General features: G+C 34.6%; 1 protein-coding gene across 2 annotated transcripts; it reads left to right on the forward strand.

Annotated features, from left to right (window-relative positions):
• Positions 1-1389: 1389 nt before the first annotated feature.
• LOC116177290 lies at positions 1390-55851 on the forward strand. 2 transcript variants are annotated; one of them, XR_004146643.1, is made up of 2 exons: positions 1390-1490; positions 55476-55851. XR_004146643.1 is itself a non-coding variant. In XM_031496225.1 (2 exons), exons 1-2 carry the CDS (start codon positions 42001-42003, stop codon positions 55808-55810), a joined length of 732 nt encoding a protein of 243 aa, XP_031352085.1. In that variant the 5' UTR covers positions 41938-42000; the 3' UTR covers positions 55811-55851. The 2 variants fall into 2 exon arrangements, 1 of the variants encoding a protein (XP_031352085.1); XM_031496225.1 differs by lacking the exon at positions 1390-1490 and adding an exon at positions 41938-42397.
• Positions 55852-72089: the final 16238 nt, after the last annotated feature.

The following is a 72089-nucleotide window of genomic DNA, read 5'->3' on the forward strand; positions in this document are numbered from 1 at the left end:
CCCAAAATGTGTTATAAAGGAGTGCAACTTATCTACTGGCTGCGCTGTAACACCCTTTTGTAGGAATGGCAACCTTGATCCCACGCTGACTGCTGATAGGATTGAATTGACCGTCGATGGAATGTCCCCTTTGACCTCACCTTGAAGATAGCGCCAAGACCAATGGAACTCAGGTGTGTAATCGTCACGAACTTAATTGGTTTGATTAGCCCCGTACTAAAACTAAATGGGCACCAAAAGTGCCTTACCACTGAAGATATATATAAAAAGAACACAGAACTTACCCCTAACAGAATTAGGGCTGACGTAGATATCTTCTTAAAAATTGATTGCTCTTTAGAGCCGGAAATCCGTAAGATGAGGAACGATAGGAAGAATCCAATTAAAATGCTCCTCAATCCAAAAATAATAGCAATTACCCAATCCAGAAAAACTGCTGCAGACCCTCTACTCCAAAAATCCGAGTCTTGAGGAATGTACAATTTTCGGTAAAAGCTACCCACAATCAAAATCTAAAGATCGTCGTCTTAGTGCTTGTAATTACGAAGCAATGTCGAATGTAAAAGTGAAATTGTTCCCATAATCTACCTATACGAAAATGAAGATAACCTATGAGGGTCATTGTCAGAATCATTCAAAGAAATGCCTACAATAAGGATGAAACTTGCCCATAAAAATTAATAAATTAAAATTAAGAAAAATAAATGTCACAGGAGGTTGCTCATCCGGAAGCAATATCAACTTTAAATCCGTGTTTCTGCGGTTCTTGATTATCTTCGGACAGTATACTATTAATATATACTTTGATTAGGGAGTAAAGTGGACAATACACAATATTATATCGACATAATTATCGAGTTTCTTCCAATTAAATCCCACAATGAGCAATTTTGATCCTTCCAGTGTTTCTGTAATCAATACCTCGGACATAAAATTGCATATTAAGAGCACTCGAGGCTTCAATATATCATATCGCGCCTTAATTGGCATTCTCTTAAACGCATTCTACCAACATCGGGGATTTAAAAGAGCGCTTGTGCCATAAATAACATTTTTAAACCTAGATCACCATGAACGGAAGTTTCATTCGAACTTATAATTTCGTTTTATTTTAATTAGAAAATAACTTGATTTGCAAGAGAAATATGTTAGTGTGTATGTGCTCGATTAATAAATGTGTGTTAACGCAAAGAACAAAAATTATAGAAACTAGGGTGAAATTATGCAGTAATGATACGTGTAAGAACCGGTGATTAAATCCGTAGTCTTTCTTGCACTTACAATACCGAGTAACCTGTAAGGAGCGGGTAATTTGGACGTTGCGATCAAGAAGCTGTTCCTCATTTGCATATTCACGTCAAATTAGTAGGCAGGCGGAAGTCGTGAGAATCAGTTTTAATTGATCATCAATACTTTTATTAGGTCTTTAATTTCAGTAAGCGGAATTGCGTGAGAAAAATGTCGGTCGTTTATTCATAGTGCGTATGTAGGTAAGTACATATTATTACCCGAGAACCTACACAATGCCGCAAACTTTACTCCCCTTCTAGGCTCGTATTCATTACGGTAATTACTAATAAGCACCCTTTCCGTAGTTATGGTAATCATAATTAATTTCCTATAATAGAAAATTGCGAGCTTTGAATATGACTTTGAAAAGTAATGTTTTTTTAGCGCGACCCCTTCTGGAGTAGGGAGCGCTTATGTCCTCGATTTTTAAACATCAATTATCAAAATATCCAATGGAACCGCTATTACCTAACTTAGAAATAAGAAATTTGCTACTTTATGCGAAGGGCTCTCTAAATCTTAATCCATAGCTCCACTATTTATTATTAATCATAGCTTACGGCAAATGTTAGCACGTGCTTCTACCATATTGGTGGATATTACTAAATAAATTTGTCTCTATTAAATAAACCCTCCTAAAAGGTACATAAATAACATGCATATTTAAACCATATGAAGTAGAGTAGAAGGAAGATATATGTACCTACAGAACGGATAAAGTAGAAGACAAACTATTTATACTATGGTATTCGTCACAAAGCTACCGTATCGATATCATTGATGTTTATAGTTTTTAACTCAATATTACTTCCACTATCCACTGGAAATGGAGGGGTTCGTCCATATCAGCCGTCCTAATTTTGACGTAAAGTTGACGTTAGTTAAGTGAGACTTTTGCGTGATTATGAAAGTGGCCCTAAACATATTTACAAGAATGGTGAATGAAAATGGGCAAACCGAAAATGATGGCGCGCTTAAATTGAACAAAATTGAAATTTTATAAGGGTTAGATTTGCTTTTTGCGCAAATAAAGCCTGCTTGGATTGTTAACATAATATGTGGAGAGCGAGAGAGAAACAAAAGTTTTGTTCCATGTGAAAGAGAAGAGCACCAGCTCGTGGTGTAAGCATCGAATGTAAGAAGGTGCGCATGCGCTCTTTCCATATGATAGAAGCAGACACAAATATTAATTACATTAATATTTTAGTTAAGTGTAGTGTTGACTTAATTTTTTTAGCAACCCATTTGCAATGTGTTTGTTTACATATTAAGAGGTCATTACCTATACGAATTTATTTAGTTCTCTCTCTTAACCCTTATCGATAGTATAATATGACTTAAAACATTCGTTATTAGTAACATACAAGACGTTGTTTTTTGTTTCTCCTAGATTGACTTTGCGAAGAATTGTACGAAACTTGTACAAACTGACAAGAATGGTTTCTTTGCCCGTGTTCGGATAAGTGTCATTGTGCTGTACAATACCTCTATGCTTGTTTAGGGTACCAATTTGGTACAAATATTCCAAAAATGTTGCTTCCATACGTTATCTATGGCACTTTACAGCCTGTAAATAAAAGGTAGCCCCACAAGACGAGCAGACGTAGCCTGGAGAGTCGCACTAGCATTTACGAAAATAAGAAAAGAAGAAGCTAGAACATAGCACATTGAAAGAGCCTGTTGAAATTACATTTGCATTATCGTTTTGCTGCTCAACATATCGTGACGGTTTTTGGAATTGTTAATTCGTATTTATGGAAGAAAACTAGTTAGAAGTAGTTTTATGTCCAGGCATGGGGGAAACAATTTTGCAGAGAGTTTGGCAGAATCGCACTATTTGTTAGTGCATTTTCCAATACCTTGTGCAGAGGATCTAACGGTAGAATTTTGTGGTGTCGTTTCTCTAGATTGAAATAATGCCGAAGATGAAGAATTTAAGTGTTGTCAACGTATGTAGCTTCCGGTTTACGCATTAGAAATATCAGTCGGGAATCGAGACAACCTGTATGTAAAATGACTCAATGTATTTGATAGGACCTGGGAGGAATTTTATTCAAAAAGACACTGGATTAGAACATTTGTTAAATTGTTACTTTAATGTTAGCTTCTTTAATTGCAAATTTAGAAATTGTTTAAGCCAGTTAATTGTATTTGTTGTATTTAGTGAGTGTCATAAATCTTAAAACGCATAAATAGGGGAATATTTAATCGTAATTGCGATGTAATAAAGTTTTATCTGCCAGATGTTTTGTAAAAGCGTTATTGTATAAATTAAATGGCTTTATTTTACTAACAACGCCATGTGCGAGATAACGAAGGCAGGTGTTTATCAATACGGGGGACAATCCGTGTTTCTAGAATCGCCGGGGAACAACTGTAACGGATGAGTGGAGGCGGCTTGACCTTTCAGTACGGCATTATAGCTCAGTGGTATAGAGCGTTGGGGTATAAATCCCGAGGTCGGGTGTTCGAACCTGGTTTGAGGTGAATTTTTCATCTGTGGCAGAGATGGGAATTTCCTTAGATCAGTTTCGAGCATTCTGCCGGCTACTCCGAATTAGGTTTTCCTGCAGTTTTCCTAATTCTTAAGGTAAATACCGGAGTAGAATAGAACAACTTAAGACCTTCTGCAGGGGCACCTCTAAAAAGCATTATGCGGGTCACTCTGTAATTGGGCGTAAGCCTGTTGAGGGCCTAGAACAAGAGGGACAATAAATAAATAAATAAATAAATAAATAAATAATAATTGGTTAATCCCATCCAACAAGTTATTGGATTACTCAAGTTATGTCATAAACAAAATTGGCAGCTCTGTAAGGTGTTTGTTTTGCCGTTTACCGTATTCCCATTGTCCGGACCAGATAATATGAATATTAATTTGACTAATCTATGAATACATAATTATTTTTTCTTGACGTCTCTTAAATTGTTATTTTTTTATTTGTTCGTTTTGTAAACTGATTGTGTGTATTAGAAACGCCTTAGCCTTAGCTTTTTCTTACAGGTTTTTGTATGTGATTTTTTTATTGTCTTAGAATAAATTCTGGTAATTTACTGTTATTAATCAATTGTGTGTCAATTTCAACCCCTATTTGAGGTCCAGGTAAAGTTTAATTTCTCTGTTTGATTTTATAAATTTCTCTTAAGCTGACTGTTAATTTCAATTCAAATTTTGAGTAGTGATTTCATGGGAATTTACGGCTTTTGATTAAGGTCAATGTTTAGATTATTGTTTGTATCAGAACCCAGTGATACCCTGAGAGGAATTTTAAAAAGAGAGAAAAAATTTGAGCGAGCTAGGTATGCGTCTCTTGGGTTATATTTTGACCGCGTACCATTACAGATTACACACAGCAATGGAGATAGGTAAAGTTGTGATTTTTGGTATTTTGTCAAAGATTTGAACACTTTAGGCATTACATTATTAAAAATCTACAGGGTGTCCAAATTAGAGGGGTATATTTTCCGATAAATTCTATAGCTGGGAGAATTATAAAAATCCGTAACTAATTGGTGGAATTAATGAACGTCTTTTCTGCGTCACTTGATTTCTATAGCGTGTTGTCCTCTTAATAGATATAGGAAATTTTCGGCTCTAGAAAGTCGCAGATAGTTAAACGCGAGTTTCGTTCGTTCACAGTTTTCAATCTATGTTAAAGAAAAAATTTGTTGTATAAAGAAGAGACGATAAAATACTTGAGAAGTTGTTGAATTACTGTAACAGTTCATGGAAGATGGGGAGCAAAGTAGGTGATCAAACAGTCTAACAAAGTTAACCAAAAATTTGCATTTGCGGAATATTAATAAAGGAAGCAAAAGTGAAAATAAAAGTATCTCCAAATTAGCTTTACTAAATCTTCCATACGTAACGTAACAAATAGATACCACATGACGAATTACCCTATTATGCTTTTATAATAATGGCGAACATTTAAATTTATTACTACCAAAGAGCCACTTTTGCGTTTTTCAACCACTTTAATTTATGGGTTATATTAAATCACATCCTCTTCGTTATTAACACAGTTTAAAACTAATTAACCTGCACTTCGTCTGGCTAAACTGTACTTTACTTGCATATATGCTATAATTTGATGAATTTTTCCCATGTACCTACCTATGATGATGACTTTACTTCCAAATTATGAGAGCGAGCTGCGTTTCTATTCCAATGAGGGATGAGCGGGTCGGATAAATTAGATGCTTCTTTAAGCGTAAAACTCAAAATTAGGTCTATATAAAATTGAACACGAATAATTTTACCGGTTAAGTTTAAATAGAAGGCAATTATTATACAGTTATTTCGTGAAAGTGCGTTATGGTTTTCATTTTCGCAGGTGGAAAGGATTCGGCCTTTTCCGTTCATTTATTCCTTTTAGGAAAACTTTGTAAAATATTTTCTTAGTTACGTGCTTCAGAATATTCAGAAGGATCACAATTTTTATTTGAATCAGGTGCTTATAATTTGCATTCGAGCATTCCAATTTATAAATTCCAAATTCATAAGTTGTTGGATCTACTTTAGGAATTCGAAATTGAAACATGATATTACAGAAGAATCAACAACCGCCCGACCGACCAATCATTTTAAAGTTTGAATACTCTTTTGAAGTTTTACGGGTTTGATTTATTGTGACAGTTTGCTAAGTTTGAACAAAAACTATTCGCAATATAAGCAATCGCTAGGGACATCCCCATTTATTTCTTTTAGGACCGATCTTTCATGTTTCGGTCAAACTGCTCCGATCTAAGCTTGTATGTGGATAGATAGAAGCTGGCCTCGCATGTTTATTTCCAACAATTGCTTGTATTTCAACTAAAGGTGACATTCAAGGTAGATATGTTTTTGAACTGTATCAAGGTTGCAATTCTTTGGCGGAATGCTACACAAAGGGCGAGAACAATCGAAAATTATGTTTTTACAGTTTACATAATTATCTATTGTAACGTAAATGTTTACTTATATTTAATTACGTGAGTTATTTATTTACACAAGAAATTAAAGATAACAGTGAAAATATTATTTATCACACACGTACAATTTATAACAGCGCGAACTATTTATTACTTCGTCGTTGAAATTGGAACTGACTCGAAACACGATTTGCTTATATAGAAAGATCGCCTCTCTCTCGAAAGTTTTCGAACGCTTCCGACCGTTCCCGAGAATTGTAGAATGTTCTGGAACAAACAGGTCATATTTACCAGAATACGTCACATCCGCTCTTGTTTTTTATCTCTGAACAAATACGTCGCAGCCAAAAAATTGTCTGTTAGTGAACGCACTAGTAGGTAGGTAATTATAATTGTATAATAACTGCTCAGTACCTTAAGTTATTCGATGCATATTCGGTCTACGTACATTTAACCTATTACTTAAAATACGGATGGCTAGTGAGTAGGTAATAATCAAATTGACTACATAGTCATACATGAATATTCTAAAACAATACAAATACAAAATACGGTACACGTTACAAAATATCTAATTACTAGCAATACCAGACCCTACGGGCCTGTGTGACGTCCTATATTAACGATCAGCATTGGCCTGGCAAAATGTAAACGTTGACGCCAAGAAGTGAGCTCAGTTCAAACCTGATGAAAACAACCAAATAGAAAAACCTCCCAAGCCGCAGGGCTAGGTATACATAATAACGCCTGAAGGGACTCGCTCTACTCGTAATCTGCTTCTATACCAGGTACGCTACTTAAATGGTTAACCTGTTCTGAAAGAAGTGATGGTCTCCAACAACATTCGCGTTTCAATTTCGATCATATCACCGTAGCATATTCAAATGATGCCGCCAGGGTTGAGGGTGCAGGCCTTCGAGAACAACTCGACGCTAACCAAGATGGGCGGCATCCCTTAAACCTAATGTCTACTTCCGTTCCGAAGATGTCTGCAATAAAAAAGGTCTGTAATGAGACATGTCAACCTCCAAGTTTTTTTTAGTGGCATACCCCTGGTTTATGTTTTGTAACGACCGAATGACTATTAGACCTGTGAAAACAGGAAGTAAAGACCGTAATGTTGCAAAATGTGTTATTTATTATTAGTACCTACTAATTTGATGTCAGTTTAAAATATTCAAGGATAAAACAGAAATATTTTACTTCAGGACGTCGTTTTGAGTTAATTAGGTATCTATTTTCTTGTTGCATGTTAAAATCCTTTACGTTGGCCTTGAAAAATTAAAACCATCGAGGAATGCAGATTTTATTACTCAATCATATTGAGTAAAAAATAACAGTTTTTTCCTTAAAATCGGAACTTCATCCCTGAGTTACGTACAACGCATGCTAAGTCTACCCTTTCGTAGATTCACCCAGACTAACATCTTACGTGGGTATAGCAAAGTATTACGAATAAAATTTGATCGTTTCAGAATTGGTGCCATTCATAATTACGATATTTACGAACAGAAAATTAGCATACTAATGAGTCTATTAACGTAGTATTCGTTCCTCATAACTAGACATTTAATATACGTCACCTTTCAATTACAATTTAATATGTTCCATAAAGCGAAAAAGCAAAATTTCTATTAGGAAGATTAAATATGGCATTAAACCATTTGATCAAGCAGTGTGATTGATCGCCCTAATGTCAGAAATTACGCGGCGTTCCGATTCGTCGATCACATAACATTGCAAAGACTTTGATCGGTCTTTGATATATGAACAGGTGTTTAAAAGAATTAAGATAAACGACACCCATATCTACATATAAATCGATCCCGCATTTAAACGATGTGGGTTCATCCACTATTTTAAGTCTTATTTTTACTTTTAAATCTTTGAATATGTTTATACACTTCAAACATTTAAAGGATAGTGCTGCCCTAGGGATTGAAAAAATAATACTCCTGGGAATTTTAGGTGGTAAGCTACTCGTAATTTAAACACATTCATTTTCACTAGATTCCGTGTTACAATGTAAGTACCAATTTGATTCTTTCTTATTCATTTGTTTTCCAATTAATTAAAATGGCTGCAATTCTAATTAACCTATAAATAAAAGCGTGCAATTGGTTTGGATGTTTTTAAGGATGATCTCGAACCATGTGTCAAAATGGAAAACCACAGTACAGTACGCTGTACGAGGATTATATTTTTTCACCAGGACCTTTAATGAATTTATCGATTTATGGATAAACTAGAAACGTTGACATTGACAATGTAAGCGTTGAAGAGGAAGCTGATTCATTGGAAGAAAAATACGACGTTCCCTTCGATATAGGTTACAAACTTTGCAAATTTTAGAAACAAAGTTATACACAGTCTTGATCAACGCAGCCAAAAATATGTAAATTATAATGGTTCTCGCTCTAAATAATGACGATTTAATTTTAGGTGAGTTTTGTTTGCAAATTTGATTTAATTAATGAAATCCGGGGTTATGTGGAATTTCACCACAGATATTTATGAAAATAAATGATTAGTAAATGTGAAGAAATAACTTGATTGTGGTTGTTGTTTTGTATCGTAAGTTTGAGAACTTGCAAAAAAGTTTTCGAGTTTAACTTTGTAGCTCTATAAAACAGATTCATTAAAATCTTTGTTTCTTAAATACATTTTTAGGTTTTAAGTTTAGGAAGATGTTTGAAGAATACGTTTCAGTTTACTAAACTCAAAAACCATTCCAAATTTTGAAACGTATTAGCTCGGGGCTATATTCCAAAAATCGTGATATAACTAACTTGCATATATGTTTGTTGCGTCCCCAAAGTAGAATAAATTGTCCTTTGTATTTCCTTTTAATAAAATGTCCTAGCACACCCTGTACATAGCAATTTTGCCCGTCTCTGTAGGTATATACTAGCCTACTAAAGAAGAACCCCCGTTATCTCCAAAAATTTTTGAAAACTTGAGATACTTGCACCAATCGAATAAAACGATGATTTATGCAACATGTTTTACACAGAGAAACCCCGCATTTTAGATTTTTAAACATTTTGTGATTGAATTAATAGGTTTCCCCGTAAACGCCAAAAATAGCCTTGTATACTAGCAAAACCGGGTATCTTACAATATTTAGCAATAACCTGATATGTTGTAAGTAGATGCGGCTTTTTAACATAGGAAACTGAACATACTAGGTTTTTTTCTAAGAATACGATAAGACCGCGTTATTTAACACTGCCAGGTGTCATTGTTTTCACTTATAGTAATTTGCCGCGCAAAACAATCATTTTAATCGCTTGTTCGACCTGTCGGCATTAGTTAATTTGATCCTCAATTTTCATTGTTATTTATTTAAAAAATTGTGCTGTTATAAAATTTAGTTGACAAGTTTGGTGGCAGAAATTTTGCTTTTGTAAGTTTTATATTTTTATAATACCTACATTTTAAGTTTGCTAATTTTTAATTGTTTGTAATTCATTGGCATTGTCTTGAGGTAATTCACAGAAAGTTTTTGTCTTGTACCTAGGTTATTTTATTATATGTATAATATATATATTTTTGCAGACATTACACCTACTCCGACGGAGCAATTAAAAACAGTGTTATTTCCTGTCAAATGTACCCTCAGTAGAAGACCGGCACTCCCCCCCACCACTTTTCTGTGACCACCACTTTCTGTGACGTCACGGAGACCTTGGGTTTTTCCCAAGGTCGTGGCCTTGGGTTTTTCCCTGACCTTGGGTTTTTCCCAAGGTCGTGGCTTTGGGTTTTTCCCAAGGTCGTGGCTTTGGGTTTTCCCAAGGTCGTGACCTTGGGTTTTCCCCAAGGTCGTGGCCTTGGGTTTTCCCCAAGGTCGTGGCTTTGGGTTTTCCCAAGGTCGTGGTTTTGGGTTTTTCCCAAGATCGGTGACTTTGGTACAGGATCATGGTCTTGGATCCTGGGGCAGGGTTGTGATTATGGATTCTGGATCAAGGTCGTGGTCTTGGATGCTGAGTTGAGATTGTGTGATTTGGATTCTGGGATTTGAGTTGGACTAAAATTGTGCTCTGGGATTTTCCTAGCGAATTTAAAAGAGAGAGGTGTAGAGAAAAATAAGAGATGTTGTATTACAAACCTAATCTAAGTACATACTCTTAGAAAATGGTAATCCATACATTTCAAATTTTACAAAGAAGAAGAAGAGGAAAAAGCAAAGCGAGAAGCAAGCAAAACAAGAAAATATTTGTGTACTTACTTTTTCTTAGTTTTTGTTTGAAAATCCTTGTTTTTTCCAAGTTTATCCACACACACACACACACACACACACCCTAACACATAAGAAAGAGAGAGATGCATAGATTAGCACTGTATAATTACGTAAACTGCAGTAGATTATGCGAGGCTAATACAACTTGTAACAATACGTTAGGTGATGTTAATGAGTCGGTAGTCAAATACTAACTGAAATTAGAGCGTACATTTCTTATTTGGGTATTTCCCGAGGCCATTGCAATGGGTTTCCTCAAGTCATGGCCTTGGACTATGAACTTGTCGTAGCATTGGGTTTTTCCCAAGGTCATGGTCTTGGACTTTGACCTCCCCAAGGTCATGGTCTTGGACTTTGACCTCGAGTACTGTTATTTAATTTGTAGGTAGTAGGGTAGTGTCAATATAAAGAAAAGAGCATACTTGTCTGTTTATGTAATTTGGTTTTTATCATTATATACGGTTATAATGGAAGACCTAGTACGCCTATTGAATTTATCTGTAAGTGTAAAAAATTTGGAAAAATTAAACGAAAAATACAATTTAAATATTGAAGAGTTGTCAATGTGTTATAGTGCCATAAATCAATTGAGTGCGTCCTTTTTTGAAAACTTTGTCTTCAAATGTCAATCTTTTTGGTGTAGCATAGATACAATGCTAGAACGTGCCGTCGTTCCCGTACCAAATGACACGTTGTACAATTTGTGTGCTAAAAAAATGCTGCGGAGACCTTCTGAATGGATTAATTTACCAATCGATATCCAAACGGAATTGTCGTGGAAAAAGAAGAAGCTAGATGATCTCGGTAGAGACCTACTACATCTTGAAAAAGAAACGGACGCAGAGTTAGTTAAACGAGTGAGAGACATAAATAGTTATTTAATTTCCAGTCAAGAACTTGTAGGTACTCTAATAGGTAGTTTAAATAAAATTAAGGATGATATAGATATTGAGTTGTTTAATAATAGTTATTTTGTAGATGTTAGTTTTAATTACTTAAACTTATACGAAAGGATTTGTATAAATATTGTTAGTATGTCTGATTGTTATAGACAGTATTATGGTAGATATAGGGACTTAATTTACAATTGGTCATGTATATATAATAAACAGATTTAACGAGGGGTATAAACAATCTTTTATTGTTCAAGTTTAATTTTATGTCGATAAAAAAAGGTTAATTAAAATCTCTGTCTTTACTTTGAATTTTCTGATTGTCTCGATTTACAAAACATCCAAAAACTCGTAACAAAAATTTGCAAGTTCTGAGGAAATGGTACAGGATCATTACCCACTACTTGGCTATAAGAAAAAACTAAGAAAATTGAACAAGTTAATTAAATAAAATTAAATTCGATTTTTTTTTTACAATCTCTATCTTGAAACATATACCACACACGTGCTATCTTCCATATATACATATAAAAGTTCAATATCAGAAAACAGCAATCGCTTTTAAAATTGAATAATAATTTGAACTTAGCGAAAATTAACATTTTGTACCTCATCTCCTCATTTTTTTATATAATTCAAACTACTCTACTTTTCTGAAAAAAGACCATCACATAACTTCAAATCAAAACTTTTGTGTTTTAATTTTATTTCATCAACAATTTTGAATATTCGAAAAAGTTGAAAAAAATTACAACTACACAACGATTTTCGCGCGTATCGTACAAAACTTTGGTAAGTAGATAAACTTGATACCCAGTTTTTCACAAACATTCAAGACTACTACGTTTCGGTTTACAATCAGAATATCGCTCCGGGCATATAGCCCCGAGCAAAATATCCGATTAATATGCTTGTAGGACGTGGCTGAAGTGCATCTTGAAGAGAAGCCTATTACGTACTCGTTTTATTACAATACTCGTTCGCAATACCGTGAATTTTTGTGATTGTCTCGATTTACAAAACTCGTAACAAAAATTTGCAAGTTCTGCGGAAATGGTAAATATTTTTGCACGTTCACTATTGAAACTAGGAAAATTACTAGATTTTAGTTAACAGGCCGAAATTCGTTTTATTTTTTCACGTAAATAGTCTATTGAGTTACAGAACTTTTAACGAAAAACTACACTTTTGTACTCGGACTCTTATTAACCGTACCTACTGGTTGCCTTTAAATACATAAACAATGATTTTTTACGAATAGAAATAAAAGTCAAAATTGCTCATAACCGAAAACTCTTGCTAACGGACTTCAACTAAATTACACATACAAAATTTAAAAGCTTTCAAGCTCAAAGGAAATTTAGTTTTTAAAACGTGTACCTACTGTCTTTATTGTGCATTTATATGTTTTCAGTTCATTTGATAGCATATACAATCACAAACATTTTAAAGACAAAATACGAAAGCAAAACAAAATGATTCAGGGTTTGCTCTGCCTTTAATAAAAATCTTCGAGTTTAATTTTATAGATTCATAAAAAAAGATTAGGAAGATATTCGAAATAATACGTTTCAGAACTTGTAACGTATAAGTGCCATCGAAATCATTGCGTATGTTGAGAGTTTATTAACTCATAAAGATCATCATCATCATGTAAGTGATGTCCAAGCTCATATAGATTCCAATTAAAAAAATTACATTATCAACAATTTTATTTAGAGGAAATAACATTAAGATAATACATATACCTCTTTTTTGCGATATTGTACTTTCAATAACATAATTAATAAAAAACAATTACAAAGGAATAGTCAATATTTAACATTCTGCTTACAAGTTGAAAGTAAAAAAAAGTGATTGTTGTGATTCAAGTTTGTTACGGTAATTATACACCTAATTGCTTACTGTTATTTAATTTGTAGGTAGTAGGGTAGTGTCAATATAAAGAAAAGAGCATACTTGTCTGTTTATGTAATTTGGTTTTTATCATTATATACGGTTATAATGGAAGACCTAGTACGCCTATTGAATTTATCTGTAAGTGTAAAAAATTTGGAAAAATTAAACGAAAAATACAATTTAAATATTGAAGAGTTGTCAATCTGTTATAGTGCCATAAATCAATTGAGTGCGTCCTTTTTTGACCGAAATTCGTTTTGTAGTTGAAATTTTTTCAACTTTTTCGAATATTCAAAGAAATTGTTGATGGAATAAAATTAAAACACAAAAATTTTGATTAGAAGTTATGTGATGGTCTGTTTTCATAAAAGTCAAGTAGTTTGAATTATATAAAAATGAGGAGATGAGGAACAAAATGTTAATTTTCGCTAAGTTCAAATTTTTATTAAATTTTAAAAGCGATTGCTGTTTTCTGATATGAAACTTTTATATGTATTTATGGAAGATAGCACGTGCGTGGTATATGTTTCAAGATAGAACTTGCAAAAAAAAATCCAGTTTAATTTTATTTAATTAATTTGTTCAATCGTCTTAGTTTTTTCTTGTAGCCAAGTAGTGGGTAATGATCCTGTACCATTTCCACAGAACTTGCAAATTTTTGTTACGAGTTTTGTAAATCGAGACAATCACAAAAATTCACGGTATTGCGAACGAGTATTGTAATAAAACGAGTACGTAATAGGCTTCTCTTCAAGATACACTTCAGCCACGTCCTACAAGCATATTAATCGGATATTTTGCTCGGGGCTATATGCCCGGAGCGATATTCTGATTGTAAACCGAAACGTAGTAGTCTTGAATGTTTGTGAAAAACTGGGTATCAAGTTTATCTACTTACCAAAGTTTTGTACGATACGCGCGAAAATCGTTGTGTAGTTGTAATTTTTTTCAACTTTTTCGAATATTCAAAATTGTTGATGAAATAAAATTAAAACACAAAAGTTTTGATTTGAAGTTATGTGATGGTCTTTTTTCAGAAAAGTAGAGTAGTTTGAATTATATAAAAAAATGAGGAGATGAGGTACAAAATGTTAATTTTCGCTAAGTTCAAATTATTATTCAATTTTAAAAGCGATTGCTGTTTTCTGATATTGAACTTTTATATGTATTTATGGAAGATAGCACGTGTGTGGTATATGTTTCAAGATAGAGATTGTAAAAAAAAAATCGAATTTAATTTTATTTAATTAACTTGTTCAATTTTCTTAGTTTTTTCTTATAGCCAAGTAGTGGGTAATGATCCTGTACCATTTCCTCAGAACTTGCAAATTTTTGTTACGAGTTTTTGGATGTTTTGTAAATCGAGACAATCAGAAAATTCAAAGTAAAGACAGAGATTTTAATTAACCTTTTTTTATCGACATAAAATTAAACTTGAACAATAAAAGATTGTTTATACCCCTCGTTAAATCTGTTTATTATATATACATGACCAATTGTAAATTAAGTCCCTATATCTACCATAATACTGTCTATAACAATCAGACATACTAACAATATTTATACAAATCCTTTCGTATAAGTTTAAGTAATTAAAACTAACATCTACAAAATAACTATTATTAAACAACTCAATATCTATATCATCCTTAATTTTATTTAATTAACTTGTTCAATTTTCTTAGTTTTTTCTTATAGCCAAGTAGTGGGTAATGATCCTGTACCATTTCCTCAGAACTTGCAAATTTTTGTTACGAGTTTTTGGATGTTTTGTAAATCGAGACAATCAGAAAATTCAAAGTAAAGACAGAGATTTTAATTAACCTTTTTTTATCGACATAAAATTAAACTTGAACAATAAAAGATTGTTTATACCCCTCGTTAAATCTGTTTATTATATATACATGACCAATTGTAAATTAAGTCCCTATATCTACCATAATACTGTCTATAACAATCAGACATACTAACAATATTTATACAAATCCTTTCGTATAAGTTTAAGTAATTAAAACTAACATCTACAAAATAACTATTATTAAACAACTCAATATCTATATCATCCTTAATTTTATTTAAACTACCTATTAGAGTACCTACAAGTTCTTGACTGGAAATTAAATAACTATTTATGTCTCTCACTCGTTTAACTAACTCTGCGTCCGTTTCTTTTTCAAGATGTAGTAGGTCTCTACCGAGATCATCTAGCTTCTTCTTTTTCCACGACAATTCCGTTTGGATATCGATTGGTAAATTAATCCATTCAGAAGGTCTCCGCAGCATTTTTTTAGCACACAAATTGTACAACGTGTCATTTGGTACGGGAACGACGGCACGTTCTAGCATTGTATCTATGCTACACCAAAAAGATTGACATTTGAAGACAAAGTTTTCAAAAAAGGACGCACTCAATTGATTTATGGCACTATAACACATTGACAACTCTTCAATATTTAAATTGTATTTTTCGTTTAATTTTTCCAAATTTTTTACACTTACAGATAAATTCAATAGGCGTACTAGGTCTTCCATTATAACCGTATATAATGATAAAAACCAAATTACATAAACAGACAAGTATGCTCTTTTCTTTATATTGACACTACCCTACTACCTACAAATTAAATAACAGTACTCGAGGTCAAAGTCCAAGACCATGACCTTGGGGAGGTCAAAGTCCAAGACCATGACCTTGGGAAAAACCCAATGCTACGACAAGTTCATAGTCCAAGGCCATGACTTGAGGAAACCCATTGCAATGGCCTCGGGAAATACCCAAATAAGAAATGTACGCTCTAATTTCAGTTAGTATTTGACTACCGACTCATTAACATCACCTAACGTATTGTTACAAGTTTTATTAGCCTCGCATAATCTACTGCAGTTTACGTAATTATACAGTGCTAATCTGTGCATCTCTCTCTTTCTTATGTGTTAGGGTGTGTGTGTGTGTGTGTGATAAACTTGGAAAAAACAAGGATTTTCAAACAAAAACTAAGAAAAAGTAAGTACACAAATATTTTCTTGTTTTGCTTGCTTCTCGCTTTGCTTTTTCCTCTTCTTCTTCTTTGTAAAATTTGAAATGTATGGATTACCATTTTCTAAGAGTATGTACTTAGATTAGGTTTGTAATACAGCATCTCTTATTTTTCTCTACACCTCTCTCTTTTAAATTCGCTAGGAAAATCCCAGAGCACAATTTTAGTCCAAACTCAAATCCCAGAATCCAAATCACACAATCTCAACTCAGCATCCAAGACCACGACCTTGATCCAGAATCCATAATCACAACCCTGCCCCAGGATCCAAGACCATGATCCTGTACCAAAGTCACGATCTTGGAAAAACCTCAAAAACCATGATCTTGAGGAAAACCCAAGGCCACGACCTTGGGAAAACCCAAAGCCACGACCTTGGGGAAAACCCAAAGCCACGACCTTGGGAAAAACCCAAAGCCACGACCTTGGGAAAAACCCAAAGCCACGACCTTGGGAAAAACCCAAGGTCAGGGAAAAACCCAAGGCCACGACCTTGGGAAAAACCCAAGGTCTCCGTGACGTCACAGAAAGTGGTGGGGGAAGTGCCGGGTCTTCTACTACCCTCTAATGTTTTTTTTCATATTTCATCTATTTCAAATAAAGTTTTTTGTATATATATTTAAATTATGTTTTCATAGGTGTTGTGCTCAAAAACGACACTACTAAAAAATTAATAATTCGCCGCAAGCTATAAATTTTACAATAATTACGTAGTCAAAACCAAGTTTAAACCAAATTTGTGTTATACGTGGTTTTAGCTAAGTAATTGTAGTGTAATTCATTGCTTTCTCAGCCCGTATGTCGCATAACTAGTCGCCATTACCTACTTTTGCATTTTCTTTTCCCAAAAAAGTTTGTTGTAACATTACAAATAATATCATGAAGCATCTTATAATGTAAGTCAAGCAGAAGCCCAACGAAACACGCAAAAACCTTTGAACGCGGTTTTCTCAAAAGTTGCTTTAATGGAGATGCGGGGGTCTTTCTTAACAGGGCAGTATACTCCCACTTCTTGTGAGGCGCAGAAGCGAGAATTTGCACCGGATTGCGCAGAAGTCATCGATTAGCATTCATCAAGTCGCCAATAAACAATTCACCATTAAGAATTCATGGCCTTCGTTGTTCACAATCGATGTCGATTGAGTTTAACCTTATATGCTGCTAAAAAAAGATGAATTTCTCTGATCACGTCACAAGGTCATTACCTTGGGATTTCCCAAGGTCGCATGGTCTTGGAAATGTATAATGGACTTGTGAATCGAGAAAACACCAACATAATGACCTTGCGACATAATCGGAGTAATCCCAAGGTCATGACCTTGTGGCGTTTCAAAAGTGGTGGGATATAGTGTCCCTGTTCCACTATGGTTTGAACACGGCTTAACACTCATAACGGACACAACACTTCGTACTTAATTTTGACCGATAATTTATATTTCATGCTCGATTTTTTGTTATCAGACGCAAATTTGTCTATTAAACACGTCTCGAATGAACAACCAAGAGACGTGTCTGTCGGTTTCCAAAGCAGTGAATGCAGATTAAATTTCTTTTAATATTTCTTATTTCTTCCTAATAAATTTACAACAATTGGTTTTTGATAATAATACAGAAATAATACAGAAATTTGAATGAAATTACAATGATGCTTTTTATTTTACACCGGAAAAAATGTTTCTAAGGAAAACTAAAACACTATTAAAAACAATCTACAACTATAACTTAAAATTACTTAGTATGGAATTCTATGGTATCGCTAAGACAGTAAATTAATCAACTTTAACTTATACCACGGCATAAAACGTTGCAAACGGCAAACTTGGGCTCCAAAACTTTAATACGATGAAGATGTTTCCAAACGACGGACAGTGGCTGTTCTTTTCTTGACACCACTCGTATCCCACTTAATTCTCAAAAACTTGCACGTCCAAACAAACCGTATATCAACAAATTTTGCCCAATAAACGGACCTTAGTTACCTCAAGTTAGTAGTAGTAATAAAAATACAATTTTTCCCAATGATTAAATTCAACTCGTTTTCTCCGAAACACTTGTCTTATCTCACACACATAAAAAGAAAAACCAGGGGAAAAACAAATAAATTAACTCAACTGTCAATTATCGCTAACAAGGACACTTGATTAGAAATAAGAATTGTATAATGTAAATAGACTCCACGACATTAAACACAAAAAACCAAATTAATTAATTAATTAATTAATATTTTATCCGTAATCGGAATGATGAATATATTAATTTCGTGACCTAATACCTTCTGGTACCAAATTGACACTTCTTTAAATTGAGTTTAATATTATACAGAGGGATTAAAAAATTCAGCGTCAGTTGGTGGTGATAGGGTGTTTATCGTCAACGAACCTCAATACACTTGTTAAGACTGACCTGTCATATAATTTCGAGTTGTGAATTCTAACTTACCTACTACTTTATTCAATGAAATGGTTTTGTCAGTTACATGGTATGTTAAAAATTAAACGCTGAATTTTTTTAATCGCTCGTTACTTCTTAGTTAATTCTAATGAAGTCGATTGCCTTGCTTTGATATTCGAAAAGATCGTCAATGTATGTCTGTACGGCAAACAATTTATTTATACCATAAGTGTTGATTGCGGTTAGATTACCTACTACCTTTCCCATCTAATTTAATGCTCCAAAAACATTTACATGCATCCAATTTACTAAAAAATTTACTTCCTGTTAAATTTTTCGCAATCTGATCTAATGAGTGTAATTGAAAATGTTTACGTTTAATTGGTTTTTTTTAAATACCTAGGACCTAAACAAATTTGATGACTAGACCTTTTTTTATTATAACTATGCATGCCGACCTTCTCGATTATCTGATACTTCCAAATTTCGTGTAATTCAGCTCAAGTGCTTATAGAATTTGCCACGCGACGATTATCTATTTATATCCACTAGTATTGTGTTGTGACCAGTGGGGAGCGAACTTTGTAATTTAACTTAGGGGTTGTATGTAAATTATTGTTACGTTAACAAAATTTATAATGAGATCCTCAATTACCCTTGTCGCGTTTACAAAAATAATATAATTGCTCAACGGCCATTTTGTACTTTTGTACTTAGTATGAAACCTTTTTTGTTAAATGGCTGCCGCATTGAACCTTATTTACATCACAAATGGCAGTTTTGTTCAGTTGCCCAGAAACTGCATTTAATAATAGTAAATTTTTCTCAGTTGTCCGCAATAGTAATTACTGCAGAAGTAGTCACAGAATTAGTGTAATTTATGATTACCAATGTCCTGTACTCGGGAAATTAAGATACTACTTACCTCCTTAATATTGATTTGTACAATTAAATGCCTTCCTTCATTAGTGCTAGTGTAAAATTTTCTATCCAAAGTACAAAAACTTTTTTGCTCTGATTGTGGCAAAGATGTAAATGACACCGATGCATTAGTCAGTACGATGCGGCCAACCTACATTTTATACTAATAGTTCACTTTAATTTTATATAGAAAGTAAACGCAAGCAATTAATTTTTTGGAACAGAGACCATAAATTTACTAACCGGATTTGTATAATTTTTTGTAGTTTTTGAAATAAAACACTTTTTCATTCATTTTAGATGAGATGGAACACAATAAAGCGGAACTTTCCTTATATGCATCAAAAGGTAAATAAGATGCATTGAAACGGAAACAGTAGCTATGTTATTTTAAAACAGGATACACGTGTTTTTAATTGATGGGCTATTAATTCAGTACAAATCTTGTTATGGTGCTGTTGCAGGTGGGAGTAACACTTTTTAGCATGTTGGAGCTTCTGAAATAGGTATAGAAAAGTTAATATAATTGAATATTATTTATGGTTGTTTGTACATGAAACTGAAGGAATGTTTTAGGCTACAAAGTGGTTGAAATGGTCTTAGGCGTACTTCCATTTCTTTCCTAGGTGCGTGTAGTTGTTGAAGTTCGTTTGTCCAATTGTAATTACTCTAAAATTGTGCTATTTTCTATATTCCCTATTTTTATTCATTCCCAATGAATCTTTCAGATTACAAAATGCTTATCTATTGTCTCATACCTACACGACAAACGCCCTTTTTTGAGAGGCAAATTAACCACTGGCGCTTTTTTCGTCGTTTCGTATATGTACGTTGGCGAAGTCATGTTTGTAAGTGATCTGAAGTCCAGGTAACAGTACGCAAATTTGATAAGAAAAATATTTCGGAAGCAGTTCTAGTACAACAGTATCCTAAAGTGTTGAATATTTTACCTGCTTCCATAATCTATGCTTCCTGATTGCAATACAATTTCAAATGAAATATAAGAATAACCTGAAGCATTTTATAGGAAGTTGAATTGAGATAAAAGGTTTAGGAAGAGGTGTTCCAAAAATCGTGCGAGAGCCTTAGATGAACTTGGTTTAAAGAAAAATTGAAAGAGAATGAAAAATTACACGTTAAAATGATTTGAGGAGAACAAGAGGAGAATTCGGTGGTGAAGCATGCAATCCCAAGTCCTTCTCAAGTTCTCATTAGGTTTTCCCAAAGTTTTTAACAAGTTCGTCTCTGTTTTTTGGCAGATTCTCCTTAAATTATGTTCACGTTTCAATTAAGCTTCTCTCAACTCCTTTTTAACTGCTTCTTAATCTTCTCTTAAGCTTATTTAAAGGCTGCATCAAATCAAATTATTCTTCCTATGTTCATTGTTTGTCCATCTGAAGTTCTTTCTGGATTATTAAAAAAAAACTGTAACTAATTTTATGATTTCTGACTTTATTTGTCGCCGCCTGCGTACGGGGTAATATGTCCACACAAGCTTTTTAAACACGTCTTTCCTGCAGGGATTTTGTTTAAAATTCTGTTTCATTGTGTTTTGAAATAAACTTTTGTAATTTAAAATCAGTTATTAATATATGTTTATTCGAATCCAAAGTGCGACCTAGATAGACTTTTCATGTCCTATTTTCTCTATTCGTGCCAAGATTGATTTCAGGTGTTAATAGAAACATAATGACGTTAATAACTATTTCAATACACGCTGCTTGGTCACTAGTAATAACTATTTTGTTATTTTGGTTTGTAATTCTTGTACTTGACTAAATTTCTTTTTCGGGTTTCCAAACGTAGCGACATAAAAAATGCAAAATACAACAAGTTTAAATTTAGCCCCAAACACTATTGACACTGACTGTACTTTTAAAATACGAGTACAGCGACACAAACCATCGCTTTCGTGAAAGACTAGTTTGGTTGGCTTGACTGTATCGTGTGGTACATTGAACGGGTTTTCTGTATAGGAATATATGGACTTGTCTTTTAGTTGTTTGTCAGTCTGGATAGATATCAAATGCGACAGAGTAATTTTTTTAATTATTTCTGAAAGAGGAATACTCATTTAGGTTGTAGAATCTACCATGTATGCTACCCTTGATCGAGGCGTTCAATGGTTAGTGAAATATGGCCAAAAATGCGAAAATTGACTTCCATTTTCCAAGATGGCGGATGGATTTTTTTATAAGTTGTTAATGGGTAATTGGGTGGTAATACAACACATAGACTAAGAATTCCATTTTAGGGTATTAATGCTACGTAATATCCTAATATGACTAGACTATTACTGAAGTTCCATGTTTTGTTTCTTCAAGGTGCACACATAATTGTAACACAAATACACATTTTTGTTGTAGTTTATGTTTCACTAACATTGCCACGGCTATCATCTTCTCCCAGGGTAATAATAATGGTCTGTTCGTATCAACCCTTTATACTCCCAATATGTTTAGTTGAATTTTTCCCCATTTCAGCGGTTAGTTCTAACCCTTCTTTCCGTTACTACCAATATTCATGGTGAAAAGTTTGTCTGGTACATTGAATATACCTATCTTCACAAAAACATTTTTTTAACGATGTATAAGTTTGATACCAACCTACGTACTTTAAATTGGTGGTCAGTGGTGTGCTTCTGCATGGTCAAAAGGGGCATATTTGTGTAAAATAACAATCAATAACTTTTATTACACATTCTTAAAGAATATACTTTTTTCGATAAGCAGCATAATCACACTTAAGAGAAAAACTTAAATTAAGGAAATTAATTAACTCAATTTTATTTCTTTTATCGTGTATTTACGTTGATTCTGTCTTTCGAAAAGAAAGCGCATTTCATTAAAAAAGTGGCCTCCTTAGCTGTGTAGGCGGTAAACGTACACCACTGTAAATGATTTGTAAGCATGTAGGTTTACTTTTTTTAACGATTTTTGATACAATATTGCTTTCACATAACTAACAAAAGAATAATGTCTGAAAGTTTTTTATGCTGCTATATCCAAAAAAGTGTACTCTTTTTAGGAATGTGTAATGAACACTGGTGGATGTCCCTTTGACCATGCAGAAGTATGCCACTGACTATAAATTAGGAGTACGCAGGTTAGTAGCAAATTTTTCATAATATTGCATGCCATAAACATAAATAGCTTCTTTAAAAAAAAACGTTGTTTTGAAGATATGTATTCGGTGACAACATTTTCACCCTGTACGTATGTACCTGCTATAGTAATTGTTTGCAATGTTCCACATTAATTCAATTAGAATAGAAATACAATGGTAAAACCATATTGCTCCGCTGAATTAAAGTAAAAGTTCAGGTTCAGATTCACTTTACGATAATTCTATATTTATTATAATTAGATCAATAACATTAATCCAGATATCCTACATCAAAATAAAACAAATGAACGTTTACTTTCTTATTGAACCTTGAAGACCAAACGAAATTTGCAGTAAAATGGTTTTCATCGCAATTAATGTTCCAAATGTTCACCATTAACTGCAAGGCGGCAACACCTATCACAGAAAGCTTGAAATAAAAATTAATTTCTTCTACATGGGTGCTAACGTGAAAAGAGAAAAAAAATCTCTATCAAATGAGCCTAATGAAAGTGTGTATTGCTATTTAAAATTCAATTTTTTTCGTTATTCATTTGTTTTGTAAAATATAAACACTGGAATGCTGCCTTATTATGGGAAATAAAATGTTAAACCACTTGCATATAGAAAAAATGTTATATAGGGACAGTCGATATTTAATACTATATTCCATACATAATGGGCACCCTGTATGTATGAGTTTACCCTATCCCGTTGTACCGCTCCAGTTATATAAATTTTTATATTGTTTGCTCTTGAAAAGTTCATCGAAAATGTGCAAGACTGTCCAGCAATTTAGGACAAAGCATGTTGACATCCGAAAATATGCAAAAAGTATATTTTCGTACTTTATTAAAAAAATCTAGAACCGACTGCTGGATTTACTATCCACAAAAAACGGATGTATCCAGCAACGACGTTTTTGTGGCTCTTTTTCAGCAGTTGAGAGCTGTAATCCAGCACCACCTTTGGCGACGTTAAGCTCGACATTCACGATCAGTTTACGTTGAACTGATCAGTTAAAACTGATGTCAGTTAAAACGATTTCGCCACTCACTGGCTTAAAACCGGCGTTCATTTCTCGATTGATCGTGCCGTGTAAAGACGTGCGTTCCGACTACCTCTTTATTAAAAGCACTTCTTAAACTGTTGATTTTTTTAGTAACCGAATCTATATTTGCATTCTTGTCTTGTTTCCGCAATAGTTGCAACAGCTCCTCCAATTCTAATAATCTTTTTTGCTTATTTTTATAAAATTTATCATTTGTTTTCTACAAACATTCAGACTCATGGTATTTTTCAATAAATTCGGTCGTTACTGCACGTCCAGACGCCATCCCGGTGAAGTTTTAACCGTGAACTGACGGGCACGAGCATTCACGGTCAGTTTGGAGTGATGCAAACGAACTTAAGCCAGGGGATTTATGGTGCGCCCGGAAAATCCGTGAGTTGTCGTAAAATGTCGTAAAATTGTACTCTGTTATCCTCTTCTGTTAGTTAGTCTCTGAATGTATCTTTGTATTTTGTTTGTAATATTTTTTTTTCCAATGACGACCGTAAGTGTACCCACACGGATAACGGTATAATAAATATTATTATTATTATTATTATATTATTAAAACCAATTTAGCGGTTTAACCGAGGGTTTAACACTCACGGTCAGTTTTTGGATTTACGTCAGTTCAACCTGATCAGTTAAACTGATCGTGAATGTCGAGCTTTACAATTGCTAATAAATAAATAAAAGGATGCGTTTTTTTTCCGATGGCACTGTAGACGCATGCAACCTTCCGGTTTTGTAGGATGCGTTTCGAAAGGTTGCGTTTAAAACGCATAGTGCATTCAGGCACTTAGTGTTGCGTAACAAGATGTGAATGTCCGCTTTTTTTTCATGAGGAGTTTGGTATCTCCGTTACTTTGTGGTATTAAGCGTTGACTAACACGATTACCGACGGTCCCCTTAAATTTTTTAATGCTTTTTACACTTCGTTTATCATTTTGCTATGAACGCCAAATAGTTGGATTTTGAAAAAATTCACGCTTCACCTAGAAATAAGAATCGATGAAAACCGTTTACTTTTATCGCATAGGGTATTCTTTCGCGAGAAAATGACATGCAACTCCATTAAGTTTTGTCGGGTTCATATTTTTTGTATTTAAACACGATATCTTGCAATATTAAACTTTAACATACAATTGAATGGATTGGAGGATATTGTTAATAAATAACAGGCATTACATACTGTTCGCACATCTACATACAACGAACTTATATGTTTGTAACTTTCTTAATCGATTACTTTTTTTCAGTGTCTATGTTGTTAACAATTTCAGAAAATGTTACTAACACTGTCGAGCTCTTTAGCTTTAAAGTTGCTGCAACACGCTGGAATAAATACAAGTTATGTTCTTGAATAACGGAAAATACACACAATTCCCATATGAAGTAAGAGACCACCCTTTTTATTGTCTCTTTTTAAAATATCTTTAGGTTTACCAATTGCAATGAAAACTTCAATTTTGTTCTGCAGAGTAGGTATAGAAAACCGAAAGTTAATAATGAAAGGGGAAAACTACGTATCAAAAACTCGAACGTCAACGTCTAATATTATAGATATTATAGACATATAAACGTTTGACAGCGATAATATAAACAAGTCCCTAATATATTTCGAATTGAAAATAACAGAAACAACTTTAAATTGGTATGGCGTTTCGTTATGTCGACGAGCAACGGAATTTATATTGGAAAAGTGTATAACTGTATAATCATGATATCAAGCAGGTCGGACATTAAGATATTTCTTTGCACATAGCTATAAAGCTGCAAAGGAAAAGTGTTGTAAATGTAAAGTCTGAAGGACATTTTTGTTGGGGACAAAACGTTTTGAACTCGAATACTGTTTATATTGCCGAAATTCATTCAGAGCAGAAATAGAAAAGGTCGTTATTTGAAAAGAATTTTCTCAAACGACTTGCGGATTCTCTCAAAGGTTTTTACATAATATGAAAAATGAAATTCTACGGCGAAGGGAATATTAGATACATAGGTACAATGCGCCACAATTAATTTTTAACGGACGTCTTTAGTAGGCCATCCACTGCGTATGAATGTATTCGTTATAAAAAATTTGTATCTAATGGAATACTGAATTGTGTTTCAGTAGAAATCAAGTCGACGGTACCTAAATGGGAAAAACGTGCTTACGAAGTTATTAAATTCTTGCGGGCAAAAAATTCTATACGGCAATCAATCACACATAATTCTTGGCGATGAATGTCAAATGTTTGAGTGTGCTTAACAACTTGTTAAAATCTCGTGGTAACTTTTAATTGGGACCCTAGGAAATTGCGCTACAGGCTTCACGATCTACAACTTTTCGGCAAATTATGAACTAGGAAATATAATTAACCTTAATTTTTGAGTGCGTCTATATGAGTATAGGCCGTGTTAGGAGAAATGATCAAACCTTTTTTTTTAAGGAATGAAAACAAAGATCAAGATTTGATTGATGGAATAAGGAACCCCAATATTATAAGTAAGTTAATAAAACGACGAAAGGATGTGGATTTCTTGCGGACGAAACAACAAAAGTAAAAGTGTTCTCTAGCACATGATTATACGCCGCCGTTTACTAAAGGAGCAAGTGCCGTGAGATTAAAACAACCTTAAGAATTCGGAACTTTGATAAGAAAGAAAAACGACTAAAACACTTCGATGTGGGTATTAGAAACACAAAAAAAACAACAATTTCAATGGCTCAGAGGATGTAAGAACATGGACAATGATATTAAACAATTCTTAGAAGTTTACAACTGTCATATTTAGTTTGTAATTTATTCTTTGTGCATTACTTATCGTTTGGTGAATAATAATTGTCTGTCTGTTTCGTAAATTTTAAAAACGAGTCCTTGATTGTGACGTTTTACCAATATTGTAACAGTTCAGATTTTAACATTGCGAACCAAATGGTACCACAGTATCGGCGCAATCGTTAAACGCCTTTTCAACTTGCGTTGATATCTTCAGTAAGGTGAGTCAAAGGTTTAGCAATTGTGGCGAAAACCCTGGTGTGCAACTATAATTCAATGGGTTCAATTTATCCAAGATCATCGGCCCAAGAAAGTAGCTACCCTTTGTCTGTTAAATTTAAATTAACTGCAAATTCAGAAATTTGGTGTCGTATTATTTCATATGGTGTGTCTGTTTGTATTTCCAGCACAACTTGCAACTTAAGGGTCTTTAAAATGAAACAATCGTTTTAGTGGGGTGGAAGCTCGGGTGGAAGTCTCGAACGAAATTATTTTCTCGTTTTGTCAGCTAAAAGAATTATATTTTCTCAATTGATTTTTCTTGTTGTATTTCCAACAACCCTACAGCCATTCCTGATGTCTTCCATAATAAAATTATAATATAATACGATATATAAGAAAATTCGAAATTATGGTTAATGAATGTTTATTTGTAAAAAAAATTAAAAACATTCCCGTTTGTAAAAAAAATGTCATGAAAAGCTACGCATAATCGCAGCACAACAAAAAGGAAACTAAAAATAAACAACTGGTGTTCATGAAGGTATCTACCAAACGAAGGTTCTTTTATTAGGTTGGACTCGCACCGAAGACTGCCAAATTATGTTAAAACAACTGTGAACTGTATTAAATCCTTTTAATAAAGAAGCTTGTGCACTGCTCTCTTATTTTAAATAATCAAAAAAGGTGTTTGACTTTGCGTGACTACCGCGTAGACGTGTTTTGTGTACTTGCTCTCATTATAGTTTCATTACTGATATTGACGCGTAACCTAACCGCAAATTTAAAGGAATTTGTGTCGCCATCAATTAATTTTCTAAATGTCATTCGAACACGAACCATGCACTGATTAGATTTACTTATTTTTTATGCAAACGGTTTGAAATTCCGGTTCCATCATGTTGCAAAAGATCAAATACTTCATGGTGCATTGAGAATTTGGACAATGCCCACATTTTCCTATGATGGGTTAATTTAGATAAATAGCTTTTTAATGTGCGTATGTCTGTTAACTTCTTAGAAAATTCTACGCATATTAGTAATTATTATCCAGTCACTGTAACTGAAAAAGTGAGCACTCAATCAAGGGGTACTAACAGTGTATATTTTCTGAAAAGTGAGTTGATCGTTAGTTGTTAATGTTATCAACTGTATTAATGACAAATATGATTTATGAACTATGATTCCGTCTAAGAATTATACCATTTGCATAGCGGCCTTATTTCTAAAATTAAATCAATTTATATCATTTATTTTTGTTATTTACCCCGTGCAAGTGTAGTATTACAGTCATACGCGTGCTTCTTCTTTTGTAGTTGCTATAAAATCATTCAGTAATATGCCTTTCAAGGTAATGAAATAAATCGACGAGTCGAAAAGTATGGTAAACTATATTTGCTGATACTCGACTACTGTGGGCAGAATGTGCTACGATCATTTTTTACACTCATTTGTATCGCAATCAACAGAGCAAGAGAAAAAAGATGTTGATTTTTCAGCATTTCTATAGTGACCATGCAACAAATAATCGACACTAATTATTAACGTGTTTATTGACTAAAAATACAAATAAAGTAAATTGATTCTAATCTTGATTTGGTGATATCATTCGGTAATATCATTGAATAAAAACACTATAAAGGCGCGGTTACACGGCCCGTGGTTTGGCGATCCACGAGCCAGGGCTCGTGGATTGCAATGGATCGCATTTTGGCGAGCCAGGTCTAGTTACACGGCACGTGTTTTGACGATCCATGAACCAACTCAAAGCTCGTATTGTCGTCGGAGCATACAGGAAGTAGGCAAAAATGCATTGGCGAGCCACGAGCAATTGCGATCCAACGCGAGCCTACCGATCCTACCCCGAGCTTTCCTTTGACTCGCACCATAATTACCGACACCGAATGGATCGCACAAGCTTGGCACACCGAGCCACGAGCTTTGGCGAGCCTGTTGTGTTACACGGCGCGTGGATCGTGGTTCGCCGTGCCAAACTCGCCGAGCCACGCGCCATGTAACCGCGCCTTAAGAAGCCTAACGCTTATGGAAGAAAGCGCGACAAATCCCCTTGCACCCGCATTGGTTGTGACCCCCGAACTCTCTTTGCGGTAAATAGGAGGAAAGCAAATTCTCATTCTTCTCAGTTCACAAGAATCGACACTATTGACAGTGTTCCCATTATATTCTCAGTTCAATCTCTGTCGCGCTTTATTTCCACGGGGTTAGGCTTCTTATAGTGTTTTTATTCAATGGTAATATGTACTGTACATGTACTGTAAAATAGGAAGACTTGCGAAAGGAAGATGGGTGGAAAGACTTACTTGCTGTTTCTAAGTAGGTTCAATAAACAAACGAAGGCGATAAACGATGGTGACTGACGTTGGTTGCTTTTTGCTGGCAAAATGGCATTCTGCTTTTTAATAGACACGCTCATTATTGATGGTTGGAGGACGATATCTTGTATTTTTCTTCGATTGTTGTTTGATAAATGCTCAGATGCTAACCTCGACGGCTCATGCGCCGCACACAACAAGTTGGTATACAAAGATAGGCGAAATAGTTATATACAGGGCGTCCTAAAAATAATTTCTTTGATGGAGTTTGAAAGGAATAATTAAAAGGTAACACTGCTATTTTGGGGACGCAACTCTGACCATTTAGTGACGTGAGAAAGTTGGTGGCGCCCGTCTGCCTGGAGTTAAAAAGCAGAGTTAATGGGTGATACGGGTAATTTTCTGAAGATTTTGACCCGCTCGTTATCAGATCGTGAAAACTAAAGGTTTTTTTTTAATTCCAGAGGTTTCTGCCTAATGACTTTCAAATGGATGGTATTTGTTAGTAGGGATCAAGTTTATTGGGAAGATTAGTGAAGATTGCCGCTCGGAATCTTTTGCGGTCATTTTGAAGGCGCATTTCCTACAAATTGAGAAAGTAGGGATGAAGCAGTTAGACATTTTTGGGATGATTACTTCGGTAGCTGCTAAGCAGTACAGTTCGTGACAGCGAACACAGAATTATTACGCGAGTGGCCACGAAGCAGTACTGTTTAAATTCAGCGCTGAGATGGTGTTACGGTTAAATTAGGTCTTCGGCCACTAAAGCGCTGGGTGCGCGTTCCGCAATAGTTAATTCGATGGACGGTTCGGGAACTGTTAGTCATCTGAGATCCAGAAGCGATCAGAAAGAATTATCGTATTGTTTAGTGCGAGATCCGTATGCTAAAACCAGAAATATAATAAAGTTTGTGAACAAAAAATAATAGAAGGGTTGTATATTTGGAGTTATATAAAGACAAGGGTGTGCACTGCACACTAATAAGACAAGATACTGAAAAATAGGCAAGAAATTCAGCACCAAACTAGAATGCTACTAGATCTGAGGTATGAAGAAGATTAGAAAAAAAATCAGAGGAGGAGGAAATTAAATGGCAAGTTCAACAGAGAGATTGAACATATTTTCTTAGTGTCGGCAGCAATAAACACAAGATCACAGTTGACGAGTATTCTAGAACCAATTCAAGTTGCTAATGAAGAAGAAAAACCAAGATTCAATTCAGATTCAAGGAATCAAGATACCAGAGGAGATGATAATAGAAGACAGGTGAATTACATTGGAGGAGAATATGACAACAATAGGAGGGGAAGGTACGACTCGAATAGAAACCAGGCGACTCGAATAGATACCAGGAAGATTGGAAGGGACCGAATCAAAATATTAATAGAAATTCGGAAGACTACGAAGTCTCGGACCAGGAGCTCCACTAGTCCCTCAGAAGTTCCAAAGCAAGGAGCAAGTAAACATTTAATAAATTCAAAGGTATTATGAAGAAACTAGAAGGAAATCAGAAAAGAAAACATGTGAAGAAGATGAAAAAGAAGTAGTAACTAAACAAATTAAAGAAAGTAAAGAAGTTAATCACAAGGAAGAAGAACATTTTAATAATTTAATTGAAGATTTGAAACAAGTGAAGCAAGAAATTCAAGAAGATCAAGAAAAAGAAAGAATGAAATGCCAAGCAGTCAGTTTGGGGAAGTTGGAGGGGGTAGGAGATCCCGAAGAAATAACAATTTGTAAGCAACCAGAAAAATATTTTTGAAAGGCTAATCAGAGCTTAAGGTCTTTTGCTAGCCCAAGAATTCAATGTGAAACTTAAGAAGATACAAGAAAAGAGAATAACAAGTGTGGAGCAAAAATATATGAAGGAAGAAAAAAAAGTAATGTTATTACAAAACATGTACATGTACAAGAAGTTAGAACAAGAAGTGAAGGTTATTAAAGAACATAAACGGTAGTTAACAGAAGAAAAGAAGACAAAAATTCAAGGCACAATATTCCAAGTTACTGCGCGAAGAAAAATTCGACAAAAACGAAAAAAAGAAGTTGAACAATACCGACACCAAATGAAGAAGTGAAGATTTATGCTACAGGATTTTTGAAGCAGAAGATAAACAGAGAGAAGGTCAATCAAGTGACAACTATAAGAAAAATGAAAATTGATTATGAAGATAAGGAAGTGAAGAAAATTTTTAAGAATTTGAACCGTGAAGTAAGAAAACTTATTTCAAAGAGTACAAACGTTTAAGTAAATAAAAAAGAATCTCTAACCGCCTGATAGAGCAACCAGATGGGAGTTACTCTTTTGGTCTCCTCGTTCTTTACTTAAGTTCGGTCTTTCAAACGGATGCCGGAGAACGTATCTTGTCATCTTGATCTAAATTGTAATACATAATGTATTTCAGTTCCTTCGAAATTTATCGAAGCTATACCCATTCTTAAAACAAATACTTTTTGAAGTGCAAGTGTGATTGAGGTTTATTAATTCCATTGATTTTAAAATAGCAAAACAGGTCTAGTGCTTACAGTTCCAGTTGCAACCTTTTATTCTATTACAATAAATACCTAAGATCACAATCAGCAACCATGATTCATTATGCTGACGTAGGTACATTCGTTAATGCTATCTGTGGTACCTACTAGTAAAAAATTTGGTTAGATAAGTATTGGATGTTCTGGAACTGTGGAAGTATTATAAAGACGTCAGCCATGAATATTTTATCACTCTTAACATAATTAATTGCATAAAATGCACTATTTCTCACGGAGAACGCCTCCGTTTAGTTTCACCAAATATAACCTAATGTTTTATTCAGATCAAATGTTAAAGCCCACGAGCTATAGGTACCTATTCTAAAAAGTCTTCAAGCCGTTAATTAGTTACGGAATTGAAGATTAGACATTTTAATTAAATATAATTAAAATGGTACAAAAATCAACAATTTAAGTAAAATCTCACGAGATTTAATTTTAATGCGTGAATTATATTTGCATGTTCTCCCTAAAGCGAAACATTCAAAATACTACGTACTCATATAACCAAATAAAATATGTAGAACAACATTGCAAACTTCTCTAAAGCAATGACTGATGGCTAACTGAGATGATAATATCTAGAATAAGAAACCCGAATTAAATTTTAATCTCAGTAGATGGGACATTAACATAATTGGAATACAGTTATTATATTGCCGTATCAGATGGCTGCGAATTGTAATGACACTTTAATAACAAAGTTGTTTATATAAAATTCTGGGAAAGGAATTATGTAATATGAGAAAAAGAACTAGTAAGAGTTATATAATTAAAGTTGTGTGTTGCACAGTTCATATTTTAATTTTCACAACCCTTTACTAGGATGCATATTAATAAATAAAATTTCCTCATGCTATGAGTATCAAAGGAGAAACTTAATTTAATGAGGCAATAACAGTACACCACCTTTAATACAAAATGAAACTATCCCATTCAGAGAATTATGATACTAGAGCCCAATTATTATAACAAGATGAGGTATAATTGTAGTTAATTGTAAGAAACGAAGGGAAAGTAAATTGTCTACGTTAATAGTTTTGCAGGCAAATTTGGTTAACCAATTGAAATATTCACTTTGCGCATATTAGAAACGGCTTTCCCGTAGAAATGACAGATATTATACTAAACTATATCAAATCGCGCTAAGTAGATCAACAGTGACGCAAAAATGTATGTTATCGTTGCAGGGGCACTCTTAATTGTATTAATGTCTGTAATAAATTTCTCAGATCTCATGTTTTTGGTACTGTGGACAGGACATTTTCATTGGTGAAAGCTCTGCAATTAAATTTTGTTGAAAATTTTAAAACCAATATCACACGCTGTTTTTAGAATTTTCAACGCGCCGCCCCTCATGTGTAGGTACTTACACGTGTATGTTTCTTTCACTTCCAGCCACTGGCTGGCATGTTCTGGAATACAATTCGACTTTGTAAGACTGATCTATTTTCTATCCACAATAGCATATCTAGCGCTATATAATTCTTATACCTCCCAAAAAATCGCTTCCTGGTCATTTATACGAAAAGGAAAATGATAATTTTCACCAAGGCATTTTGGTTCCTGAACATTTCGGGTAATTACTATTTCAGGGCCCTACAAGTATGCAGAGTTTCTGAAAAGTAAATATACTGCTGTGTGCAATATGGCATGAGTGTTCATTAGTTAATAATTATGTAAAATTGAAAATTTTCTTTTCTTTATTTTCATATACGAGTATTTTTTACGTAAAAATGATAGTTATTGAGTTATTTTGCAATAAAACACAAAATGGTCCCATTTTTTTTGACAAGCTGAAAAAATATACTTTCGGGTCGAATTTTTGGAAGAATTTTATATGGTGGGTATTGTTAATGATGATAAAACAAAGCAATTGACGAAAAAGAATCTTTCCTAGGAATTTTTTCGGCAAAAATGACGCCTGGACTTATACAATTATACATTAAAATATTTATATTATATTTTATTAATGTATGGGAATTTTTCTTAAGAAGAGTGTACATATGCGTGTTTTATTATTAAATGCAAATCTAATTAAATTTCTTGCTGTTGACTTCTTAATAAAGGATACCGCAGCACGCGTCTCACTCTACCGCGTTACAGTATATGCGCCGAAACGAGATGACATGAAAATATTTAGCTGCATCTGCCATGAAAATGCTACCTTCTTTTCAAATTTTCACTTCACGTATCGATTAAGTACATTTTTTCATACATTTTAAACAACTTTTAATCTGGCACTGTATCACGCGATTTTGGGTGACACTATTAAATTTTGACTTATAATGAAAATGATAATGGGAGAAAATTTTCATTGAAGCAACAAAAACAAAACTTATTTGGATTTTTTAAATTTTTACTGGAATTCAAATCGGCACATAATTTTCTGATATCGCATAGAAAATAAATCTTCGTTTTAACACACATTACAGCAACACAATGATGAAACACAAAAGATAAAATAAACAAAGCTAAACAGAAAAACAAGTTATCTGAAGGCTTTATTGAAACATTTCACCCCATTACAAATGGTCAAATGCAAAAAAAATTAGTCTCAAATGTACTCACTACTTTGTAGTAATTTATTTATTTATTTATTTATTTATTATCCCTCTCTTGTTCTGGGCTCTCAACAGGCTTGCGCCCAATTACAGAGTGACCCGCATAATGTTATTTAGAGGTGCGTCTGCTGAAGGTCTTAAGTTGGTCTATACTACTCCGGTATTTACCTCACGAATTAGGAAAACTGCAGGAAAACCTAATTCAGAGTAGCCGGTAGAATACTCGGAACTGGTCTAAGGTAATTTCCATCTCCGCCACAGATGAAAAATTGACCTCAACCCAGGTTCGAACACCCGACCTCCGGATTTACAACCCAACGCTCTACCACTGAGCCATAAGGCCGGTTATTATTATACAAATTTTTGTCCGATTCCGAAAGTACAGAAGCGATAAACGACGAAAACAAACACTTCAATGAATTATTTAAAAAAATTACACCACCGTGCGCACAACTTTCTTCATTCTTTTTTAAATCATCAACATTGTTCCATGACGATTGACAAGATTAAACTGGCATCTCGGATACAAACTTTAATTTCAACCAAAACACAACTTCAAAATTGATTATTTCTTTCATGTAGTAAAATAATTAGAATTGCTATGGTTAATTTGCAAACGTCAACATTTTACCGCGGTTAAAAATATGTCAAAGTTTTATCGCTTCTGATTTTATATTAGTTTCAAATATTACGCGCATTCTTTCCCAACTCAGGCCACCTCCTTGGTTATGTGAATCTTTCCCGGTAGAAACACCGAAATGGATCTTATTTTCTGAACGAAAAAATCACGACTGGCAAAAAAATCATGTGATACAGTGTTATAACTGTTGAACCCAAAATTATTAGACACAATTAATCAAATAAGGCTGCAAAAAAGGCGCTCAGGACCAGAATACAGGCAATAAGCGACCTAACGAAAAAATTAATTAAAGAAATCGAAATTACCTTGAAGTTCAAAGGATCCGGTCAATTGCGCTTTCTATAACTGATGCAAAAACGTAGACACAAATGATGATGTTTCGTAACTTTACTTCTTTGATTGCACGTAACGTGAATTTCGATTTACACGACACTGACTTTGTTTGAATTACAGTTGTAAAATTTTCTCTTTGACAGTGCAAAAGGGGCACAAACGAAAAACGATGGATAAACACACCATTCTGAATAACTTTTCCGTAAGCGTAGATAAACGCTTTAGCTCGGCTCGAATAAAACGTGCAGTTTTAATAACGGAATAAAGTCCCTTTAAACAACTCTATCCACAACAACTGTACAACTGGCAAGACGGCTGTCTTATCACCAAAACACGCTCAACTACCGCTGCTTACGATACATAAAAAACTCCACCGCCAAAAATCTAACGATTAACATCTTCCTCTGCCTTTTGGCATAATACCTGACAAAAGTTTCTTCCGCAGTTACATGTTTGTTCGAAGTAAGAGTAAAGTAGCTATATCTCAATGTCAGAGTCAATATCTATAAATGGTTCTGGAGACACTCAGAGCGTGATAGTATCGTACAACTTCTGAAAAAGTAACCTTGTTAACTTTGGCTAAACGTTACTAATAGATATACAGGTGAAAGTGAGCGGTAAGAAATTGAGTACAATGAATTACTCTCCCAATCCCTATTTTTCTTTAAACATACCTACCTACAAAATGGTGATAATAGGTTTCAGCGGCCATCTTTAATTGTTAACCGATTGACTTCTTTCCTTTAAACTAATAAAGTTCATATAAAAACTATTAATTAGAAACCACTAGATTTCAAGATTACTGAGTTCGCCTTTCTCGTCCTTCGTCATGGCATAAACAGCTAATCAGCTCTTTTTGTTACGTTAACATTGAATTAAAAATATAGAGCGCCGATTTCATTGGGAATCCATTGACTTTAAAAATTTAAAAATAACAGAATTTTGTAGAAACCAGCCCTCTAATGGAACCTTCTTGTATACCTCAAATCCCGAAAACTACGCTATCCTACCCAAAGTCAATTCCAAACCATTAATGTTGAGAAACCACCATAAATCTTATAAAAACGTGCCTACTCCCATGTACCCTAATTACTTACCTAAAAGAATCGAAAAAAATAAAAGTAGCTATCGGGCTCTGTCTACAGCTTTAGTGGTAATAAATTTACTTTGTCCTTTTCAGCATGTATATAGTACCACCTTTTGCGAAATCTCCATAATTAGTTGTAGTTCACAATTATAGATGTTCACGTCAATTCGAAAAAAAATAAACAACCTTAGAAACCGCATAAATTTTTCCAGGGCGATTGCACAGAAGGTCACCATTCAAAATGTACTTATAAAATATGCAAATGAAGGTCACTTTTCAGTGTAAAGTGGGTGAAAATAAAAGTTTATATGCATGGCGTTATTTTTAATGTTAATGCCGGCGCCTTACAATCCCTCGGGCCAAGGCTTACTGACCGGATCTGAAGTTTGGAAGATTCAAGTATTTCAAAAAAGTACAGGAAAAAATCTAATTTAATTAGTTGGTTTTTGTTGTAAATCCATTTATGGTGCTTTACGATTTTAATCAATTTTTATGAGAAATGCATTCAAAGCTGAATGTTAATGTTGTTTTAAGTCAGCTCTTTTTCTTGTCTGGGGAAGTAGGCGCTTATCGACTGATAATTACGTTTTAGTATCTATCTATAGCTGGCGTATAAAAATAAAACCCGAGCTTAAAACCTTATAAAATCTTTAGATGTAGAAGAGCGAGTTCTCCATAAGATGCTATAGCAACTACGTTTATGTTTCGGTTGTTGTCTGAAAAATAAATCGATACGCTTTTTATTTGATAGTCCAGGATTTGGCCAGTCAGGCTGGTTTTGTAGTAGAAGTTTGTTTTTTTTACGATCTCATGGTAAAAATCTGTCGCTTATGGAGCACCTAATAATTACAGCAGTTAGGGAATTGACAGCACGATAAATTATAACAACGTAAAGTGGAATAATAAAATCGACAAACAAAAAGAAAAGTGATGAAGTTTTTGACCTCCAAAGAAGCAAATACCACTGTTAGCAATTTATATGAAATAACTAGACCCATACTTTCTTGTGAAATCGTTGCAGTGCTTTGATGCATTTTTTTAATATTTTATTTTTTTATTTATTAATAATATTTAATAATAGTATAATAATAATTAAACCTAAAAACCTAGTTTTTCGAAAACACTATTTCATTTGTGTGCGCGTTTTGGGTAATTAAGTACCAACTTTAAGTTTACTTAGTGTATAGTTATTTTACATATCTATATATTCTTTATGCTATTTGAATACTTATTTTGCACGTTCTGCTAACGTAAAATCTGCATGTTACTTACTTTTACTCACTTTTACTCTCTAACCAACACCAAATAACAAAAATTAGAAACCATTCTTAATCTTCCCTAAATTTATAAAACAAAAGAGTACTCTAAGAAAAATACCCCTGAGTACAAAAACAACTGTACAGTGTATGAACTTAACTGAACCTGAAACAGTCAACGCCCTTCTAGCAACGGAATAAGGTAAAAATTAATTCCGCCACAGCCAGTTACAGCCAATCATCGCTCCCGTGAATTTTCTGATAATATGTAATTACTTCGAATTTACCGCATTCCAAACAAAATGGCCCTAGGTGCCCAAAAAACACCAACACAAACAAGGTCTCATCGTTGTGGCAAAGCTTTGGTCGATTATTTTTTGCGGAATCAACTTAATTATTTCTTTGAAATTACACTTTTATTTTCAAAAATGTATTAACTAAAAACTAAAACCTTGAGCATTCAATTAAATAAAACAGGGGATTTATTTTGAAGTTTTTAAATTTGATCCACGTTTTGATTGCGGTTTTGTTTGTTCACTTCGATATAGGTTATAAAACCGCAAAGCTTATTTCAAAAAACGAAAACGGCAAATAATATTCTGGAGTGTATTTGAACATTGTATCGCTGCAAACACTATTTGCTATGGAAGAGTTTTTAAGGTGGGAAAAAGAAAGCTTGGAAATTAAAGATTTTCGTTTAACAATTTTAGGAATATTCTTGATCAACGCTGCCAAAAATATGTAAATTATAAGGATTTGGTTCTCGCTTTGAACAATGAAAATTTAATAGTAGTGAACTTGTTTACAATTTCCCCAAATTTGAATTAATTGAGTCCAAGATCATATGGAATGTCACAACGAGCGATTTTTGTACAAATAAATTTTTAATTAATATGAACAAAAGCTTGATTCTGGTTTACTTTTAATCGTTTGTTTCAGAACTTGCAAAAACTTTAGAGTTTAATTTTATAGCTCCTTTCTTGCTTTTTGTTTAAGAACAGTGCCAAGAAACAATTGCTGTTGTGTAAAAATAAAAAAAAAATAAATTTGACATTTTAGAATGCTAGCAACAGTTACGGAAACCACACGCTCTAGGTGTAACACATCCGAACGATACAACAAATTTTGAAGGACATATTATGAAATATAACTTATAAGTTATTATATGGAGAAAACACGAAGTAAATAAAAGGTTAAAAGCCAAATTTATTTATGCTTCACTGTACTACAGATTAGCATTTGTTTCTTGATGGTTTTGTTAAATCCAAGGCGACTAATAATTTAAACATAGCTGTACAAAATTTAATTCCCCTCCCCTTCCTACAAAAACCATTCATCTTAGATGTTGGGATGTAATTTGCCTCAGTTTTCCACGTTTCTAAGGCGATGCATCAGATTTTCATAATACTCCGTTACCTTATTAATGAACTCCTAGCGAGTTTATAATTTTGCAGTGTCTGTCCGTCCGGTTGGCACGATATCTCAAAAACGAATGGACCGATTACGATGAAATTTTGTAGGTGGATCCTTTATTAAATTTGTAGATAGAAGTTCGTGAATTGGCAATGTAGGCCAAAAAATAAGGAAGGCCCTTTTGACATCTCCGTTAGTTATGAACCGAATTACATGAAATTGAATATGATATAATACGCAATGCCAAAGTCGAGTCTAATCGATTCAACCTCGGATTCAACATTCACAGTGCCCTTTTTACATCTCGACCATTTATGAACCGAATGCAAACTTTTTTAATTATGCAGGTATTTAAATGAAATTCGATACATAGGCACTTGGAATAAAAGCAAATGTGACACCGGTTTCAAAATTTGGTTTTGCGCATGCCCAGGAGCTCTTTTGCTATATTTGTTTACACGTTTATTTATATAATCGATCAGCAAAATTCTCTGAGAGTCCCAAAAAATAGTTGCCATTGTATCTTGCAGAAGGGTGACTTTAAACATGTTGGGAGAGCTGGAGCCCTTAACATATATGCCACCCTTGTTTCGAATCAGGATCACGACGACACATATTAATAATGTTGCAATTGTTTTGCAAATTTCATCAAAATTAAAAAGAGCACAGTCAGGGGTTATAAAAATGGCCCTTCGTAGATCCGAAAACCCATCGTTTCGATCTACAGGGTTCATGGTTTTTTACGTTTTTTCTTTATATATCCTGCAGTTGTTGCGATATTTAGTGCAAATTTGGAATATAAGTTACGCTGAATGTCAATGGTAGTGAGAATTTACAAGGTGACCGTTATCGACAAAATAAAAATCAATTAAGCTTAAGAAAGTAAATTTTTTTAAATGGTAAAGTAGGTCCTGGCTTTATTTGGATGATCTCTTGTGTTTATTTGTTTTGAAAGTTCGCATTTTAAATTGTATCTCGTGTTTGCATGTGTTTAAGAATTAAAGGTATAACAATTGTAAAGTGTACGGTGAAACTGTAACACCCTGTATATCGATAACGATGCGTTTGTGCACCTATGCTGATATGAACTTTTAGTCATAAAATAAGTCTTTCGCTTATTTCGGAACACCCGATACAAACTTTCAGGAATTTAGTTACATTAGTAACTTACCGACTCAAGCCGTTATTGGTCACCCTGTATTTGTCAATTTAACAATGTTTATGACAAAAATTGTCAGGTTTAGATGCTGGATTATTCTATTTGGTGCTTGTGTAGTGCTTATATTACGTTTGTTAATGCATGACTACTGTCAAAACTATACATATGTAGCCAAAAGTGTCAAACTTTATTTTAATAATTTATTATTGTACTAGGATTATTTTGACGAATATTTAAAGTATCGTATTCAAGGAACGGGCAATGTACACGCCCTTAAATAAAAAGAGGTTAGGTAATATTTGCGCACTTTTTAGTATAACTTTTTATGACACTAGATAGCTATAGACATTACAGTGAAAAATAGTCCTTAATCATTATGAAGACATTTTCTTAAATAACCTGTTAAGCATGTAAAGATGTGTTTAAACGCCTCCCAATCGAAAATGTAGCAAAAACAGTCGCAACCATCGATTAGAAGAAGCCCATGGCGAGAGCTGCTAAAGGAGAGTATAGCCCCGATCAAGAAACTTGTGGGCAAAAAAAGGTTATAGAACAAAGTTTCGAGCTTTATATGTTAAAAAGTGTTTTTGGGTTATCGTACGAACAGCCGGGCGAGCGAAAGGACGGTTGGACGAACAGCCGGTCAGACTTTTTGACGTGATTCATAACGTAGCTGTTCGCTGCACTACTCGCGCTATTTCATAACCCATACGGAAATGTATAATGAAGTAGTAAAAGAATGGGTTATATGCCTGGATACATGTGTGGATTCTTTCTTGAATGTTCTTCGTAACACCTTTCTGAAAATATAACGCAAGCCATGTCTTACTGGTCAAAATATGTTTGACCTTTGAGTCTGTCCCAGGGGGTTGACACCCGCATTGTAATCACTATTTGCTTAGATCAAAGAGTTTTTGAGTTACCTATCGTGCGAATGGGCGTCCTGCCGGACTTTCAGACTTTAAAATCGTTCTTGATGGGGTAACTGTGCGTAATACTCATGTGTCGATACTAAAGTATTGATTTGTTGTTATTGAATGTCTTTTCCAGTCACTATGCAAATAATTGTAGGAAAATCACGTGGGAAAAAGGACATTCACTGCTCCCAGGGGCATATCGCGCTTTCTGTTTCAAGCAATAAAGTAGTACTTTACTCTTAATGTATAGAGAGGTATTTTTTGTTAGTATTCACTTAATTATTCCTGCAAAAATCCCCAAATAGTATTTGTTATGCTTATACTAAAATTGACTGTAAATGGGAATAATTTAATTAAGAACATGATCCATAAATTCATGTCGATTGAAATAAAAAAGGTTTCCGCTTCGTTCCAGCGCAGTAAGTGCAAAAACACAACATACAACTTTTATTAGCAATAAACAACCATTTCTAATTGTAACTTTGATTCCATTATCTAACACATTGTAGCAGTAGGTATACTCACAAAATAATTCAGATCAAATAAGTAAGAATCCGTAGCTAATGATTTTAAATTAAGGAAATAGTTGCTTATCTGACTGTAAAAGTAATTAACAAAACGTAAAGTTCACTTTTTCCCGCATAGCCTTTTTACATTTGAAAATCGAATTATTGTTTCGCGGATGATCAGTAGAATAATCGCTTTTTTACCTTCATTGACAATAATTTCTAAGTTCAAATGGTCTCACGTCTTACAAACACTAATTTCGTAGCTAAGAAATTCTCTCTCCATTAAATTACTTCTTTTAGTTTCGTTTTCAATGCTTCCGCTTAACGCGATATTAAGTATCCACGGAGGCGTGCTTGTGCTAGATGTCTTAAAAACGATTCGCGAGGAGATGAATTAGAATAAGGAATAGACTCCTACTACCCTAAAATGACCTGCTTTTCTATATCAGGTATATAAATATGAACGAAAGTCAAGGTTAGTTTTGTGTGATAACACCAGTGCTGCTAACAGTTTCAAGACCAAAATTTTGAAGATGTTTTTAAAGTTTTTCGTATTAACAATTATTTTAACTGCGAAATTTGTGCGGTCAGAAATGGACGATTACATTAAGGAATCTCGGCAGGAGTGTAAAGCGACGAACGACATTTTTCCATGCACCAAGTACAGGACCCTAAGATATTTAACTACGCTAGGGGATTACTACTACTCCTCGTCGGGAAACGATACCAGCCCCGTTAGGATAGTTAAGATGGAACGATTGTACGACAATGGACCCGACTTCTTTCCTACGGCGAGACAATCTACGGCCGATACGGAATTTACAAAATTTGTGAAATTTGTTCAACGTCAGGCGAATTATTATCTTGGAACGCAAGGGCTCGCCTTTAATCTGCCCGAGGGTGCCGAAGTTATTGAAAACAGTCTTGTTGGTGAGTTTATTGAAATTGTTTTCTTTGAGAGTGCGCCTCATTCATGCGTAACGTGAGTTAATGAAGACTGGAAGCTGGTTCTTGTCGCATTTCTAACTAATTACTTGTCATTAGAAAAGATTCTTTAGTGTCAATTTTACGCTCACTGAAAACCGCGACATTTCCCTTAGTCGGAATTCGGGGGGCGACACTTTTGGCGAAACTCGAAACAAAGGACCCTTGTCTTCGGTCACTTCAGTTATCTGTGTCGTCGTGTTTCACCATCGAACCGCAGGCGAGACAGTGACTTTTTAGGCAGCCAACATACATTACCTCTTTTTTTTGCTCGCATGGTTATTACTTAGCGTGATGCCGTTCTATTTTTTTTATAATCATTAATCAATCTTCAGTGACTAGCAGTAGAATTATCATACTAGCCTAATTAAATTGAAATTTCCGCCGCATTGTTTCATCTGAATATCGGACCACGTAGGTAATTTAAATTAATGTTCCAAAACAATTTTACGGTCATCATTAGATTAGGCAAAGAAGATGTTATAATGAAATTCTTCCGCGAGGATCTTCTATGATTGAATTTGCGACGTTATTAGATATACCGTTCGAGTTCAATAAATTCAAGGAGACTAGAGATATGCGGTTACGCGATGTCCATTTCATAGTAATAGAGAATTATATGTGACCGTGGGTAACTTTAGCTCACCTCTTATATGATATTAATATGCGTTATACTCTTGGTATTCATGTAAAATAGGCTAATCAGAGCATGCAAAACAGCATCATCTAAACAAACTCGTTAACTACTACTACTACTAGATAAAACCAATTAGAATTAAGCGTAATATATTGCTTAAAATATTCTGCTCCCAAATTACTTGCTTGTCGCAATTAGAGTGTTTGGAGTGTTTTTAATAACGTTTATGACTTAGCATTTCTTTTCCATAATTTATGCGTGAAATATGATTACACCTGTAGAGTTTTAAATGTTTATTTTGATGATATATCATACGTAACGAGAACACTTTAAAGGTAATAAAAAAGTAGAACAGATTCCTTGCATCAAAAAATTAAGTGTGTCATTTTTTTTTAAATCGAAAACTGGTTTAATTTGGTAGAACGTGGTTTAAATATTAGTTAATAAAAATTTAATACGTTTAGACAGCAGGTTAAACCAATGGCTTTTTTTTTGGATTGACAAAAAGTAGGTAGGAACTATCATTGTTTAAATACTATATTAGATTCGTTCCTGCGTATTTTTTTAATTCAAGTTTCAAGTAGCTTTATTTCTGTACGTAAAGCTGATTCTCTGAGCTCCTTCCGTATTCGTTGTTTACGTTTTTTAATTACTCACCCTCCACAAAAATATTGCGGCATTTATTGTGACCCGACAAATATTGAGATACTTTCTGCATCCATAAAGAATATGAACTGTTGGCGGTATAGAATCTTGCATTATTTTAACATCTGTAAAGAAATCGAAACGCAAGCAGAGCTTTGGGCAAGCAATGCTCTCAGTGTTCATTTATTGTGACATTTAAAGAAGCGATTACCATCTAATTCTAGTGATAACACTTTTCGTGCCCATAGCAGGACCTGCATGAACTAAATTACAAAAAAGTAACTCACAACTAACGGGCAATGTTTAACAGCAATTAAAGGGTCGCCGCAATTCAAAGCACCGAATTGACCCCATTATTTTTTTCGTTCGTATTAACGAGGTCAATTCTGGGTTGATTGCGATATTTTAGGTGGTGGTGTAGCAAAACGTTCATTTCAATTTCATTTCATACGTGATACTTTCATATATTTTAGAACGTTTAAACTTAAAAGTTGGAACTTACAAGTGACAATGAAAGCTTATTGTTTCAATCTAGAAAAAAAACTCAACCGACTCAAACGACCCAACCAAGCTTAGTAATTAATTTAGACCATTTCTTATTCGCACTATTTAATTCTTTTCAAGTACTTCTTTTAAATAAGAATGAGTGAGAATTAATGAAACTTAAATTATTAAATTCCTTACCTGTAATTATTCAGATGTACAAAAAGGTACACTTTCATTTTTCCGACCCCTAAACCTATTTTTTTAAGCCTTAATTTTTTTGATTTTGATCTCTTTCGGACGAAACTTTTGTACGGGGAATCTCTTAAACTGGATTTTACGCATAATTAATAAACCCATACAGAGCGTTTAAAAAAGCGGCAGAGCACCTCGGTGTGACCCCACGAAGTCATTCGATTTGACCCATGTTCAATAGGCTTATTACTTGTGGCATATAGGTCAACTCTCCAAAGTTTGAACCAAATCGGTCCAAGCGTTTGACAGTTATCGTGTTCACGGATAGGCGGACAGACGCACACCATCGACTCCCCTATAAAGCTTTCATTGCTTTGCTCTATCGCTTAATAAAGATAGATGATAATGGATACTTTACTGCCCAAGAAATACACTGCATGATGCCTTTATTACCTACATATTATATATTTTTTCAGGAAAACGAAAAAATAGAATACCTCGCTTTCGCATCCCAAAAGTGGATTTTGTCTTTAACCCTTTAGTGTTATAAAGATCCGGACGGTGCAAAATAACGAAAACTGAAACAGGCACGCAATTTAAAAAGACACTATTAAGAACCACCAATCACGTCGGAGTACACAATGTCCTAAAAGACTTTCCTTTAACACGCCACAAACTGTATTACTTATAGCATTTCCGATAACGAGAGTGACACTGCCAATTTTAAGTGGTAGATTGGTGAAATTGAATCTACAAACGAATAGGCGTTACAAACCGGTAAAGATATGCACAATCATACTCATTTGCAATACGAACCAGAACGAAACAATATTTGTTAAAGATGTCAAAGTTGAAACCATTATTTTCTAATGGTTCCGAGTGGATCTCCCAAGAAGTATTGGGATTCAGAACTGGGAGGTCTTCAAAGATTACGTTTAAAGCGATTAAAACAAGAATGAAGGATAAAGTACGATTATTGGGAAGGGCATTTTTCCGCTCGTACTTGATCGAACTATATTCGCAAACATGACTTTTGACCAGGCTCATATCTACTCATTGGTTTATGAACTCTGAAATCTGATGGCTGCAAGTTTCAGATTGCTAACCGTTTAAGTTTCTCGAGTTAGGTGAAGACCAGGCAACATGAAAACACCTCGTTTTATCACGGCTCGCTAAGGCAGCTTTATAATACCAGGGGGTCCGTGAATAAGTTCGGTTCACATATAGGGACTTTGTACGCGACATCCATGAAAGGCGGTCGAGAATCATAGCAATATATCGAGCCATTATTATCTTCTATGTGGTTCTTTGTTTATTTTTAAAAGTTGCTTATATCGTGGAACAAATAATTGAAATGATTGAAAAGTACGTCATTAGGCATTGTACGTTTGCCAAGAGGTATCACAAATGAGTTGTGCTAAATGGGCGGTGGGGGGTAGATTAAAAAAGAGGTCATTTGGATCCCCCCTGGATATTAAAGAAACTCTTCTTAATACAAAAATAAAGCCATTGTAAGTTTTCAAACCCCTACACTGTATGATTCCTATATATTATCAGGAGCAATAATCTAAGCTAATGGGAGTTCAGTAATTGTTCCGCTCAGATCGCTTGAGTTTGAACCTGAGAAAGTCCAGTGAATTAATTGACAACGAAAGAATTTTCTCCGTAAGAATCTCCTTTTGAATTATTCGGTTCTGGAAAATGTATGATCGTAATATTCTTGCGCAAGCAAGCTAAAACTAGGCTATTCATCCACGAACAAGGTAGCCGCCAAGTAAATACGCCACCTGTGGAAATGTTACCTCGGAGTAAGTCGTCCCTACACGGGGACTGGTCTCTAGATGTAATCGCATCTCGCAGCAAGAAAATTCATTTTCGAACATTATTCCTCAGAAGATACGCCTCGAAGGATATTCGTTCCGAAATGTTTAGCACTTACGTAATCTACAGTGCGTTCGAGATAAGACAACAGCACACGGAATGCTAGATTTCAGTTTTTTGAATATTGAATGACGTATCTCTCCATTTTTTCCTCTTATCTCGAACGCACTGTGTGCCCTCAATAAAACGGGTCTCAGGCAAAACTTCTACAGAATATGTGTTCCCAAATAAAATTGCTTCGATAAATTTCTTGTTCTCCCTCACAGAATACAGAATATTCGCAGAAGAGAAAATGAAGCAATTTCAATCCTTCGTAATGTTTGCCTCTTCACTGCATACGATATGTCGAATGTTTGAAGACAACGAGGTCCTTCAGCTCGGTAACGTCATGCTTGAAAGTTCATCCATTACTTAAATTCACTTTCGATTAGCCTTGTAGTATGCATCAAGAAGTTTTTCCTGAGTAGATTGTTCACTCAAGAATTTTCAACTAATTTTGTCTACAGAATATTCCCGCCAGTCAATTTAGCATTCTTTAGCGTTGGTATCCTTCTGTTTAGCCCTAATACCCATTTATAATAGGTACCTTCTTTGTATTCCCTTTCAGTTCATCTCATTCCTCCACCCTAATACATCCGCTCCATACATGAAACCCCTCTAACCATTGCATCGAACTTGTTTTGAAATTGTGCTTGAAACTTCTCTCTACTATTCCCCACACTTGTCTCATCGCCACTACCCCCATTTTCCTTAGTTCTCTTAGTTGTGCCTTTGCTCTATTATTTCTTTGCATTTGGTAGCCTAAATATTTAATTTATCTAACCTTTTTCTTCCACCCACCCCCTTTCCAAATCCCATGATCTTCAACTTTCTACATTTCACTCCATCCGTATTCCTCACCTAATCCCACTCTATTTTTCCCATCATTTCCGTCATTTGTTATATCTCTATTACCTGGACATCCCTGTCTTAGTCCTTTATATGTCCAAAACACTCCAGAATCCTTCCCTTATATCCTTACCCACAATCTTGTTTCTCCATATAGTTTCTCGATTCTCTCCTTTATTTCTTGTCTATTTTCCCATCTTCCATAATTTTCCCTCCCACTCTGTCAAACGCTTTATACGCCGTCGTCATTATCGTGATTCCCCTCTAATTTGCCATATTATATTCACACTTAAGGTTTCACATTCACATCCAGTACCTACTATTATATGTCTCGTTCAGACACTTCAATCACTCTTTATGGGTATCCTTCCTTTGACACTCTGTTCTTGAAATATGAGGACCTATAACTGATCTCAATAAGAGGCGGAGATGGAGTGCGGACTACCGTGAAGGATAAAGCTAATTTTAACCTCCCACCAATGCAAACGGTATTACATAGCATATGTCGATCTTCTGATTTATATTGTATTTATTGAGTTAGATAAAGTACAATAGCACGTTATCATTTAGCAGCTGCCTGAGGCCTTCCCAAGTCCTTCTGCCAAGCATCTCTTTCGAAAGCCTGCTAAATACCTTTCATCTTTCATCGGGTCTTTCGCGCTTGTTTTGACCTGGTGCTTGCCAGCCAAAGATTTTCCTAGGTCACGTATCTTCTGGCCTCCTCATCAAATGACCGAACCATCGCAGCCCGCGTATTTCTATTCTTTGCGTAATCGTATCCATTTGGTGCCGCATTGATACACTTGTGATATGCTCAAGTCTTGATTTTCTTACTTCTATGATAATCCATTTCCAACTCTTCACTGAACACGTTTATTGCGCAATAGAAAAAGTCATTAAAAAAAATCATAAATAAAAGTGTTCATTAAAAAAAAATCTTATTAATCCCTGTAATTATACAACACGTTTCACAGATGGAACAATACATCCTACGAATACTGTCAATATATTACCACCCGTACGGTAGTAAGGGAGGTATTGCATTGTGGTAAAAAATGACCTTCCACTTCCTTGACGGAAACGTTTTGAACACCAGGAATCAAACAAAATCTCAATGATGTCGATCGGCCTGTCGATCTGTCTGTCTGTACTCTCATTTCAGGCTAAACGGCTGAACCGAAGGGAACCAAATGCTGTACACACATTTTTAGACATAAAAGGGCAGAACCGCGCATGCGGGTGGAACCTGTGCTAGCCACAGCAAATTTTTGTTTGTTTGCATGTGTGTGTTTTTTTGGTGACACGGCACACGAAGGCATCAACAGCCCTACGTAAATTAACACAACAGCACATACAAATTATCAATTAATCAGTTCGACTTTTACTGTGCCGCTGTGAAAATACAATACTTCTATTTTCGCATAACTAAAATTCAACTAAAAGCAAATTTACGAGCACGTCAATTTTGTATTCGAGTTATACATCGTATATTCGTATATGATAAACTGCTCTCACTAATCTTTCCATCTTCAACGGTACAGTAACAACTTCTAAAACTGTGAATTACATAATAATTCCTTAACATGTAGAATGGTTTAGAGTTGGAATTATTGTAACACAATCAGATACCGTGATGAATTTTTAATATTTTTTGTCGCCGACCGATTTTGGAGTAATTACCTAAAATAGAAGTAAAAAAATTATCACGTGCTAAACATGTCTTTAATATAGTCTTATCAGATTTATGCAGTTGAACATCCTGGTTAAAGTGAAATTAAGAAAATGAAAGTGAGTCGTAAGCAAACAGGATTGCAACCTCTAACGTTGCATTAGCGATTCAGAGCAATAATTAATGGTTATTTATTATGCAAAACGATAAAGGAATATTTTAACCATCGAGTAATATCGTCATGTATAAATCAAAACTTTATTTTATAGCAGAAGCCATATGAATCATTATAAATCTTCTGAAAATTCTGAATTTAATTTAGACTTCAATAATAGAAAGCTTGGGTTATTCAGTCGCTCCCATGGAAACAGTATTGTTTTCTGTTCTGAACTTCATTTTATTTCATGCTCCGCGTCCCATTCTTAATAAGAACGCCAGAACTCATTAGAAAAACAATCATTTGTTTCACTTTATCTACTCTTGCGGTTAAAGAAGCAACAACACTTACTGCTGAAGAGAGACTTGGCCTACTCATCCAATCTGTTAATATGCCAATTTAACACCTGCTATAAAGTAAACAAAGTTGAAATTGAATTTGGCAGAGTTTAGATTTAACTGTAGTTGCCAAACCATTCTTTTTGCCCAAACAGCCATCTAGAACTAAAAGCTCTCCTACCGTAGTAGAGACTGTTAATGGTGTAGGTTTATTACAAAATGGAGTAACCTGTTGATAAGTCATTTCCTATATACCTATTTTTATATAGTAGACATAACGTGATGGTTATTTAGTTATGATGATGGTTTATGATGTAACGATCGAACTACCATCTAAATTCAGGAAACTAAGGCGTTTCCAAGGCAATTCGTAGGTATTTGCCGCAGTGGATACTAAATCTAATAGCAAAATTGTGATATTTGTTGTACATAAAATTATAAAAAAGATGGATCTTATTCTATTACGCGTAAATTACACAAAACCGCACCGAAATTATACCCTTTCTTTTGTTGCAGAGGAGGGACGAAAAAAAAAAAAGGATAAGAAAGTAACTATGATTCTGTTGCCTTTGATTATGTTGTTCAAATTATTTAAAATTAAAGTAATGTTAACGATAGTGTTGGCCAGTGTGATATTCATAAAGAAGGTCGCGTTGCTTGGCGCAATTCTTCTACCGACAATTTTACAGTACCTGAAGCAGTGTTCGCAGCCAAAACAACCACAGCATTTCCACCCCACGTCTTATCACCACTATGATCACGACGAGCACGACGAAAGCAGTTACGGGGGTTATGGATATAGCAAAGACTACGAAAGGGCGTATAATGCTTACGCAAAGTCTAGGCATGGTAACTAGAGGATGGTTCGCGATCTGTTGTATGCCAAAAATTATTTATGCCATAAGTTATTTATGTATTTATTTAATTCTGAAATTTACTTTCAAAAGTTTTTAAATTAAAACATTTAATTTGTGCTCTAATTCTTATACCTATAGTTTGCAACAGTGGTGGGGTGTATGCAAACTTTTTGGTGGAATCAACAGTTTTCTCAGTGAAATTCTATACAATTCTACGTCTTCTGGGTGTTTACACTATTGTTTTAAATTCAGGAAACGAGGGCCTTTCCAGTGATATGACACTATAAACTTAGTAAGTTCGCCGCAGTGAAAAGTGAAAATTACTCGGAATCGGAATTCTTGATCAGATGATATGGGGCAGACTCTAAACAACATTGATAATAATTAGTGTAAAAATGTAACTTGTGCTTTGGTAAAAATCGGCTCCCTTAGCATTTAAACATTGATCACCATCTCCGTACCAGGTCAAAGATCTGAATTGATGTATTCGTACTACTAATGAAAGTTTTTAGTTAACGTCGCGTGGATACAAAAAGCTGTTAATTTCGCACTTAGCCTAAAAGCAAACCATTGGAACAAGACACTCCAATTTTCTTTTGTTATATCGTTGCTATGGTAACCACGTGATTGAATTGTTTTTTTTTCCGTTGGAATTCGGTACCATAACTTTAACGAAGCATTAACTCCTGTATTTCGCCTCGAGACCACATTTGCGTTATTGGTGTGATTATACGATTGTTCCTTATTCATATTGAGTTCACGCTCTATTTCCTGACCGATTAATTCCTCATCGCGTATTATTTTAATTCTTGCAATTTAAACAAACTGCTCGATTACATTAACACATATAACTGTTGCATTACACTAACACGACTTTTGATAATGGATTAAATTCCGCATCGCCTAGTATTTAGAATGAAACTCGAAAGAAAAAACAAACTTTTACGTTTCACAATTAAATATTTTATGTGTAAAGCGTAAATAACCCAGGAAAATTATTCTTTTGCGGTAAATAAATGTGTACAAGATGGAATTCATTTGAATCGATAGTATGCATCCCAAAATGAGTTTGCGTCGGTTTCTGACTTGTGCTAAACTTTTGAGAATCGAAAAACCACGAAATTTTGCGCTTATTACTCGAAAACCGAACAACTTACATACAATTTTGTTCTCATTAAAATTCAAGAGCCTAAAATTTCGCGTCAGATGATCTATTAAAAGTTAAAATCGGTTCAGAGGTTTGGTCAGAATTCATCGTCAAAGATCAGCAATCTTTGTCAACCTAGCGAAAAAATGAATTAAACTCAAGTATCTACCCGCCTGTATCTTAAAACCGGTTACTCCATATGAAAAACCTTACACACGAAAGTTGTAGAGCTTCAAATTTTACGTAAAGAGAGCGAAATTTAACATAATTTTAAAATTAGCACCTTTCTATATACAGAAATATCTACCAATAAAAACGTACCAGAACAGAAAATATTATACACTTTTGTCCAAGATAAGGATGAGGATCTCCGAAACCATAGAAGATACGAAGATGGTCATACTAGAAAAAAGATGCGCAATTAAAGAGTTATTATCATACGTTAATGAAAACCAGAAAATTTCGATTACTTCCAAAAATATGCCAGAAAAACCGAAATTTCCCGATTTCGTTTTTATATTTTCTGTGATGTTACATGAAAAGTTAAAAAAATAAAGGAAACACTTTCTCGTTGCTACTTTTTGAGCTCTAGAAGACACCATTGAGAGATTTTCAATATATAACGTTACGTTATCATTAACTTCAGTTTGTTCCGCAAAAAAATTACATACTTTATTAAGTACCTACTGTAGAACACACTAAAAAAACAACAGTTGGTAACAATGTTGGTTTCAACAGAATGGCGCTTCTGCGCACAACGCCATAATCGTTCGAGATCACCTATCGACCAATTTTCAATTGTCCAGGAAATTTGTGCGATAAGTATTATCTTTGGGTGTTGTGCGCAGGTGCACCATCCTCTTGAAACCAACAGTTTCCAACTATTTTTTGTATGCCGTACATCGTTGTATTCGTAATAAGAAATGCTATTAATACAGAATATACTTTTTTTGCGGGCCATATAAAAAATAAAGTTGATGATGATTTCTTCGAAAAGAAACGTTGTATTGAAAATTTCTCAACAGTGTCTTCTAGAAATCAAAAAGTGGAAATGAGAAAGTGTTTTTTTTTTAATTTGTTTATCTGTTTATTACATCAGAAAGAAATAAAACTCAAATCAGCAAGTTTTTCTGACATACCTTCGGAAGTAATCGGAACTTTCGGGTTTTCTTTAAAGCACGATAACAACTGTTTAATTCCGCGACTTTTCCCCGATTTGACCATCGCCGTATCTTCTATGGTTTCGGAGATCCCCATGATAGACAATAGACATCCTTATCTTGGACACAGTATGTAACCTTTAATTAATGGAGAAATACAAGAAATCATCAATAAATGAACTGTAACATTTTAAACTTTTTCAACTGTAACTATGTACCTAACTTTTTTACACGTTCTTTATGCAATGGAAAGTATTCTGTATTTTTTTATGTTTTTCTGCGTTTCGGGGAAAATGTTCTCCGTCTTCGTCTGACACGATCTAAATTGGTTTCTTGCACGACGTCAATCTCATCGTCGATTAGCGTTGAATCAAGAAAGATGTCCTCTTCTGTTACTAACCGAGGCACGTGGCGCAGTGGATGCGCTCACCGATGCTATTCGGGAGGTTGTGGGTTCGAATCCCGCTGCCGACTGCTCTGTCTGGGGTTTTGTCAGGGGGTTTTCCTCAGACATACGTAGCTTCGCATAATGCTAGCATTATGTTGAAATCTACGAGGCGAATGCTGGAGCAGTACTCTCCCCCTCAGCACCCTAACTCCGTTCCTTCCGTTCCCATCCCTAACTTTACCCATCCTTACAATCCCGTTCTCTGGCTGAAGAGGGCCAGGAAGCCCTGAGCAGCCCGCCTCCGGTATCCCTGTAGTCAGGGGTGCCGGAGGAATGAAACACGTTGGCCTTTTCCTTTTTTTTCTGTTACTAAGTTGAGGCATGAAAGCGAGTTTGCATTCGCTGCATATAGCCGACGACCACTGTATTCCAGCTATTCTGCAGGAACAAGCTGCTTGTTATGTAAACCTTTCTTGCACGTTCAGGATATTGAATTAACATTTCTTGGGGCGCTAGTGATTGGGTAGTTGCAATTGGGATCATACCAGCTGATTGTGATTCCAGATCTCAATCCGCAAGTACACTCGCAATGTGCAATCAATAAAACTGAAATAAAAATAGGCACTCATGGTCAAAGTACAAATACTACGCAATAAGCGATCGATGGAAACAATTAATTAAGTAAAACTTAATTACCTTAAAATGTTAATAAACCAATATATTCCGGTCGTAACTGCGATTTTTATTAAATGACCCACAAACACAAAAAGCAACTGATTTAAACGAGACTGGGTTCGTTGTAATGTCAGATATAATACTGAACTGATTCTTTGATGGTGGAAATCTCCCTTTAACTGATACTTGAACACTTTAAAGAAAGGCTTTACATTAGCCATAGCTGCTCGATAAACACAACACTCCAACTACCTCCTTCGTAAATGTCACTTCTTTAAAACGGCGTAATGAACATCTCTGGCAAGAAGGAGTATCTTGTAATAATACGCTGTAATACGCTACAAAACTGGCAATCACCAAAACAATAATCAACTGTACGTTTCAAAATCCACAAAAATTAAAATAAAACGATTAAATATCGCTTCAATTGGCACAATACACAACAGAATTGAGAAATTTTATTTGATGGTCGAATTGCTACCATAAAAGGAACTTTTTTAATTGGTGAAATTAAGTTAAATATTTTAGTGTACGTAGAAGAAAATCCAATCATACCATTGTTCGTAATTTAGCAAGAGAATTTGAAACTTCACACATGTCCATATTTTAATCAAAAATTCACAGCAAAGGAGTCAAATTCAGTAACTGAAAAATCATTTTAAAACCACTTTAAAGACCGGTTCACAGTTAATAAGTTGAATCTGTTCAACAAATGAGTTGAATAAGTTTATTTTGTTTACACTGCTGTCAAATTTGTGTGGAAGGTGGGTTGCATAACTGTCAGGCATATCAATGTATTGTCTGGTATATTTAAGCATTGAACATAGGAGATTTGTATGTTCAGAGTATTTAGTTAATATATTATATATGACGTCGTAAAACTTAGAACTTAACACTGCAACCTTTTTTTTTGAAATCCTTTACGTCCACAAAATTCATTTTTTTTATTTTTTCCATTTCGAAAATGCAACATTGAGTCTTTTTCTAGAGAAAGAGGCATTTTACAGGATTTTACTGCCAGCAAGAAATGGACATACCGTTTAAAAGAACGGGTTTCGTCATACCTACAAAGTTATTCGTTGTACACTGGGGCTTTTGATAGTTTGGGAAAAACTGTTTTTGGTTTCAACAATTTCGTAGTATTATATTATATATTTATATTTATTATATTATTTATATATTTAATTTAGTAGTAGTTTCACAGTAATATGAAACCTACCAATCTCTTCTTACTCAAATTCTCAGTACGAGTCGGGGTGTAACATTTCCCAAGGCATTCGTCTGAAATATCATATCATAATCAGTATCAATATCTCGAAATCTGGCGATCGCATCAGCCCCCCAAAACCCGCCATTCAATACAGACCTTAATTAAAGAGGAAAAAACTTTTCTTGTTAACGTTAAATCAATTGGAAGTCGAGGTCTAGATTTACGACATAAAAGGATGAATGGAAGCGAAATTAACCAGAGATTATTACGTGGGTTCTTGGTGGTATTATTCGCTAATAAACCTCATTGTATTATTAAGGATTTCTCCCTTCGTAAAAATTTCACTTTCGCCCTAATATTAACAGACTGCAATAAAACAGTGGTTGCTGATAAACACGCTGACGTTATATTTATTAGCAATAAACAAGAAGCACGGCGTTTTTATTATGAGGTTAAAACTGCGTACGTAAAAGTATGTGTTTTTTAGTCTTCAATGCGTGGATACAATGCATAAGATTTGCGGCTAGGAGCAATATCGAAGTATTCACGCGGAAAAATTTCCGTTGATGCGTCTATAATAGCTACCTACAGCTTTGCTTTTGATCTACATAAAATTAAAAAAAGCGGATCTAATTTTATTACACGTAAATTACAGAAAAACTGCACCCAAGTTATACTTTTTCTTTTGTTGCAGAGGAAGGACGTGGAAAAAAGAAGAAAGTAACTATGATCCTGTTGCCTTTAATTATATTGTTTAAATTATTTAAAATTAAACTAATGCTAGCGATAGTGTTAGCCAGTGTGTTGTTTATAAAGAAGGCGGTCTTGCTTGCTGCAATTATCCTACCTACAGCTTTACAGTACCTGAAGCAGTGTTCGCACGGAAGACAACCACATCACTTCCACCCCACGCCTTATCACCACTTCGAACATGACGACCACGAAGAACCCAGTTACGGGGGTTATGGATACGGCAAAGACTACGATAGGGCGTATAATGGATATGTAAAGTCTAGGCATGGTAACTAGAAAGTGGTTTGCGATCTGTTGTATAATATGCCAAAAATTATTCATGCCATAAGTTCTTTATTTTTTTTCTTTATGCTGAATGTGGAATTAACCCTCCAGATTTTTTAAATTAAAATATTTATTTTCTGATATAATTCTTATATACTATGTAACAGGGGGTGTATGCAAACTTTGCCTTCTGACCAGCAGTCCTTTCAATGACCTTAATGCTAGACACTTCTATGTCTTCTGGGCGTTTAACGATCATAAATGAACAAAGCGTGTGCAAACAACTTAAGAAGTACACGAATTGACATAGATATGCTACTAACGGCCTCCATCAACTTTTCAAATAAAACAGAATGCTAATTATACCCTTCCTTCTCCAAACTGCGCTTCGCGAATGTAGAGCTTACAATCACTTTTAAGACTGAATGAAATAAATACATAAACGTCGACCATCTTCTCGCTTCCTAGAAGTTTGTGCAATTCGCCCAGTGGTAATAGATTATTATCAGGTAAAGTATTTGTGTCGTTCATGTTATTATTAATGGTTCTTTTTGATTAAAACTGGCGTGTAAAAATATCAAGACCAAAGTGATGGTAAATTTTCAATCACCTCTACACGTTTATTTCGCCATACTAAAATTCCAATTAATTACGAGTGCCCAAATCCCAATTGAGGTCGTAAATTTTATGTTAGGTGAAAAGTAGCGTCGGTGAACTAATTTTTTACGTTCTTTTTTTAACAGCATTTTGTCTGCCCATTTTTGGTAACCGTAAAGGCATGCAGGCCCATTAGTTACCATACCAATTAGTACCTATACATCATTTTTGGAATTTAAAGAAATTTGTTTATCTGTAAAGATGAGCCATATAAGGTAAATTTATGGCATCTACAGCTGCCTGTTTATACTTGTTGTGTAAGAACTTCAATTACTTTTACCTATAGATAATGTACAATGTACAAAAACGCGAGCCGGTTTGGCAATGTTAATTTTTAAGGAAAGCGATAGCGTATAATTTTTCTCTGAAAACAAGTAGTATGTGAAGAATGCATTATTGCTTCTTATTTTTCATTTTTGTTAGTAATTTCTTCTTAATGCAATTTTATGTTTAATCTATGAAGATGACTAGAGAGTAACTTTTGTCGGTCGCATAGTATAAGGCCGTTTCCGTAACGTCCTTAATCCAGTATAAAAATATTAATTTGGTTTTTCCGCAAAATGGCCCTCGACAGCTGCTATAAGTTGTCTCTAAATCTTGTGTGCTTTTTTTGAGATTCGGGAATAAAAAAAAGTCACTGATGGATGTTAGATCTGAACTATAAGGCAGACGTTCAATTTTTTTCGAAGCCACAAAAAAAGACACCTTCGTATGTGGCCGGCACCGTTGTGGGAAGGACACGACTCCTTGTACGACAATGCGCGACCAGAACAATCCAATGTTAAGATTTCGGAGGAGGGCATTGCTCGCGCGGAGGAGGCTGTAAAGGCCAGCAGAAACATCACAGAGGACGAGATTGCCACCCTGGTTAACATCGCCGTTTCATGTCGGACGCAGAGACGAGGTCTGTGTTTGGATGGCCTCATGCTTGAAGGAATTCCGGGAGCGAGGCGAGGATAGGGAATTCAGACACATTTATATCAAACGGTTATGGAAAATTTCATCAAAACAGTTCATACGCGCCAGAAGAACCGTGGAGGCCACTTACCCGAAATGCTATTCTATACATAATCCCAAGCATAATCCTACCGTGTATAAATTGCCACTAATCAAAAACCTATTTATTCTACTAAAATTCCTTCTTGAGTGCATTTTGAGACACCCTCTCTATTATAATTCTATAAAACCCTTCACTATTAAAACTGTTGTTTTGTCATACTATTTTATAATATTTGTTTCCGGCGACTTCATCCCACCTGTTTGTCGTATCGTATACCTATTTCTTTCCCGTTCCAGTGGTAATTTCAGGAAGTGCTTTCAGAGTACCTTTACGTTTTCAAAGAAACCTACGCTCTAAATATCGAGCAGTGTCGACTGTAAAACGTGAAATTCCGTTTGTCACCGTACCCTTGGGAATGGGGTCATCCCGCCTTCATTTTTTATTTCTGATCCACAAAGTACATTAAAAATAAAAAGACCCGTATGTCCTTGGTTTTTATTTGCGAGTAAAATAAACCCAAAATAAATTATTGAAAAGCTGTGTTTTTAGTCCAAATTTGAAACGCTTCAGACTAAATACGTCACAAACCTACAACCAATCACGTAGAAGTGAGCTGGCAACCTTACGCGAAGGTCTGACGTTTGTCACATTTGACGTTTTGAGAGGGATGTTTAACTGCATCTAGCACGAAAGTGACAAGTGCCTGTGACAGATGACGCAAGTTATAAATGCCATTCTCCTGCAATATTGCCAAGTCGTTATGTCATCTGAATGGTTCTAGGAGCTGATTGGTCGGGCTTATTACGTCACAGAGCCCGCCACAATCATATCGTTTTGAATAAACCTTTAAAACCGCACATGTTCATTATTTTCTTGCTAATCAGCCTCTATTTTTAAATAAACTTTTACTGTCCAAAAAAATGTTTTATGGTTTCAGGTACACGCTTATTAAATTAGAACTGCGGAATTCAACTATACTGTAAACCCCCATTTCGGAGTGTTTTACTAAATCAGAAACCTTCACGGGCATACGTCAAACCATTCTCCAAAGTTTTATTACAAACGGATGAACGGTTTAGGAAGGCATAAGAGACATACAGGTAGGTAGCTTGCTACGAGGGTGACTCGGGTTTTGTAAGTTCACAAAATACGGATGGTTAGGGTAATGAGGTGTGTATAATTAAATTGAAATGAAAATTTCTTTTTAAAATATGTTTTGGACGAACATCGCCTCATTGGTACTTACCTACCATTTAGTCAAAATGCATAATTAACTAGGCACCTATTGAAATAAAAATTCTGCTAACAAACGTGACTACTTCTTTTTCTCTTGGTCTTTGTTTTAAGAAATGTGAGAAAACCTTAAACCTACAAATAACCTAATGTCCAAATCTGCTTGGTGTCACACTCAAGTCTAGTTTCAAAATTGAAGGGAACCAAAGAGTAACACTACAAATTATCCACTGGTGGCGACTGGCCGAGCACATCTTCGACTGGCGAGCGTTACGCATGAGACGATTTTACTCCCGTCCAAAAGATAATACAGTCCATATGGAGCGAAAAGAAGTAGTCATTTCAAAAATACTAATAACGCGACCCGTTACACTAAGTACAATTCCATAACTAAGTATATCGTTGTGACAGATCATTCATATCGAATCTGAAGGTACTATTTTTATTTTTGGATGAACTGTGCTGAAATGGAACTTCGAAGTGATCTAATTCAAGGTCGTCACTTTACATTTTAATTGCAGAAAAGGGAAAAAATACTTTCCGGCAATAGCTTCAACGGGTGAGTTACACTGGATGAGTTGCGAATAATCTGGAATCGCAAACCATTCGGTTTCTCGTGAACAGCCGATATTGCGTGCGTGCGTTATCATGAATCATCCTCTCAAGTCATGCGGTACAGTTTTGGATAGTTCGGGATGTTCAAACTGTTGCTTTCTACCAAACGGTTTCCGAATCAACAAAAGCAAACACGATTCGCCGCACACCTTTACAAATTTAACATTTTCCATTAAAGGAGACTTTTGATTGGTATTATCAAATGTAACGTTACACAAAAACAAAATTACCAGAAACAATCACAGGACTGCACTAATAGCCAGGTCACATATCATATCAAAGTGTCCTCATAGATGGAATACGAAAAAAGCTTTTATAGTTGTATAATAGTAATTGAATATTCCTAGTTAGCAAAATAGTAGGTAATTACGTTTTTCTATTGTTTACCATCCTTTGTGAACTGTATTTCTGTGTTTAACAATGGACCAGAACAAAACATTTTTTAAATGAGAATGTAATTTCCATCAGTCAGGTAAAAAAATGTTTCTGTCAACTACAATCACCCGTTTCCATTAAATGTTCACGTATTGTCATGAATAATGTCCACCTCGAAAATAAATTGCTTTCATCTTTTTTACTTGCAAATAAATAGACGTGCTTGCAAATTTTTCATCTACAATTCAACGCATGACTTCATGTATAGTTTCTATTCAGTACCAAAAACCCGTTTTTGGATGAGAATTTCAGGTTCAAATAATCAAATAAGTAAGATTAATGCGGTCGTTCTTAAACCGAGTGCTGATGATCTTCGACCTTTTGTTTCACAAAATGAAACTGGAAGAGTTACTTTGCTCTCCTATCTTTCTTGATTGAGTAACCGATTGATGTGGTCAAAAAGCGATCATCAAATTTAGGTGACGGTAATGAGAGTGCGCCGCGACGCCACGTAGAACTTATAAGAGTGTGCATGCATCAAGCGTCGTAGTCATCGTAACGTGGCGCGTCGGGTTGTAAAAGCTCAAAGGGCAAGTTGCGCGCTTTTGCATTTATGAAAGCTCGCACTATTTTTAATGTGCGTTAAGTGTTGGAAAACTTAGGCTTTGTTGTGGTGTGAACTTTTCTGTTTTTGCACGTCTATTCCATACCCCGCAAGATCGTAAGTAACTTCAAGTTTTTATTGGCGTAACTTTGTACCTACTTGTCGTTTGCACTATTTACTATTCCTATAACTTATATTATATGTAAAAGTTGCTTACTGTTGAACCAAAATTTATTTACTTTACAAGTAGTTATGATATATACTCGTATTATAAACGCGTGACGCGCAGTTTTTAAGGGCAGTTTCATGATTGACTAGGTAAACGAATGCAAATGAAACTAATTATCATACCGAAGAGAAATATCCATTACATTCTGAAAGTTGAATACGTTTTATTTGAAAAAGTTGGCGACCACATACATGCACCAGTGTTAGGCTTTGTACGTTAATTTGCATTCATTTGCTACGAGTAATGAATCATACCATTTTTTTCATTACGGTTGGTAGTTCAACACTTTTTACGTAGACAATGTATAGTAGGTATATTCCAGCGGTCGGTAACCTGCGGCTTGCGAGCCGCATGCGACTCTTTTGATATAAAGTTACGGCTCTTCGTATTTATCTAAATAAATTAGTTAATTTGTTCGAAATTCGCCTTTTTAATTAATCTATTTGTTTATGAAATCAAAAGTACATTTGCAGCAAATAATTATGTAATTTATGACACTTGTTTACTTTCTGGTATTCTTTTGTTTTTTTATTATAGCAGCCTACTTCGATGTATAAACACGTAATTAATTAATGAGTAGGTACTGTTGTGAAAAATATTGAATAGCATAAAATCTGCGGGGTTTAAGCACAGGGCACCCCTTATAATCATTGAAGAGAACACAAAAGACAATCGAATAGCGAAATAAAATAGTTGTAGTTCCATTTGAAAAAGAATAGTTATAGCACTTTGTACAAATGGCATTGAAACAAGTAAAAATATGCAGGATGTTCTATTTAAAAAGATCAGTTATTTATTGGCGTCGTAAAAATGGGACACCCTGTACATTCAAAAATAATTTCTGTAGATCCGCCACCACCAATATTTTTTAACCGGCGCACTGTTGCAGGACTCAAAAATTTTGTTGTGGCTCTTTAAAAACTGGAAAATTTTGTAAATTGTAATTTTTGGCTCTTCCGTTTCAATATAAGACCCCTGGCTATATTCTATACTTGCAAAATATTTCTTAGGCATAATAGAAACTACTTGTACCTGAAAGTGTACGTTCGTCGATTACGTAGATTTCGTTAAATGCCATGATTGATTCATAATTTGCATTGATATCTTTTCAAGAAAAGTTTCTGTCATTGCGGTATTGTACACCGAGTATAAGCTAGCATCTCATTATGCAATTTTTATAAATTGCTAGTTGCAGTAACCTATGAGGTAATGTTGTTAAGTAATAATGACTGCTAGTGTTAACTGACAAATAGTGAAGCGTGGCAGTAACAAGATATCACCGAACGAGGATAAAAGCGTATATGTAATAAGAGATTCATGTGGAGTCTGATTACTTCGTACAGATAGTATCTTTGTTCAAGAAAGTGGTTAGGTTTTTAACTTTGAAAATGTAAAAATGATGAAACACCGCTTTCTAATGTATTAATTGCTACACAAAGTAGTGGTGCTTACGCTACATATTTCAGTAAAATATGATAGCGAAAGCAGAACATTCACGTCAATCAAATGTCGCAAGGTTTCAAACCTTATTAATGAACTAATTCATAAAACCTCGGTCCAGTAATATTCGTTTGTCTGTCATGTGGGATTAACAGAATGTCACTAATGTAACAACGATGTCATTACAAATTACCTACAGACGAGAAAAGATAATTATCCATTTAATTCAAATGTGGATGGTCACCGATACAGAATCAAATAAATGGTTGTCACCCTGAATTTATAAATGGAGTGCAGAGTTTATAAAACTAGTAAATATAGACGCAAATTATAGGTAATATGTTTAGTAAGCTTTAATTTCTTTAAATATTGATGTTAAAGTTTACACATGTTTTCTCGTTAATTTCTTACGAACTACATTTTTTCTTTTATGGTGTGATTGAGAACATCTAAATTTTGAAATATAGCAAGAGTGCGTATAATTTAATTCCATCATGTCAAAAGCGCACAGGGATTATTTTTAGTGCTATTGGCGTAAAATGTAGGGTTGGTGAAATACCAAGTGCTAAACGAAAGCTATTTTACATACCGTTCATTAACGCAACATTAACGAAAGAAGCAAGAAAAAATTGCAAATTCATGTCTAAACTCAATGCTTGATAATTGTAAGTAAAAAAATATACAGTGTGTCTACTTAAGCTGGCCCCAAATGGAAAAGTTTTAAGAAAAAAGTTATTATTTATAAAAATCTCTGCTCTCAAAAATAGCAATATTCAGCTATTCACATTTTACATTGAATGTATTATGATTTATGGGGTGTCGATTTTATATTAAATTTTGAAAATCCTACTTGTAAATGTAAAACGCGTTCTCTGTTACTTTAATAAGTAACCAGTCAACATACTACATGTTTATGTGCTGATTTGAAATATTTTACTGACAATGCAATGATATGTAACAAAATAATTATTACTTTTATTTTTCATACATTACATTACAAATACAATTATTATCAATTCATACCTCAACGCATTCAATGTATGCAACTTTGCAAAATTGTATTCAAAATTGAAGTGGTCAAAATATTCCTATCGACTTTTCTTTAATTTAAACGAAAAAGTTCTTCGTATATCTAAGTACCTACTGTAATTTGTAATCTATAGCCGGTACCTATTGTTTCGTACTAATTTTATTATAAACAGTAACGATAATAATACTTTCTTTACAATATTTTAATAATTTTTACTATAAAATAAAGAAAATTAAATTAAAATTTAAAAAAATATCTTTTACAACTGCACAAATCAAAAATCAAACCAAAGTTGTACACCAATTCTGACGGGCAAAGAGTAAGGCGTATATTTGTGCTATGATATGATATCAGGTGTAACGCGAAACTTACACGGCCAGCCGGACAAGTGTTAATGTTCCCCTCGTGTAACCCTATTGGTTATAATAGCAATGGGCAGGCGGTTCACCAACAAGCCAGTACTATACAGGGTGTCCCAGTAATAAATAGTCAATATTAACAAGTTAGTATGCCACCAAATCAAACACTACACTTTGGTTAATATTACCCAACATTTCAAACCACCTTCCAGCAGCAGCAGCCTGCAAATGGAGGGCAAATATATCCACGAAACTTTTGTTATCAAACTCCCACACAATTACAAAATCTTACGCAGCAAACTACTCCAACACATAAAAACCTCTCCGACCATCACGACAAATGATAAGTACTTTTAGTGACTTGACGATGTTTCTTTTTTAAATTTTTTCTCGAATTATAACTATAAGATATCTTTTAATAACAAGATAAAACGATAATCTTATAATTAGAGAAAAAATTTGAAAAAAAACACTCTCCTAGTCATTGGCAGTACCTATCATTAGTCTGTAAAAAAATTAGCTTCATTCATCCAACTACTGTAATCTCTAATATACGTAGAGATTTTGTGAAAAATTGACTAAGAATTGTTTTCTTACGGAGTTATGATTTTTTTAAATATTTTTTAGAGCTATTATCAACGTTTTCATTTGGTGATTAACTTATTTTCTCAACAAAAAAACCATTTAGAATTACTAATCATTGGAGAGGATAAGGACCTTGTTGTTCTCCTCAGTGGTTTGGAATCATCCGCGAATAATGTTTTTTTCAAAAAAGCGGCAGAGATGACTCTGGACTCTTACAATATTTCTCAACATCATTCAATCTTGGAGATTTCCCCCCAGTATTCGAGTTGTTTCTCTACACCTTCATTAGCTGAAACACCACCCCTATCCTTTCTGGTATGGGAAAAACGAATTGTGGAAGTGTAGAAAGCCGTTAACCCATTTCCACAGTCGAAGTGTTCCTCTAAATCAGGGATCTGGACCTATTGAAAATGACGGTTCCGGTTCTGACACTTTTATCGGAAAAATATTGATAACGGTTCCGGTCCAGGTTCCAGTTCTAAAAATAATTGCGGTTCCGGTTTCGATTTGTTTTAGGTTCTAACGGTCCGGACCTACTGGAAATAGGTATAGTTCTAAACATCATTGTGTTGATCTTTTTTTTTAGTTCATGTTTTTTACGGTTTCAAGTGAAAAATGGTTATCGAAATCTGCCTAGCTGCTTAGTTGTTCTAAATTAGAATGGACTTGGCCAGTAGATCAACCTGTATCACAGAGTGGACGCATGAACTATGAAAAGTCAAAACCAAATATTCAACAAATGTAGGTATTTTAAGGGTGCGCCGCAAGTGGTGGGAGTACACTGCTTTAAACAATTGGTGGAAGAGGGTACGCAATGGCATAAGGTATGGAATAGTAACGTACAAAACGCATGTAAGAGTAAATATTGCAGACTTAAAACGCCCACCGATTTCAAAAAGTGTTTGTTAAAAGTCACATCTCTATAATAGTAGCCATACTAAACACCTCAAATTCTAAATTGAAAGGATACAAATCACATTTAATCGCTTTGGTCTAAAAATGTGCATTTTAGTTCACCCTATCATTGTGAAGGTGTTAAAGTAAAGATTGTTGTTCTTTAAACGAATAAAAATCAATTGTTGTTTAATTTTGAAGACGGATTTATCGATTATGTTGCTATCGATTTGCATGTAAATTGTTTAATACCTAACCCAAACCTTCCTTTTTCGGATACAATATTAAAAACTTTCTACTCACTCGTATAAGACTTATTTGTATGCTTGATAATTAGGTGGTATGAGTATTTTACTATGTCGCCACCTATCGGTAGCAGTTTCGGTTCTAAAAAAACCCGGTTTCGGTCCGGTTCCGGTATTTTTTCGGTTCGACCCAGATCCCTGCTTAAAACTAATGCAGCCTACCAAGCAATCACAGATGCCGGAGCCCAGTGCCCAAGGTCTGCATGAAGGAGACTACAATGAAGATACCCTAAACAGCCCGAGCTACAGAAAACAGCCGTCTTTGCTAAGTTTTACCTCATCTGTTTGCTTCCAACGGAAGATGGCGCAACACTGCACGCTTGCCTATATTGACTTTATGGAAACAGTGAAATACAATATTAATAGTTTAAATATAAATGTACCCTCAAACCGTGTAAACTAACTAGAGCAAATTTACGAAAAATGCAGTTTTCCCACTTTTAGATTTTTAGATTTTGAAGGCACCCGAATAAAAATCTAAAACAAAAAGAGTCTTTCAAATCCCCCAACAGGCTCCCGTTACAATTAAGGGCAGGGGTCGGTGTTGTTGAAAATGTAGATCTGATGATCTATCAATCAACAAACAAAGCTACAAATATGTCCCATTTGTAAATAAAATTGATGATTGATGATTAATAAAAACCCCAACAAGGAGCAATAACACTAAAAAACTAACTAATTCACTATGTGCTTAGTTTTTAGGCATCCAGATTCCTGATTCATCATATTAAAGTGACACTGCAGAGCACTATGACGATGCATTACATTCCACAAATACCGCACCGTTTCTAGCAGTAGCTGCATACAGATTATCACGTAACCAAATAGTTCATATTTGCACACTCTGCAAAGATTAAATTAATCCATGCATGTTACAAAAGCTTTACATCCAAGTATTTCAATATTAGAGTTAATACTGCTGACAGACGGCAAAATAGAGAAATACATTCAGTAACAAACATTGTAAACTTTTAATAGCATAGTTGGAGGAAAATAGACAACCACTGACCACATTATTCGTCATACAGTTATTTTATAATCCGGTATTAAAATTTAAATTGAATTTTAAATTTCAGTATAGGTAGTATACCTACTATACGTACAGGTACACAACTCAAGTGTGACCTCTTAGCGCACGAGGGATGAGAAAATTAAAGTTTGAAAACGAAGTGTCTTCCCTTCAGCATTTGCATTTCTGGGTGATCATCCCCAATTTACATTCATCAAGTGCTTTGCCCTAAAGCATATTTTGGAAATTAATGGTATAGCGATTAAGATCTTTGATTTTCGTTCTTTATTCCACCGGTAAGGATCTACGGAATGCTGCACGTAAATTCCTTCCCTATTATGTACAGCTGGCAGCATCGGATAGGCACGGTTTTCACGGTAGAGACGTTTCCCGTTTCTATTACAAACCCTCCAGGCCGGAAAAACGCGGATGAGTGTTTTCGCAAAATTTAGCCGAAGTTAAATGAGCCCCAAAATGATTGGAATTCCGATCGCTCTTTGTAACTACGCGCTTTAGAAACCGATGTAAACGTTTATAACTTCTTAATTTCTGTCGGAATCTGCTGGATTACGATTTTCCGAGCGATTTTCTAAACATAAAGTGTTCCTAAACAAACAACCATTGAGCTTTGAATATAAAATATAGGTTATATTCAAAGCATAAAAAAATTTTAAACAAAGTGTATGAAAACAACGACGAGATGATTAGTGTTTTCATTAATTGGCAATGTTGCACATTATTTCACTTTGCATAAACACCAGAAGAACCCGAGAGTTACACTTAATCTTCTTACATTAAGATTTGATTCCAATTTATCGACTAAATCCCACACATTCAATATTCTTTATCACAAAATCCCTCGGTCGGAAAGTAAGCGTGTTCTATTATACCCTTAATATAGTACCGGGTGATTCATTAGAAGTGATGATCGCTTGAATTTCGCGCGTAAGGTTTTAGTATTTTTTTGCATTATTAGATTGACGGGTTGAATTTCGTTAGTAATTTTTTTCTGTCATGATTGTCATTTAAGAAACTAGTGTCGCCGTTAATTGTTGTGTGTCATTTGCGGTCTATTACTTTTTCCACTTTGAACAATTTTTAGAGTTGATGCACTAAAATATGTGAGAAACGTGACTGTGCGTAGTGTTAGTTTATAATTTGTGGTAAAACAGAAGCAGTATTTGTAGATTATAAATAAGTAAATGATTTACTGAAAGCATGATGATACACCACTGCAATTAAATAAATGATCATCAGTTGGTACCATCTTCATAATTTTTTTGATTTGCGCGAAATTCAAACTGTCATCACTTCTAATGAATCAATAGTTATGACAACGTACAAAAACGTTCAAGACAGCATTCCGAATTTGAGTGACTACAATTAATGTTATAGGTACATTGGCTTAGATGTTAAGGTAGAGGTGGTGACTCACTATAATATAAGGGAAGATAAGCGATATTAAACCGCTTAAAGCTGGTATACGATAATAATGGCTAACACACGTACCTAACAAAAATATCGAATAGTGCCTGCTACGATACAGAAGGGGTCCCTGTGTCGAATTCCAGTTTTGACATGGGTTTTTGATTAATCTCTTTTATCGAGCTATAAGAATTAAATGTGTTTCCTAAACTCCTAAAAATTAAATCAAAATTTTACTTGAAACAAAAAGATTCATCTTTTTTACCGATAGCAAACTTAAGGGCTAGTTCCAATTTTTCATAATATGTTGTTATTACCAACACTCGGAAAATTGCGAAAGGATCGTACTAGTTTTGGTTTTTTCAACATAACTCCTAAACTATGCATTTGGGTACTAAGATTGAGTTTTTTTTATAAAATTTTGTTATGTAATACAATACGTTTCTATATCCAAAAAAGTGCCCAATTTAAGAATATGTAATAAAAAATAGTTGTTGCTATTGAAAAACTTATATGCCCCCTTCGATACCCCCCTAGACTCTGCAAACGTACGCCACTGACCACAATTTAAGAGTAAACAAACGGCTTCTTCTTCTTTCTTCTAAACGTTCTTCTTTGCAACACAAGATTTTTGATTTCAAGTGGATAGTTTACTCCCTTGGTTATGTGGGCCTTTTTATAAGCTTTGTAATAGTTATTTACATGAAAGTCAGGAAAATGACACATTACTGTTGAGTACTTTAATTTCCGAGTCAAGTAATGTCATTTTACTGACGAGTTTTGTATTAAATTTCACCCAAAGTCGTTCTGAAACCTTCATTTTCATGCCTACTTTATGTCAGGAAATTTTAGTTTCCATGACAGAGGCAGAGCAGACTACCTACGTTTCCTGCCGCTTGTCACTTTACTGGCCGCACCTGTCACTTTACCGGCCGCATTTTTGACATTTCCAAATGTTTATAATGACTCCTGTCATCACTGACAAATTGACATTAATCAAAAGTTCTATATAAAAATTGAAATTTTAAACTAAAAGGCGATTTCGGGTAAAATTCAATACAAAACTCGTCAGTAAAATGTCATTACCTGACTCGGAAATTAAACTACTCGGCCCTGAAGGGGCATCGCACTTCAATATTTCCTCGCCAGTAATGTATCATTTTCCTGACTGTTATGTAAATAACTATTACCTGAAATCGTATTTTAATATAGTTATCATTTCACTTTGTATATAAAACTTTTGATTAATGTCAATCTGTCAGTGATGACAGGGGTCATTATAGACATTAGAAATGTCACAAATGCGGCCGGTAAAGTGACGATAATGTATTTTTGGTACTCCTTCGTTCTAACTCGCGTTTTCCCAATAAAACACGAAAGTCGGGAACGTCAATTTTACAATTGACTATCTACTTTCGCGCACTAGTGCCTAAAAATTCAACGAAATTATCTATTTAGTGCGGATCATAAACTAATAAGTAGTATGATGGAAGAGTAAAAAAGAAAATATAAATACACTTTACATCATTCCCTGTAGTACAGGGGCAAAAATAAGCTTAAACCAGAAGTTTTGAACAATAAATTGACATTTTAAATTTCGAGATTTCTACTTTATCGGCATAGAGGACTTGATTTTTTCAAAAGTATAATGTCGCAAAAATCTCGCGAAAAGGATTTGAATTTATATAAATTCGATTTCATTAATCTGTGCAAAAAATAGAATACATTTTACGTGCGTGAACAGTATTTACTTGATTCGCGCGAAATGCGTCACTCGTGCGCGTTGCGCACTCGCGCCGCCAAACTTCGCGCTCATCTGCAAAATAACTGTTCCCGCACTAATAATGTAAATAACTATTTTATTGTTCGGCGTACCATCATCTATAATAGTGGATAACGGAGTTCAATTCAGATCTAACATATTTACCAACTTAATGAAACAATATAATGTTAAGATTAGGTTTACTTCCTATTACCACGCGCAGGCTAACCCTTCAGAGAGGGTAAACAAGGTTCTTAAAACCGCTTTATCGTGTTTTGTGGAACAAAATCAAAGAAAATGGAGTTCACTAATACCTAAAGTTGCCGCTGCTATTAGATCGTCGAGACATGAAGTCACTAACAATTCCCCGTATTTCATAAATTTTGGGTCAGAAATGAATTTAGATGGTAACACCTGCAAATTTAAAGATAACCTAGAAAGTGATGTTCAGATAGAACCTAGTCCTATTATAAGCAATCGGGTAACCGGATTTAATGATTTATATAAGGATGTACAAAAATTAATTACGAAAGCGTCCATTAAAATGTCATCACAGTACAACCTGAGGCGTAGAGGTGTGCAATATATTGTAGGTCAGCCTGTGTACAAAAAGAATTTTATGCTATCGGATGCATCAAAATATTATACAACGAAACTTGCTCCTAAATATGTAGGTCCTTTCTATATTAGCAAACGTTTAAATCCGTGGAATTACGAATTAAAGGATAGAGATGGAACTAAAAAGGGAGTTTTTAATGTAAAAGATTTAAAACCATATGTTAATGGTAGCCCAAATTAGATCAAGAAACTAAATTTAGTTTTAGAAACATTATGGAAGTAGTAGTTAGAATAAGTAGTTATAGAAAAATTTATTAAGATAAATTTTTCGTTTATGGTTGGGGGTAGTTGTAGCAATTGAAAATAGCATGTAGGATAGTTTAGGGTAGTTAGATAGGCGCAATGTAAGTTGCATATATTTAGGCAGGTATATAATTCTAGTTTTGGAAATTTCATTATCTGTAAGGTCACATTCCTTTGGTGATAATTTTGGTAACGCAACGTATTTTTGGGAAAAATCGAGACAGAGAGTGATTGGCTTTTGGGTGGCTAGTTAGAGCTAGAAATAATAAATTGTAGAATTTACTGATATTCAGGATCTGTCTACTAGCTCCCATATTTAGCTACTGTTTTCCGACTGAAATAGAGTCGTTGGCGTGTTGACCGGACTCAGTAGTTTGATTATTCAGATCAGAAGTGATCCTCCTCGAAGTTTCAGATACAGTGCTAGGAATTTAGTTACTTGTACATATTGAATAGGCTTGTTAGGACGTTAGAACTAGTTATAAGTTGGGTACGATTCGTGAGAGTCATCATAATAGGCATCTTTGGCTAAGAGAATTAATGATAAAGCTATAACATCTAGCTTTTCCTCAGACACCGGTCCCGGCATTACCTAAGGTTAAGGTCATGGGCAACGGCACTACAAACCAGCAGGTCTGATAAACCAATCTTTATCTACTATTACCATTCCTTGCGGCGAAAGTAAAGGTCGTATCACTATTTAGAAATAATACACTACTTTAATTTATTTGTGGCATATGTTGGACCAATTCATACCGTGGATGTTGAACCTAAAAATGTAATAATTCACCAGTTCTATATATATATAATTTAATTTAATTACAAATACTTACCTCATTTCCATTACGTACCTGTAAAGGGGAATTCGTTTAATTTATATTGGTGGTTAACTTGTGTAAACCTCCATTGGACATACTTATAATATACTCAGGGTGCGGGGCTAGCTAGCAATTCCAGGACCCGTATAACTAACGTCAGAACTAAGTGTACTCCCTCCACTGTTTATAACATGGTGGTAACGAATTAAACCTACATAATTAATGTTCAATCAGATATCAGGGCTTCACGCCATTAATACCATTTTGTTACGTATAATTTGCCTGTCCATTAACGCGATTAATTTAAATATAAATATATTCTGTTTCTCTTGCCACAATTATCTACGAGTTTTATTCATGTTCATACATTTTACTTGGAAGAGCCTATCCTCCTTGATCAAGAGGGTTTGATGCTTTGGCTTGATCTGGCGCCCTACCATAATTTTGAGTTTGAAGGTAGCAATTGTACATGGCAGGATTTCGATCCTTCACGACCCTCTAGTTTAGAGTTAGCCGGCTGCTGCACTAAATCCAAGTTTAGTGGTGATTGTTGAATTAGTATCGCGGGGTTGTGCCGCACCTTTTGCTCCAAGCGAAAATAGCAAGATATGCGTCTGCGCGAAAGCTTTATGAATCAAAAAACAAAATAGTATAGAATCAAGTCTTTAAAGCACGCGCAACGAGGTTAATGGCACGACGCGAAGCGGAGTGCTTTTAACGTTGCAAGTGGTTTAAAGACCAATTATACACGTGTATTTTATAGTGTTTGTTATTATACCTGCAGTATAATTTAAAAATAGGAAATACAATGAAATCATATTGACGTTATATTCGAATACATGTCTAATTCAGTGGGCTGGGTGTTCGTAATTTCACGATTGCCATGGAAATGTCACTTGGCGTTTGCTTATAAAAATCATCGTTTTTGTGAATAAAACGATTTCCGTTGTAAAAGATAATACACCGTCCATTAAAGCGCTTGTTGTAAAATCTAAACAAACGTTGGTAGGTGTAAATCCAAATCCAGTCAAGTCTATTATAAAGAATATGAAAAGTTGTTTTCATGGATGAATAGGAAGTTACTTACGAA

This window comes from Photinus pyralis, unplaced genomic scaffold, assembly GCF_008802855.1.
Source record: "Photinus pyralis isolate 1611_PpyrPB1 unplaced genomic scaffold, Ppyr1.3 Ppyr1.4_LG7, whole genome shotgun sequence".
NCBI lineage: Eukaryota > Metazoa > Arthropoda > Insecta > Coleoptera > Lampyridae > Photinus > Photinus pyralis.

Bases quoted from the DNA above. Each gene is read 5' to 3' on its own strand.
- LOC116177290 (XM_031496225.1), top strand. From the start codon at position 42,001: ATGTTTTTAAAGTTTTTCGTATTAACAATTATTTTAACTGCGAAATTT. The intron at 42,398-55,475 runs GTGAGTTTATTG...CTTTTGTTGCAG, and splicing joins TATTGAAAACAGTCTTGTTG to AGGAAGGACGTGGAAAAAAG.